The sequence below is a fragment of the Anolis sagrei genome, chromosome 12, assembly GCF_037176765.1.
Source record: "Anolis sagrei isolate rAnoSag1 chromosome 12, rAnoSag1.mat, whole genome shotgun sequence".
Taxonomy (NCBI): Eukaryota; Metazoa; Chordata; class Lepidosauria; order Squamata; family Dactyloidae; genus Anolis; species Anolis sagrei.
The window spans coordinates 7,257,314-7,329,402 of NC_090032.1; the positions used below are offsets into that span (position 1 = coordinate 7,257,314).

Genomic DNA, 72,089 nt, shown 5'->3' on the forward strand with positions numbered 1-72,089 from the left:
CAGCATCAGAGAAGTGTTCGCTCGGCTCTGAGCGCCGGCCCAGTCTCCCCCATGGATTTTATCCCTCCTTCCCCCCTTTCTCCACCTCTTACAAAACTTTGCCCAAGTTCAATTGAATGAAAGGATTATATTTTTTTAAAGGAGGGGGTGTTTTGGGGGAGGTGATGGACACTTGTGGCGGGCCTATCCGGGGACGGCGGTGGCTGGGACAATCGGGCAGAAGGAGGAGTTGGGGAGTGTGAAAGAGAGAAAAAAGAACAGCAAGAGGAGGGAGAGAAGGCTGGCAGTGAATGGCAGCAGGGGAGGGGGCACCCAGAGGGGTTAAAGTTTGAGAGAGAAATTAATGAGGCGGAAATCACATCGCTGGCCGGAGACCGGGCCGAGTTCCTGGGCCCAGAGCTCTCCACCTTTATAAGGGTCACAGAACAAGGAAAGGGGGAAAGGCAGAGATCTAGAACAAAAGGAGGGGGTGGATTTCCATTATAGCTGGGGGAATGTAAACGCTATTTAAAAGCCGCACGATCTGACATTTAGGGTTAAGGCGGCAGTGCCGTGGCACATCGAACATAACAAAGATGTTGGTAGAAAGCCATCTGTAGAAGTCAAGTGCCATCCGGCCCGTTTTGAAGCAGACTCTTCCTGTTCCTTCCATATGAAGGAAAGCACAGGGTGCATCTACACTGTAGAATTGATTCAGTTTAGTACCACTTTAGTTGCATTGTTTTGCATATGTGGAAACCGCTCCGAGGTAAATAATAATAATAATAATAATAATAATAATAATAATAATGACGAGGATTTAAAGATCGAACTGCAAAGACTCTGGCACAAGCCAGTCAAGGGGGTCCAGAGCACAGTCTGTTCAGCGCCCTCCAAGTCACCCCGTCTTGTTTGTCCGGGGGGGGGGGTTATTCTCCAGCGGTGTAGGACGTAGACATCCTGTGATAATGATGTGGCATGTCTCATTAAGAGCCACATCCGTTGTTTCAACATGGTGAGATGTATTCCACACTGGGCATGTGTACACTGCAACGCACAAGAGTAGCAAAGCACAAGGGCAGATGTCTTCACTGTGTCTGGTTGTGACCCCCAGGTTGTGCATTTCGTACAATATTATTTCTAGCTCCCACTTTTTGATTAATATTCAAGCAGTGCTTCTTATAAGTCAGAGCACGGTTCAGAGTGACTCCAAGGTATTTTGTTGTGCTGCAATGCTCCAGTGGGATTCCTTCCCAGGTCATCCTCAGAGCTCGGGATGCTTGTCTATTCTTAACATGGAAAGCATGTGCTTTAGATCAGTGGTTCTCAACCTGGGGTCCCCAGATGTTTTTGGCCTTCAACTCCCAGAAACCCTAACAGCTGGTAAACTGGCTGGGATTTCTGGGAGTTGTAGGCCAAAAACATCTGGGGACCCCAGGTTGAGAACCACTGTTTTAGATGGATTAGGAATCAGTTGGTTTTCCCTGTAATAGGCAGTAAGATCACCTAAAGCTTCAGAGAGCTTCTGTTCAGCAATTTCAAAGCTCCCTGCTTGAGCGGTGATGGCGTGATCGTCAGCATAGATGAAACTCCCTGTCCCTTCTGACAGTGGCTGGTTATTTGTGTAAATGTTAACAATAGGAATCAGTTGGTTTTCCATGTAATAGGCAGTAAGACCACTTAAAGCTTCAGAGAGCTTCTGTTCAACCATTTCAAAGCTCCCTGCTTAAGCGGTGATGGCGTGATCATCGGCATAGATGAAACTCTCTGTCCATTCTGGCAGTAGCTGTTAAACATTAGGAATCAGTTGGTTTTCCCTATAATAGGTAGTAAGAGCACCTAAAGCTTGGAGATCTTCGTTCAACCATTTCAAAGCTCCCTGCTTGAGCAGTGATGGCGTGATCGTCAGCATAGATGAAACTCCCTGTCCCTTCTGACAGTGGCTGGTCATTTGTGTAAATGTTAAAACATTAGGAATCAGCTGGTTTTCCTTGTAATAGGCAGTAAGAGCACCTAAAGCTTTGGAGAGCTTCAGTTCAACCATTTCAAAGCTCCCTGCTTGAGCGGTGATGGCGTGATCATCGGCATAGATGAAACTCTCTGTCCCTTCTGGCAATGGCTGGTCATTTGTGTCAATGTTAAACATGGATGGAGCAAGCATGTTCTGTTTTCACCTTATTGTTGAGCCAAGGCAATTAAAGTGGAATCAAACTACATTCATTTTACAGTCTGAACACCCCCAACAAGTGGAATAAATTGTTATATTTCCCAACTGGAAATTGTCCTAGCCTCAATACCCAAAGTCTCAGTCCCCAAAGAATTACTGGTTCAGGAAAAAATGGATGTTCTGGATGCATTTGAATAGAAACTGTCGTGCCTTTTAAAGAAGGAATTGGCTAGTTTTGCCAAAGCTTGGCCACTAACGCTCTCTTGTGGCCTCGAATGTGAGGTATACCCAGTGGCGATCCTTTCTAGCTAGACATATTGCTGTGTTGGAAAAGTCTTCCATATTTCTACCGAGTGACACCAGACAAGCTAAACCCTTCCTCGATATGAGGAATATTAAATATTAATATTAAATATTTAATAAATTTAATAACTAATATTAAATATTCAAATACAGGGTGAGGCAGCATAACTTCCTTTTTTCAAAACTTAATAAAACCCATTGTATGAATCAGAATTTTTTTTATAATGTAGACGCATACCTAAAGTTTTGTTTTATGTAATTTTAAAGATCAAATTAGGTAGGTGACGTCCCCCATTCTCCATCCACTGAGTAAACCGATTTTTGGCGTTTGTCATTACTCTTGCCAGCACAGCAGGCGTTATGTTGGCAATCTCTTCCTGGATGTTGGTCTTCAAATCTTGTAGGGTCCTTGGACGGTTCACATAAAAAAGGGATTTCAAAAAACCCCATAGAAAAAAATCACAAGGAGCCAAATCTTGAGAGCTGGCCGGTCACTCCAAATCCCCCTGAATTGAGATGAAGCTGCAGCTGGAGGTGAGCTGTGACCAACAGTGCTGGGAGGTGTTCCCTCAAAACAGCCATCGATGCTCTTGAAGTGTGTGCAGTTGCACCATCTTGTTGGAACCAAATGTCCCCTAAGTCCAACCCATCTTGCCGTGGGGGAAAAAAATCCTGTAACATACTGGTCCAAATTCACTGTCACTGCGACTCCATTTTCCTCAAAGAACCAGGGACCAAGAATTCCAGCTGAGGACATTGCACGCCACACTGTGATTTGAGGTGAATGCAAAGGCCTTGGATGCAATTCTTGAGGATTGTTGTCAGCCCGGTAGCGCATGTTTTGTTTGTTGATGGATCCACACAAATGAAAATGGGTTTAATCCAGTGACGGGCAACCTTTTGAGCTTGGTGTGTCAAAATGTGGCAAAAATCTGAGCATAACTTGGGTGGGGTGACAACTTCGAGAAAAAAATAAACGTAATTTTGCAATATTTATAGTTTAAATAAGAAAAATGTATATTTCATGCTGAGTTATGGACTGAACAATGTTCAAACTTGCAGATGTTAAATTTGTAGAGCCTTTTACAAATTTAAGGATGGAATTAGATTGGCTCTTATAAGGTGTACTTCTCTGTGGCCACATGTCATCAAAAATAGCCATGTGTGTCAGTGCTGACACGCGTGTCATAGGTTCACCATCACGGGATTAATCACTAAAAAAAACAATAGAGTCCTCAGGAACGACTTCGAGAAGAACTTCACACGCGTTCCTCCCTCCGAGAATTGAAGTCACGTTCAGAAAGTTCCTGCACAATCGCCATCTTGTAAGGATGGAAATGAAGATCATCAAGAAGAATTATCCTCACAGAATGATCAGAAAGTCCAAGGGCAGACGCATGGTTGTGCGCAGAACGCCATGGTGATCACAACATTGAAGCTCTCGTTGCCTCAATGTTCTCAGGTGATCTAATGAGCCAAGGGACTCCAGTTCTTTGTCTTGTTGCACTTGCAATTTGTCTGAATGCAGTGATCCACGTCACAATTGATTTCCGGTCCGGGACAGGGGCCAATGGGACTAAATTAAAGCGATTACGAAAGGCGCACTGGGTTGCGATCACAGAACATCCGCTCGAAAAGTAGACCTCAACGGCAAAAGCACGCTCCTCACTGTTCCAACGCATGATGTGTCAGGACAAAACCTTATACTCCCGCCTCTCGAACGAGACCACTAGCGCTCCGCTACGTCTTCAACCGACTGAATGGTGCGCATTTTCAAAAGGAAGTTATGCTGCCGTACCCTGTATTAAAGCATGTCTCCTGTGTCCCCTCTCAGCCTTTTCTTCTTCGCAGAACAATGGCTAGAGGAAAGGAGATTCCACCTGAACATTAGGAAGAACTTCCTGACTGTGAGAGCTGTTCAGCAGTGGAACTCTCTGCCCCGGAGTGTGGTGGAGACTCCTTCTTTGGTGGCTTTTAAACGGAGGCTGGATGGCCATCTGTCAGGGGTGTTTTGAATGTGATTTTCCTGCTTCTTGGCAGAATGGGGTTGGACTGGACGGCCCACCAGGTCTCTTCCAACTCTATGATTCAAACTAAACATCTCCAGCTCCCTAAGCTGCTCCTTATAGTGATTCAAGGTTGCCAGACTTTTTACCCTTTTAGTCACCCTTCTCTGGAGACCTTCTAGCTTGTCTCTGTTGGGAATGGAGCAGAGCTTAGAAAAAAATATTTTGGGGGACTTGAATACATGAGCATTGATGTTGGCCTACATGGAAGAATAGTTCAACTAACCCAGTGTTTCCCAACCTTCCTAATGCCGTGACCCTTTAATACACTTCCTCCTGTATTCCTCAAAAATTAGGGAAAATATCCGACCTAGAAAGAGGAGTCTTAAACAATCCAATAACAGAGGAGGAAGTTAAAAAAACAATAAATTAGCAAACAATAAAGCCCCCGGGCCAGATGGTTTAACATCCCAATACTATAAAATATTTAAAGAAGAACTATCCGGCCATTTGAAGGAGGTGATGAATAATATACTGGCAGGGACCAGTATGCCAAAAACAAGGCAAGAAGCTCGTATAACTTTAATTCTTAAAGATAATACAGACCCCACCAACTTAAAAAACTACCAACCTATCTCGTTGCTGAACACTGACTACAAGATATTTGCAACTATACTAGCAAATAGACTAACAAGATTTCTGCAAAAGAGAATAAAAGAAGAACAAAGTGGGTTCCTTCTGAATAGACAGCTGAAAGACAATATGAGAATAATTCTAGACGTTATAGAATATTATGGGGGGGGGGGGGGAAACGGCAAAAAGAAGTGGGGCTATTTTTCCTTGATGCCGAGAAGGCTTTTGACAACTCCAACTGGGAGTTTATGGTACAAACACTGAAAGAAATTGATGTTGGCCACTACTTTCTGAATGCCATAACAGCTATTTATTCCAAACAGATAGCTAAAATTATAGTTCCTCCTGTTGTGGTGACCCCCAACCCTAAAATTATTTTCATTGCTACTTCATAACAGTAATTTTGCAACTGTTATGAATCCTAACGTAAATATCTGATATGCAGGATATATTTTCATTCACTGGACCAAATTTGGCACAAATACTCAATATGCCCATATTTCAAAAAGACACCAAGGGACATCCAGTCCAACCCCCTGCCATGCAGGAGCACAATCAAAGCAACCCTAGCAGAGGTCCATCCAGCCTTTGCCTTTCCTTCTGCAATAGAGGGGAAATGGAGAATGGAGAAGGAATCCAGATTCTATTCCTATTTCTGTAGGATTCTCCATCCTAAATGACAATATCTCAAGGTTTCTTTAACACACCCAAACATTAATATTTCCGTGTCGTTGTGCTCTTGATGTGATGTTTCCAGAACCATTGTGTGTACGGATGTGCAGATCACCAGAATGGGTGGGAAGCAAAAATCGGACTGAAACGCATTCCTAAATTTCCTCTTCTCCCATCTGAGCCATGTCGGTGAATCACCCAAAACCCTGGCCAGCTAATCCCTCTCGATTTGGGGAGTGTTGTCTTTTGAAGGTGACAACAGGGAAGGCTTTGTTGAGCATCCTCGGTTCTCCCCCGAGACAACAAACACTCCTTCATGAAGTTGGTTGTGTAATGTACCAAAACGTTGTTGCAAAGGGTGGAGTGGTTGGAACAAAGGTTAAACAGTAAAGTAAAGGTAAAGCTTTCCCTGACGTTAAGTCTAGTCGTGCCCGACTCTCTGAGGTGGTGCTCATCTCCATTTCTAATCCAAAGAGCTGGCATTGTCCGTAGACACCTTCTAGGTCATGTGGCCAGCATGACTGCATGGAGTGTGGTTACCTTCCCACAGAAGTGGTACCTATTGTTTTATGCACATTTGCATGTTTTCAAACTGCTAGGTTGGCAGAAGCTGAGCCTAACGCTGGAGCTCACCCCGCTACCCGGATTCAAACTGCCGACCTTTCGGTCAGCAAGTTCAGCAGCTCACTGGTTTAATCCGCTGCACCACTGGGGAGCCTTTCAAAACAAAAAGATGCTGTTGAACTGTGGAACCCACAGAAAGGGAACATACATATATACATACACACATGCACACATGTTTAGAGACGCAAGTGCTTTCAAAAAGTATTTTTCCTCTCCTTTTTTTGGGCATAAAGTTGAGGAAGGAGCCGTGAAACCTGCTGCTTTGTCAAGGTTCATTATGTTCTTGGGTTGTCGTGAACAATAACGTTAAAGTTCAGGGACCAGGGCTTTTGTAACAAGGAAAACCACAAAATGCGTAATTTTGCTTGAAAGAAGATCGGTGACAACCTTGGCATTGTCTGGCATAAAATCCGTCCATTTTCTCCGGATTCCCAGACAGGTGGGGCAACGGCGTGCCAGGAAAAGAGATCAATGGGAGCCTCAAAAAATGGTGTCCCCGCAACTAAAGAAGAAACACTTTAGGGTTACATCAGTGTTTCTCAACCTGGGGGGTCACGAGGGGTGTCAGAAGGGCCGGCAAAGACCATCAGAAAACACAGTATTTTCTGTTGGTCATGGGGGTTCTGTGTGGGAATTTTGGTCCAATTCTTTCATTGGTGGGGTTTAGAATGCTCTTTGATTACATGAACTATAAATCCCAGCAACTACAACTACCAAATTTCAAGATCTATTTCCCCCAAACTTCATCTGTGTTCATATTTGGGCATATAGAGTATTCATGCCAAGTTTGGGCCAGATCCATCATTGTTTGAGTTCAAAGTGCTGTCTGGATGTAGGTGAACTACAACTCCCAAACTCAAGGTCAATGCCCACCAAACCCTTCTAGTGTTTTCTGTTGGTCATGGGAGTCCTGTATGCCACATTTGGTTCAATTCCATCATTGGTGGAGTTCAGAATGCTCTTTGATTGTAAGTGAACTATAAATCCCAGCAACTACAACTCCCAAATGACAAAATCATCTTTTTTGAGTGATGGTCACTCATTGGCCTGATAGGTGTTTTGTGTCCAAATATGATGTCAATTCGTCCAGTGGTTTTTGAGTTCTATTAATCCCACAAACGAACATTACATTTTTATTTATATAGACTAGCCGTCCCCTGCCACGCATTGCTGTGGCCCAGTCTGTGTATATGTGTTTTGTGTGTGTATATATTTGTGTATTTGTGTGTTTATATGTGTACATGCATATTGTGTATATGTGTATGCTTGGGTATATGCATATTTGTGTGCATATATGTATGTATGTGGATATGTATATGTGCGTGTGTGTGTATGTATATATGTATGTGTGCCTCTACATGTGTATGTGTATATGTAAATATGTGTACATGCATATTGTGTATATGTGTATGCTTGTGTATATTCATATTTGTGTGTATATATGTATGTATGTGGATTTGTATATTGTGTACATGTGTGTATGTATATATGTATGTGTGCATGTATATGTGTATGCTTGTGTATATGCATATTTGTGTGTATATATGTATGTGGATATGTATATGTGTGTGCATGTGTGTATGCATATATGTATGTGTGCATGTATATGTGTATGTGTATATGTATATATGTGTACATGCATATTGTGCATATGTGTATGCTTGTGTATATTCATATTTGTGTTTATATATGTATGTATGTGGATATGTATATGTGTGTGCATGTATATGTGTATGTATATATGTATGTGTGCATATGTGTGTGTATATGTATGTGTGTATATGTGTATATTTGTGTGTGTTTGTGCACATTTATACATGTGTGTGTGTGTTAATGTGTGCATGTGCATATGTATATGAGTGTATGTGTATATGTATATATAGTGTATTTTTTGGGTTTTTAAGTCTGTTAAGATGGGGTTTTTGTGCATGTGTGTGTGTGTGTGTGTGCACATGTGTGTGTTTATGGGTGATGGACACTCATTGGACTGTTAGGTGTCTTGTGTCCAAATTTCGTGTCAATTGGTCCAGTGGTTTTTGAGTTATGTTAATCCCACAAACGAACATTACATTTTTATTTATATAGATGATGATTGTTGTTGTTGTTGTTGTTGTTGTTAACCCTCAGCCTATTCTAAGCTCACTAACTTGTCCCTCATTGAGGACTGGAGACTTGGGCAGTGTGGGGTTTAATTCCAACACTTTTATCTCAGTTTGTGGCAAGGGAAGTAAGCTGGAGAGAAAGTAGGAAAGAGACACTGGGATGTTTTCAAGCAACTGAAACAGTGGGATGGCAGAGACGGAATCTGTGCCAAATTGGGACCGTTGAAAGGTGTGCCGCACAAGTTATCCTTTCCTTTCATAAGCCCAGATTGGAGTGTTTGTCATCTGAATCCAAATTGGCTTTCCTCGGCAGGTCACACCTTCCGCATTGCCCAGATCAATCCTCGGCTTTTGTGCCTGCAAAAGCAATCTCGGTTTCCAAAAATGCTCGGATGACTTCATTCCTTTTTCGAGGTATTCTGGATCTCCGCCTCGCCACAAGGTTTTTGAAAGTGGGGAAAGAAGGACCCACAAACACACACACACACACACATGATATCCTGGGAACCTTGCCCACAATCCCCCCATGTCTTGGAGACCATGACCTTTGCAAAGAGGGCATCCCGGTGTTGGAAACGGGTATTGGGTATCCACAGGAGGGAAAGGTTTTCTCACTTTCTCAGCCGCTCTACTTGTCCCTCTGGGATTTCGCTTTCTCCCAGGGTGCTTTGCAGCGATAATTCCTTGAAACATGAGGTCCTTTCAGTGACAAAGCCAGAACTTGAAAGTGTTGATATCCAGATCAAGCGAGGTGTCGGTTGGTGTGAATTGAAGAGGCACAAAAGCGAGAGTCCAAGGGTTACCTGCATTGCTCGCCATTCCATTGTGCAGGAGTTACTTTCTCAATCTGGCTGCTTAACCCTTTCTTGGATCTTAGCTGGGCTCATCTGTACTGTTGTTGTTGTTGTTGTGTCATTGAACATCGAGAAGAAAACCCAAGTGCTCTTCCAGCAGTCACGAGACAATCCTCAGCAGACTGAAAACCAAAACCAAGGTTACAACAACATCTGTTATAGAACTCCAGTATGCTGATGACAACGTTGTCTGTGCGCATTCAGAAGAAGATCTACAAGCCACTCTAAACACCTTCGCAGAAGCATACGAGAAGCTCCGCCTGTCATTGAACATCGAGAAAACCAAAGTGCTCTTCAGCAGTCACCAGCCAATCCCTCTCCAATGCCAGAAATACAGCTTCGTGGTGTAACATTAGAAAATGTGGACCATTTCCGCTCCCTTGGCACCCACCTCTCTACAAAAGTCAACATTGACACTGAAATACAACACCGGCTGAGCTCTGCGAGTGCAGCATTTTTCCAAATGAAGCAGAGAATGTTTGTGTCCAATTCTGGGCACCACAATTCAAGAAAGATATTGACAAGCTGGAATGTGTCCAGAGGAGGGCGACTAAAATGATCAAGGGTCTGGAGAACAAGCCCCATGAGGAGCGGCTTAAGGAGCTGGGCATGTTTAGCCTGAAGAAGAGAAGGCTGAGAGGAGATATGATAACCATGTATAAATATGTGAGAGGAAGCTACAGGGAGGAGGGAGCAAGCTTGTTTTCTGCTTCCCTGGAGACTAGGATGCGAAACAATGGCTTCAAACTACAAGAAAGGAGATTCCATCTGAACATGAGGAAGAACTTCCTGACTGTGAGAACCGTTCAGCAGTGGAACTCTCTGACCCGGAGTGTGGTGGAGGCTCCTTCTTTGGAAGCTTTTAAACAGAGGCTGGATGGCCATTTGTCAGGGGTGATTTGAATGCAATATTCCTGCTTCTTGGCAGAATGGGGTTGGACTGGATGGCCCATGAGGTCTCTTCCAACTCTTAGATTCTATGATTTTATGAGGATCGGGACATCCGTAGAGATGCCAAGGTGCTTGTTTATAAAGCTATCGTACTTCCAACACTGCGAGACATGGACAGTCTACAGACGTCAACATTGAGGCTGAAATACAACACTGCCTGAGCTCTGCAAGCGGAGCATTCTTCCGAATGAAGCATAGAGTGTTTGAGGACTGGGACATCTGTAGGGATGCCAAGGTGCTTGTTTATAAAGCTATTGTCCTCCCAACCCTGCTATATGCCTGCGAGACATGAACAGTCTACAGACGTCAACATTGACACTGAAATACAACACTGCCTGAGCTCTGCAAGAACAGGATTTTTTCGAATGAAGCAGAGTGTGTTTGAGGACCAGGACATCTATAGAGATGCCAAGGTGCTTGTTTATAAAGCCATTGGGAAGAACTTCCAGACTGTGAGAGAGCTGTTCTGTACTGGAACTCTCAGAGTGTGGTGGAGGCTTCTTCTTAGGAGACTTTGAAACAGGGGCTGGATGGCCATCTGTTGGGGGTGCTTTGAATACCATTTTGAAGGAGATTCCACCTGAACATGAGGAAGAACTTCCTGACTGAGAGAGAGATGTTCAGCAGTGGAACTCTCTGCCTTGGAGTGTGGTGGAGGCTCCTTCTTTGGAGGCTTTGACATAGAGGCTTTATCTGTTGGGGGTGCTTTGAATGCCATTTTGAAAGGAGAGTCCACCTGAAAATGAGGAAGAACTTCCTGACTGAGAGAGAGCTGTTCAGCAGTGGAACTCTCTGCCTTGGAGTGTGCTGGAGGCTCCTTCTTTGGAGGCTTTGACATAGAGGCTTCATCTGTTGGGGGTGCTTTGAATGCCATTTTGAAAGGAGAGTCCATCTGAACATGAGGAAGAACGTCCTGAGAGAGATAGCTGTTCAGCAGTGGAACTCTCTGCTTCAGAGTGTGGTGGAGGCTCCTTCTTTGGAGGCTTTGACATAGAGGCTCCAGCTGTTGGGGGTGCTTTGAATGCCATTTTGAAAGGAGAGTCCATCTGAACATGAGGAAGAACGTCCTGACTGAGAGAGATAGCTGTTCAGCAGTGGAACTCTCTGCTTCAGAGTGTGGTGGAGGCTCCTTCTTTGGAGGCTTTGAAATGGGCTGGATGGCCAACTGTTGGAAGTGCTTTGGAAAGCACTGTTGGAAAGGAGATTCCACCTGAATATGAGGAAGAACTTCCTGAGAGAGAGAGAGCTGTTCAGCAGTAGAAATGAAGTCGAGGAGGAATTTAAAAGGATCTCACCCTGAAGGAGAGACCCTGTGGACCCACCAAAGAGGACTCGCTACCTTGGTGAGCAAAAGTAAGGAAAAGCCACAATTAAAAGATTTCCCTAAGTTTCGGTGGAGGAAGGTTTGAATGAGCAACAGATCAGGATGAAGTGTGGCTTTCCGAAGGCCTTTTTGTCCTGTTATGATCATCAGTGCCAAGTGGGCAGTGGAACTCTCTGCTTCAGTGTGGTGGAGGCTCCTTCTTTGAAGGCTTTGAAACAAAGGCTGGATGGCCATCTGTCGGGGGGTGCTTTGAATGTGATTTTCCTATGATTCTATGAACTCAGACAAGAAGCAACTATTTGATTTCCTTGCACTTCCTCGGTGCTAGGTCTCACAACTTAACTCATTTGGCTTTGGAATTAGTGGAAGTTTCCACCTGCCTGCTTTTCGGCCTTTTTATAAGGCTTCTGCCTCTTCTTTTTCTTCTTCTTTTCTTCTGCCTGCCTTTCTGCTCCTTTGTCCTGAACTCACAGGAGGAAGAGAAGAAAAGGGCGCCTTTTGCTTCTGCTGACTCCAGCCAGCAATGTCAAGGCAGATACCTGTCAGGAGACCCAAAGAGCTCAACTGTTCAGAAAGGGACAATTTGTTTGCCACCGGTTCGTGCCGACGACTCCGGGCAAGAAAAAGCGAGGCGGCTTTCGCTGAGACAAGCAAGTCTCTTTCCCTCTTGGTTGCTCAGGCAGGGAAACAAAACAGCCCTTGTTCCCTCCAGCATTTGGATTCCTCCCAGGGACTGTGCATGAGAGAGAGAGAGAGAGAAAGAAGGGAATGAGAGAAAGAGAGAGAGAAAAGAGTCACACACAAGCCAAAATAGTGCCCATTTTTATCATCTTGGTACTGTCTTTCTTGTATTCGAAAACATTTTTTGGAAAGAGGCATAACAGCATTCCTCCCCATCTTGCTCCACTCTCCGTGTCTCTCGTTTGCTGCATGTGGAGTCTTCCTGCAATGCAAACTTGGCCAGCTTTGCATTATTAATTGAGCACCGGGGGTGTTATGCAAGGCCTGGAGATTTTGAGTGCAACAAACCACAAACTAGGTTCAGGCCCGAGACCCCGGTTTCCAGTTAATTAAACTTCAATTAGAGGTGATCTGGGTTAACCAAATTTCCCTCGGTGGTGTGCAATTTATTAAGAAAGAGGATTGATTTGACAGATAGACAGATAGATTGATAGAGAAGGCAGGGAAGACAGGTGATAGATAGAAAGATGAGAGAGAAAGATAAGATGGATGGATTAATGGATATGATGGATGAAAAGATAGATAGATAGATAGATAGATAGATAGATAGATAGATAGATAGATAGATAGATAGATAGACTGATTGACTGACTGACTGGTTGATTGATGGAATACATAGGGGAGAGAGAGAAGATACATAGATAGATGATTGATAGATAGATAGACAGACAGATAGATAGACTGATAGAATACATAGGAGAGAGAGAGAGAAAGATGATAGATAGATAGATAGATAGATAGATAGATAGATAGATAGATAGATAGACTGATTGACTGACTGACTGGTTGATTGATGGAATACATAGGAGAGAGAGAGAAGATACATAGATAGATGATTGATAGATAGATAGACAGACAGACAGATAGACTGATAGAATACATAGGAGAGAGAGAGAGAAAGATGATAGATAGATAGATAGATAGATAGATAGATAGATAGATAGATAGACTGATTGACTGACTGACTGGTTGATTGATGGAATACATAGGAGAGAGAGAGAAGATACATAGATAGATGATTGATAGATAGATAGACAGACAGATAGATAGACTGATAGAATACATAGGAGAGAGAGAGAGAAAGATGATAGATAGATAGATAGATAGATAGATAGATAGATAGACAGACAGACTGATGGAATAGAGAGAGAGAGAGAAAGAAAATGATAGATAGAGAAAGAGAGAGAGAGAAGATACATAGATAGATGATTGATAGATAGATCGACTGATGAAATAGAGAGAGGGGAAATTATAGATAGATAGATAGATAGATAGATAGATAGATACTGACTGACGGAATACATAGAAGAGCAAGAGATAGAGATAGTACATAGATGATAGACAGACAGATAGATAGATAGACAGAGAGAGAGAGAGAGAAGATACATAGATAGATAATTGATAGCTAGATAGACTGATGAAACAGCGAGAGAGAGAGAAAATTAGAGAGAGAGAGAGAGACTGACTGACTGACTGACGGAATACATAGAAGAGCGAGAGATAGAGATGATACATAGATGAGAGAGAGAGAGAGAAGATACATAGATAGATGATTGATAGATCGACTGATGAAATAGAGAGTGAGAGAGGAAATGATAGATAGATAGATAGATAGATAGATAGATAGATAGATACTGACTGACAGAATACATAGAAGAGCGAGAGATAGAGATAATACATTGAGAGAGAGAGAGAGAGAGAGAGAGAGAGAAGATACATAGATAGATAATTGATAGCTAGATAGACTGATGAAACAGAGAGAGAAAATGATAGAGAGAGAGACTGACTGACGGAATACATAGAAGAGCGAGAGATAGAGATGATACATAGATGATAGATAGACAGAGAGAGAGAGAAGATAGATAGATAGATAGATAGATACTGACTGACAGAATACATAGAAGAGTGAGAGATAGAGATAGTACATAGATGATAGATAGATAGATAGATAGATAGAGAGAGAGAGAGAAAATGATAGAAAGAGAGAGAGAGAGACTGACTGACAGAATACATAGAAGAGATAGAGATGATAGATGATAGATAGACAGATAGATAGGTAGGTAGATAGATAGATACATTGACAAATGATAGGTAGATAGACTGATGAAATAGATAGGAGATAGAGAGATAGAGAAGGTGATAGATAGACAGATAAACTGACTGACTGATGGAATACATAGGAGAGCAAGAGATAGAGATGATACTAGATAGATAGATAGAGAGAGAGAGAGAGAGGTTGAGAAGATACATAGACAGATGATAGATAGATAGATAGATAGACAGATAGACAGACTGATGAAGTATATAGGAGAGAGAGAGAGAGAGAGAAGATTAGATAGATAGATAGATAGATAGATAGATAGATAGATAGATAGAGACTGACTGACTGACTGATTGGACAGAGAGAGAGAAAGCTGAGATGGAAATGAAATTATTTATTTATTTATTTATTTATTTGATGCATTTATTAACCGCCATTCTCAGCCCTTTTATAATGATAGCAAGAGCAATAAATAATACTGATGATGATGATGATGATGATGATGATGATGATGATAATGATAATAATAATAATAATGTTGTTTTATTTTACCTCCACACAGCCTGCATTGGTTGTGGAAGAAAGGTGAGGTGGAAAATGAAATAATAATAGCAAGAGCAAATAATAATAATAATAATAAGAAGAAGAAGAAGAAGAAGAAATAGTAATAATAATAGTAATAGGATTTAAAGATCGAACTGCAAAGACTCTGGCACAAGCCAGTCAAGGTGGTCCCAGTGGACCACCTTGACTGGTGCAGTGCCTAAAGACCTTGGCCTGCACTTAAAAACAATCAATGCTGACAAGATGACCATCTGCCAGCTGCAGAAGGCCACCTTACTGGGATCTGCACACATTATTCACTGATACATCAGACAGTCCTAGACACTTGGGAAGTGTCTGACGTGTGATCCAATTCAACAGCCAGCAGAATGATCTTGTCTACTATGGACTCATCTTGTTGTGTTACAAATAATAATAATAATAATAATAATAATAATAATAATGCTTTCCTTTTTAATCTCCGTTAACCAGCCAGAGCAATTAATAATTAGTAATTAGTAAGAGCAATTAATAATAATGATAAGGTGGTTCTGTTCCAATAATAATAGTAATAATAATGTCTTTTTCACCTCCAACCCTTGAGTGCCATCAATGAGAGAAAAGCGTGATGGAAATGAAATAATAATAATAATAATAATAGCAAGAGTAATTAATAATAATAATAATAATATAAGGAGGTACTGTTCCAATAATAATAATAATAATAATAATAATAATATCTTTCTATTTCACCTCCAACCCTTGAGTGCCATCAATGGGAGAAAGGTGAGATGGAAATGAAATAATAATAATAGCAAGAGCAATTAATAATAATGATAAGGAGGTACTGTTCCAATAATAATAATAATAATAATAATAACAACAACAACAACTTCTTTCTATTTCACCTCCAAACCTTGAGTGCCATCAATGGGAGAAAAGCGTGATGGAAATGAAATAATAATAATAATAATAATAATAATAATAATAATAATAGCAAGAGTAATTAATGATAATAATGATGATAAAGAGATACTGTTCCAATAATAATAATAATAATAATAATAATAATATCTTTCTATTTCACCTCCAACCCTTTAGTGCCATTAATTGGAGAAAGGTGAGATGGAAAATGAAATAATAATAATAGCAAGAGCAATTAATAATAATAATAATAATAATAATAATAATAATATCTTTCCATTTCACCTCCAATAATAATAATAATAATAATAATAATAATAATAATATCTTTCTATTGCATCTCCAATAATAATAATAATAATAATAATAATAATAATAATATCTTTCTATTTCACCTCCAATAATAATAATAATATATTTTATTTCACCTCCAACCTTGGAATGCCATCAATGAGAGAAAGGTGCGATGGAAATATAATAATAATAATAGCAAGAGCAATTAATAACAATGGTGATGATAATCAAAATAATAATGTCTTTCTATTTCACCTCCTCCAATCAGCTTGCATTCCTTGGACATATGATGCCAACACCCCCAGATTCCCACATGTATTGTTTATTGTTGATGTATTGTTTAATATTGCTTTAATTGTTGTATTGTTATGTTGTGTTATGAGGCCTCGGCCTTTGTAAGCCGCATCGAATCCTCTGGGAGATGCTAGCGGGGTACAAATAAAGTTAATAATAATAATAATAATAATAATAATAATAATAATATGGGAGTAAGGTGGGATACTAATGATGATGGTGTCTCCCTATATTGCCCCCTAAAAGCAGCTTGGAAGAGATGTGGAGGGGAGTGGGGCCTAGTGCGCATGTGCATTTGCTTTGGGGGGGGGGGGTAGTCCTTGCTCCTTCCTTACCGGAGCATCCCATCCCAGAGGTGGTCCAGAGCGGTTGCCATGGCGACGGGAGGCAGGCAAAGAGAGAGAAGTGACACATCCAGGAGGGAGGGAGGCCAGGAGAGGCTCTGGCGAGGCTAAATTTAGGCAGCCAGTCTGGGAGGGGAGAGGGAGGCTCTGGCTTGCTTTGGAAGGGGGAAAGGGGGACAGTGGGGAGACCCAGGCCAATGGGGGGCCTGGAGGAAATGGGGCCCCAGAGGAAGCATCAACAGCCTAAGCGGCATCAACAACAGCCCTGCGGAGGAGGCAGGAGAAGAAGGGAAGAGCGAGCAGGCCAGAGGGTTTCAGCACCAGCAGGTGAGGACAGCGCCTGCCCAAAGGCAAGAAGATGCTGGGGGGGGGGGGGGGAGAGGGAAATGGGTTCCCACCAGGGTCCGCCTTGGAGGAGGGGGCTTTGGGGTGTGCATTTGGGGAGAAGAAAGGCCCCTTGCTTCACCCCCCCAAGTTTAATTGACAAGAGGGATAGATATCCTGTCTTAACAGCCCCCTCTTTTCTCTCATTTTCTCCTTCCCTCTTTCATTCTGGCCCAGCTCTGTGGTTTCATGATTCTATGAATCCAATCCTCTCTCTCATTCATTTACTCCCTTTCTCTCTTTCTCCCTTCTTCATTCTTTCTCACTCTTTCTCTCTCTGTCATTCTCTCTTTCCTTGATTTTCCCTGTTTCTCCTTTTCCTCTCCTGCTCTTGCCCTTTGGCATCATCTTCTCTTCCTCTCCATTTTTTTCTCATTCATTCTCTCTCTCCTTCAGTCTCTCTTTCTCTCACACATTCTCCTTCTTTCGTTCTTTCTCTCTCGCTCTCATTTTCTCTCTCCTTCATTCCTTCTCCTTCTCTCACTTCTTCATTCCCTCTTTCTCTGTTTCATTCTCCTTCTCTTTCCTTCTTTCTCATTCTTCCTCTCCTTTAGTCTCTCTTTCTCATTCTCTCTCTCATTTTCTCTTCATTCTTTTCTCATTATCTCTCATTTTCTCTCTCCTTCATTCCTTCTCCTTCTCTCACTTCTTCATTCCCTCTTTCTCTGTTTCATTCTCCTTCTCTTTCCTTCTCTCTCTCATTCTTCCTCTCCTTTAGTCTTTCTCATTCTCTCTCTCATTTTCTCTTCATGATTTTCTCATTATCTCTCATTTTCTCTCTCCTTCATTCCTTCTCCTTCTCTCACTTCTTCATTCTCTCTTTCTCTGTTTCATTCTTCTCTTTCTTTCTATCATTGTCTCTCTCATCCTCCCTCCTTTAGTCTCTTTCACTCCTTCATTCTCTCTTTCTCATTATCTCTCAGTCATTCTCTCTCTCCTTCAGTCTCTCTTTCTCTCACACATTCTCTTTTCGTTCTTTCTCTCCCCCTCATTCTCTCTCACTCTCAGTTTCTCTTGCCTTCATTCTTTCTCCTTCTCTCTCTCCTTCATTCTCTTTCTCTGTTTCATCCTTCTCTTTCTTTTCTTCTAATCCTCCCTCATTCATTCCCTCCTTTAGACCCTTTCACTCCCTCATTCTTTCTCTTTATTTCTCAGTCGTTCTCTCTCTCCTTCAGTCTCTCTTTTTCATTCTTTCCCCTTCTTTCATTCTTTCTCTCCCTCATTCTCTCTCGCTCTCATTTTCTCTTTCCGTCATTCCTTCTCCTTCTCTCTCCCCTTCATTCTCTCTGTATTTCATTCACCTTCTCTTTCCTTCTTTGCTTCTCTCTCTCATTTTCGCTCATTCTCTTTCTCCTTCAATCTCTCTTTCTCATTCTTTCATTTTCTCTTCATTCTTTCTTATTATCTCTCCTTCAGTCTCTTTCTCTCAAACATTCTCTCCATTTTCTCTCCCTCATTTCCCTCTTTCTCTCTCCTAGTTTCTCATTCTGTCTCTCTCATTTTCTTTCCTCCATTCTTTCTCATTCTCTCTCTCCTTCATTCTTTCTCACACATTCTCTCTTTTCCTTTCTCCTTCTTAGTTCTTTCTCTCCCCCTCACTCTCTCTCATTTTCTCTTTACTTCATTCTTTCTCCTCTCTCTCCTTCATTCTCTCTTTCTCTGTTTCATTCCCCTTATCTTTCCTTCTTTCACTCTCTCTCTCATTCTCCCTCATTCTCTCTCTCCGTCAGTCTCTCTTTCTCATTTTCTTTCATTCTTTCTCATTATCTCTCAGTTGTTCTCTCTCTCTTTCAGTCTCCCCTTCTCTCCCACATTCTCTCTTTTTCATTCTTTCTCCCTCTCGTTCTCTCTCGCTCTCATTTTCTCTTTCCTGCATTCTTTCTCCTCTCTCTCCTTCATTCTCTCTTTCTCTGTTTCATTCTTCTCTTTCCTTCTTTCCTTCTCTCTCATTTGCTCTCATTCACTCCATCCTTTAGTCTTTCTTTCTCTCCCTCATTTTCTCTTTCTCATTCTCTCTCTTTCATTCCCATTGTCTATCTCATTTCCCTTCTTTCCCTTCTTTCTTTCTCATTATCTCTCAGTCATTTTCTCTCTCCTTCAGTCTCTTTTTCTCTCACACATTCTGTTTCGTTCATCTTTCACCTTCTTTCATCCTTTATCTCCCTCATTCTCTCTCTTTCATTCTCTATCTCATTTCTCTTCATTCTTTCTCTCCTTCATTCTCTCTCTCACACATTCTCTCTTTTTCATTCTCCTTTCACCTTTTTCATACTTTCTCTCCCTCATTCTCTCTTTCTCATTCTTTCTCATTATCTTTCACTCATTCTCAATTCTTCAGTCTCTCTTTCTCTCACATTCTCTCTTTTTCATTCCCTTTCCATTTCTCTCCCTCATTTTCTCTTTCTCGTTCTCTCTCCCATGTTTCTCTCTCTCTCTCTCTTTCTTTCCTTCATTCTTTCTCTCCTTCATTCTCTCTTTCTCTCACACATTCTCTCTTTTTCATTCTTTCACCTTCTTTCATTCTTTCTCTCCCTCATTCTCTCTCTTTCATTCTTTTCCATTTTCTCTTAATTCTCTTCATTATTTCTCATTATCTTTCACTCATTCTGTCTCTTTCTCATTCACTCATTTTTCTTCATTCTTTCTACTTCTCACACATTCTCTCCTTCCTTCAGCCTCTCTTTCTCTCAAACATTCTCTATTTTTCATTCAATTTCTATCTCCTCCTTTCATTCTTTCTCTCACTCATTCTCTCTCATCCTCCCTCTCTCAATTTCTCTTCATTCTTTCTCATTCTCCCCCATTCTCTCTCTCCTTCAGTCTCTCATCATTGGGGATCTGGGATTTGCACTGAAAAGTATCAAAACCATGGCTTACATATCTAAGGATGCATCTGCACTATTGAATTAATCCAGTTTGACACCACATGGACTGCTAAGGCTCGGTGCAATGGGATCTTGAGAGTTATAATTCAGTGAGACACCAGCACTCTTGGGGAGGGACGGCTGACAAAACCATGACCACATTAAGTCATGGCAGTTAAAGAGGTGTTAAACTGGATTCATTCTACAGTGTAGATGCCTCCTTAGGGAGGTCAAAAGATCCATAGTGGGGAGAATTATTTTCTGGGGAAATATATCTCAGAATTTTGTTATGTGTCCACAAAAACAACCCTGCAAAGTAGTCACAGAGAAAAAAGAAAGGAGGGAAGGAAGGAAGGGAAAGGGAAGGGAAGGGAAGGGGAAGGGAAGGAATGGAAAGGAGGAAGGAAGGAAGGGAAGGAAGGAAGGAAAAAGAAAGAAGTCGTGGGCAAAAATCAAAGCCTTTGGAAACTATAAAACAGTGTTTCTCAACCTGAGGGTTGGGACCTTGGAGGGGTCACGAGGGGGTGTCAGAGGGGTTGCCAAAGACCATCAGAAAACACAACATTTACTGTATTGTCAAAGGCTTTCATGGCTGGAATCACTGTGTTGTTGTAGGTTTTTCGGGCTATATGGCTATGTTCTAGAAGCATTCTCTCCTGACATTTTGCCTGCATCTATGGCAAGCATCCTCAGAGGTTGTGAGGGCCTCACAACCTCTGGGGATGCTTGCCATAGATGCAGGCAAAACATCAGGAGAGAATGCTTCTAGAACATAGCCATTTAGCCCAAAAAACCTACAACAACCCACAGCATTTTCTGTTGGTCATGGAAATTCTGTGTGGGAAGTTTGGCCCAATACTATCATTGGTGGGGTACGGAATGCTCTTTGATTGTAGCTGAACTATAAATCCCAGCGACTACAACTCCCAAATGGCAAGGTATATTTTCCCCAAACTCTACCAGAATTCACATTTGAGCATATTGAGTATTTGTGCCAACTTTGGTCCTAATCCATCATTGTTTTTAGTCCAAAACAATGTAGGTGAACTACAACTCCCAAACTCATGGTCAATGCTCACTAAACCCTTCTAGTATTTTATGTTGGTCATGGGAGTCCTGTGTGACAAGTTTGGTTCAATGCTATCATTGGCGGAGTTCAGAATGCTCTTTGATTGTAGGTGAACTATAAATTCCAGCAACTACAACTCCCAAACAGCAAGGTCTATTTTCCCCAAACTTTGTTTGAGTCCACAATGATCTCTGGATGTAGGTGAACTACAACTCCAAAACCAAAGGACACTGCCCAGTAAACCCTTCCAGTATTTTCTGTTGGTCATGGTGGTTCTGTATGCCAAGTTTGGTTCAAGTCCATCGTTGGTGGAGTTCAAATGCGCTTTGATTGTAGATGAACTATAAATCCCAGCAACTACAACTCCCAAACAACAAAATCAATCCCTCCCCCTAATCCCACCAGTATTCAAATTTGGGTGTATTGAATATTTGTGCCAAATTTGGTCCAGTGAATAAAAATATACCCTGCATATCAGATATTTACATGACGATTCATAACAATAGCAAAATTAGAGTTATGAAGTAGTAACGAAAATAATGTTATGGTTGGGGGCCAACACAACATGAGGACCTGTATTAAGGGACTGCGGCATTAGGAAGGTTGGGAATCACTGCTATGGAATATTAACACTGGCCTAAATGGATTCCCCCCAAAGATCTGGCCCATGATAAAGACAGGTTGCTAATGCTCTGGGGTAATAATAATAATAATAATAATAATAATAATAATAATCCTTTATTTATACCCCGGTGGCACAGTGGGTTAAAGCACTGAGCTGCTGAGCTTGTTGATCGAAAGGTCGCAGGTTCAATCCCGGGGAGCGGCATGAGCTTCCGCTGTCAGCCCTAGCTTCTGCCAACCTAGCAGTTCGAAAACATGCAAATGTGAGTAGATCAATAGGTACCGCTCCGGCGGGAAGGTAACGGTGCTCCATGCAGTCATGCCGGCCACATGACCTTGGAGGTGTCTACGGACAACGCTGGCTCTTCAGCTTAGAAATGGAGATGAGCACCACACCCCAGAGTCAGACATGACTGGACTTAATGTCAGGGGACTACCTTTACCTTTACCTACCATCTCCTGCAGGACTCGGTGCGGCTTACAAGAGGCTGAGCCCAAATACAGCAATAAAACAACAACGACAACAATAAATAGTCCATAATAATAATAATAATAATAATAATAATAATAATAATATGATATTGCAATTATATATTTATATTACATGTAATATTACTAATAATATTACAATATAATTGGTGTAGTATAATATAGAAATATTTAAAACTGATATTGTACTATGCTAATAATATAATATATTGTATGTATATATATCTTGTAAGCCACTCTGAGTCCCCTTCGGGGTGAGAAAGGCGGCATATAAATGTCGTAAATAAATAAATAAAAAATATTCCTATTTATCTTTTCAATGCTACCATTTAACTTGGACGCTGATGAGCTTGTTTCGGTTTTGGAGGCTACACAGCATAAGATCTAGTTCATTCCCAAATGGGAGATTTAAGAGGGTCAACGTGCCAACTGGGGCAAAAGGGAAGAGCCCAGGAAATCTTCCTCTCTGTTATTTCTGGGCTTCGAAGCTTTTCCAAGAATCTGCTGCAAAACCTTTCTGTTTTGCTCGGAGATCACCCCAAGGGGCCTGTGTAGAGAGGCCCGGCTGTTTCGTCCCCCAGAGATACGAAAAATACGAAAGCATTTGAATGTGCTCCATGCCAGGCCTGGTTTGGGCCTCGGTGCCAAGCTTTCCTGCTCAGCCGGCAGGAAACAGGATTCAGCTGGCAAGGAGAAGCCGCTCCAAAACCTGCAATGGCAGGTGAGGCTTCAGCACCTTGGAGAGCAACCCGAAAGGATGCAGTGGAAAGGAGATGGATTTGGAGATGCAAAAAGGCCTTTGCAACTCCTGCGCCCGGTGGCTTTGTTGGTTGTGGGTCAGCCAAGGGGGCAAACCAAAAGGTTGGCATTGCTAGTGGGCATCTGTTCCCACTTTTGCAGGTTTGATGCCAGACCCCATCTGCCAAAAACTCCAATGTAGTTTGGCTCCAAGAAAAGAGTCAGAGTGAAGAGAGAGAGAACCAGGGGACAGTTCCACCTTGTCTCCTGTGCTATGCTAATAATATAATACAATATATTATATTATTATATAATATTAAATGTATTATATAGTTTTATATTTAGTGTTTTTAAAGTTGTTTTGTAATTTGTGATATATGATATTTTAATGAATGTATATGTTTTTATGGCTGTAAACCGGGCTGAGTCCCTCAACGAGGTTGAGAAGCTCGGTATACAAAACTGTGAAATAAATAAATAATAAATAATATTAAATGTATTAAATATTATATATAATTATATTATATTAAATGTATTATATAGTTATATATTATATATTATTATATAATATTAAATATACATTATATTAAATGTATAATGTAATATATTGTATATACATATATTTATAATATTATAATGTAATACAATATAATGCTAATAATAATAATGTGATATCATAATTATATATTTTCAGAGGCGGCCCTAGATAATTTTCAACGGTAAGCAAACAGTATTTTGGCACCCCCCCCCCCCCCCAACCCATCATTGATATATATTTTCTGTCTGTCGTGGGAGTTCTGTGTGCCATATTAGGTTCAATTCCATCATTGGTGGAGTTCAGAATGCTCTTTGATTATAGGTGAACTATACATCCTAGTAACTACACTTGCAGCATTTGCTCCCTTGCCTGGCCCGCTTTGGGTCCGGAGGCGTGCCTGAAGACCCCGGCGTGTGCACCAAAAGTCACCTCTTCTCCTGACTTTCTCCTCAGCCATTGGGACCAAGAGAGAGAGAGAGAGACAGAGGTGGAGATGCCCACCTTTCCTGAAGGTAGGCGCAAAAACAAAGGAGGGAGCGGAGGTGGGAGATACCTCCAGCCGGAGGGGCTCTCTCTCTCTCTCTCTCTCTCTCTCTCCCCCTCCCTCTTGGTCCCAATGGCTGAAGAGAAAATCAGGAGAAGAGGCGACTTTTGGTGCGCATGCTGGGGTCTTCAGACACGCCTCCAGACCCGAAGCAGGCCAGGCGCGCCAGCTCCGCCCCTTGGCCCACCCGTGGATTTGGGAGAGGAGAGAAGGCGGGTGGAGCACCAGGGGATCGGGAAAGGCAGCCGGTCATGGGGAAGGGATCTAACGCAGAGAACAGTTGAGCGCTGGCTCTGCTCGCACACCTGGTGGCCGGATGGAGCAGGAACGAGAGGGGCTAGGCGAGGCTCAAGAGCCCGGCCCCTTTGGGAAGAGGATCACCCAGTAGCGAGGCAAGAAAGCCGAGGCACCCCTGGACTGCTAGGGCTGTTGTGAGCTGAGGGGGCGCTCCTCAAGTGGCGGTCGAGGGGCATTTACAGAGGCGCCTCTGCACCCCTGGCAAAAAAAGAGGGTTCTGCGACCGCTTACTTTGCGTAATGGACGAGCCGCCGCTGTATATTTTATATTACATGTAATATTACAATATAATGTTGTAGTACAATATCTATATAAATAAAAAGGTAATGTTCATTTGTGGGATTAACAGAACTCAAAAACCACTGGACGAATTGACACCAAAGAGATCACTGTGGACTCAAACAATGATGGATCTGGACCAAACTCTACACGAATACTCAATATGCCCAAATGTGAACACTGGTGGAGTTTGGGGAAAATAGAATCTTGACATTTGGGAGTTGTAGTTGCTGGGATTTATAGTTCACCTACAATCACAGAGCATTCTGAACCTCACCAACGATAGAATTGGGCCAAACCTACCACACAGAACCCCCATGTGGGCCACAGCAACGTGGCAGGGGACGGCTAGTTAATATATATATATTTAAGTTAAGCTGAATTGGTCCTGTTTAATTGCTCTGTTTCCATACTACAGGCCAAGGAAGAAGCACAAATTGAGGCCAGTTCTCTTGCAAATCACAAAATTTCACTTTAGTTGTCATAGTTCTGTCCTTCCATGAAAAATTGTAATAGGCTATTCAAAATAGTATTTCCTGTTCTATTATACGTTTCTATCCACCTTATTGACCCACTTTACCCTCTAATTAGTTCACATAGTGGCCTCCTTCCCCCATCGCCCTCCAAAATTAGTCTGCTGTTGCCAGATGCTTGTTTATTATGCTGTTTTATGTTGTTTTAATTTGTTATTGTTCTGTTTTAAATTGTATTTTTGCCTCGGCTTGGCTGCCCCGAGTCCCTTCGGTAGATGGAGGTGGGGTCGAAAAATAAAGTTCTTCTTCTTCTGCAGTTGAGTCTTTGACGCTGGTTAGTTTCCAAGATCCAACAAGATCTGTAGGGTCCTTATCCTCCTCCAAACAGATGAGGCCTTCTCCCCAAAGTCTCCATGCCGTGAAAAAGGATTAAAGCAAAGAGCCCTGGATTCGTAGCATTGCGTGTAATTTCCGAAAGGCCGAGAAAGGCTGCTCGGAGAATGATAAAATCCTGTGTCAGCCAACCTCTTATTCCTCTCTTCAGCTTCTCTCACGATCACACTCCAACGCTAGCCTGGGATTTTCCAGACTCCAACCCAAGGAATTATCTCCTCCTGCAAAGGAAAGCTGCAAGGAGAAGTGGGCAGCGCTGGAAAGAGAGACCCAGATGGCGGCTCTAATTAAGCAACGTTCTATTTTTAAAATTGCACTCACAACGCTAATTGGTTGGTGATCTATCATTGAAATGAGCAAAGCTTTTCTGCTGAGAAGTCTAGCAGATGTTGCTGGATTGCCCGGAGGAGAGAAGGTGATTCTTCTCATCTGAGAAGTCACCCCCAGGATATTTTTTTTATGTATCGTGCCAGGCAACCAAACAGTTGTATTACATTTTTGACAGAACAAACAAACAAACATACAAAAGACACAGAGTTTGCAAGCTTGGTAGTTGATTCAATGTCCTTTGACCAGTATCTGGCCACTTGGAGTGCCTCTGGTGTTGCCACAAGAAGGTCCTCCATTGTGCATGTGGTTGCATTGCAGCAGGTGGTCAGTGGTTTGCTCTTCTCCACACTCGCATGTCGTGGATTCCACTTTGTGGCCCCATTTCTTAAGGTTGGCTTTGCATCTCGTGGTGCCAGAGCGCAGTCTGTTCAGCGCCTTCCAAGTCACCCAGTTTTCTGTGTGTCTCTCATTTGGTATCAGCCATTGGTTGAGGTTTTGGGTTTGAGCCTGCCACTTTTGGACTCTTGCTTGCTGAGGTGTTCCAGTGAGTGTCTCTGTAGATCTTAGAAAACTATTTCTTGATTTAAGTCATTGACTTGCTGGCTGATGCCCAAACAAAAGATGAGCTGGCTGCTACTTCCCGACAGATGTCAGGCGGCAGAATACCAGCTAGACAGTGTAATTTCTCCAGTGGTGTAGGGCGCAGACACCCCTTGATAATGCGGCATGTCTCATTCAGAGCCACATCCACTGTTTTAGCATGGTGAGATGTGTTCCACACTGGGCATGCATACTCAGCAGCAGAGTAGCATAGCGCAAGGGCAGATGTCTTCACTGTGTCTGGTTGTGATCCCCAGGTTGTGCCAGTCAGTTTTCGTAGGATATTGTTTCTAGCACCCACTTTTTGCTTGATGTTCAGGCAGTGCTTCTTGTAGGTCATAGCACGGTCCAGAGTGACTCCCAGGTATTTGGGTGTGCTGCAATGCTCCAGTGGGATTCCTTCCCAGGTGATCCTCAGAGCTCGGGATGCTTGTCTGTTCTTAAGGTGAAATGCACATGTCTGTGTTTTAGATGGATTAGGGATCAGGTGGTCTTCCCTGTAATAGGCAGGAAGAGCATTTAGAGCTTCAGAGAGCTTCTGTTCAACCATCTCAAAGCTCCCTGCTTGAGTGGTGATGACATGATCATCAGCATAGATGAAACTCTATGTCTCTTCTGGTTTTCCTTGTAATAGGCAGTAAGAGCACCTAGAGCTTCGGAGAGCTTCTGTTCAACCATCTCAAAGCTCCCTGCTTGAGCGGTGATGGCATAATCATTCACCCCCAAGGTGAATTGATGGGTTTTTATTGTTTGGATGGTTCAATTCTGCAGTATTCTAGGACTGCGAGACGAAGAAGAGAAATAGGTAGATTTTTGTGCCATGATGCTAAGACAAATGGAGGAGAACCTGAACTCAGCGTCACATGATGGAAATATAAACGACAAGATTAGTACACAGCAAACAAAATCACTGTGTTGTATTGGATCACTTCCCAAGGGTCTCGGACTGTGTGTGGGCAAATAATGTGTGCAGATCCCAGTAGGACGGCCTTTTGCAGCTGGCAGTTGGTAATTTTGTCAACGATGATTGTTTTTAAGTGCAGGCCAAGGTTTGTAGGCACTGCACCCAGTGTGCCCATCACTTCTGGGACCACCTTTAGTAGTATTATTTGATGCACAACAAGATGAGTCCACAGCAAACAAGATCACTCTGCTGGCTTTTGTATTGGATCACATGTCGGACACTTCCCAAGTGTCTGGGACTGTGTGATGTATCGGCAAATAATGTGTGCTGATCCGACTAGGGTGGCCTTTTGCAGCTGGCAGATGGTTATTTTGTCAGTGCCAGTTGTTTTTAAGTGCAGGCCAAGGTCTTTAGGCACTGCACCCAGTGTGCCCATCACCACTGGGACCACCTTGCCTGGCTTGTGCCAGAGTCTATTATTATATTTATATTTCTAGTTATTATTGTTATTATAATAATAATAACAATAATAACTAGAAATATAAATATAAGACTCTGGCACAAGCCAGTAAAGGTGGTCCCAGTGGACCACCTTGACTGGTACAGTGCCTAAAGACCTTGGCCTGCACTTATTATATTTATATTTCTAGTTATTATTGTTATTATAATAATAACAATAATAACTAGAAATATAAATATAATAATAGACTGTGGCACAAGCCAGGCAAGGTGGTCCCAGTGGTGATGGGCACACTGGGTGCAGTGCCTAAAGACCTTGGCCTGCACTTAAAAACAACTGGCACTGACAAAATAACCATCTGCCAGCTGCAAAAGGCCACCCTAGTATTTGATACACAACAAGATTGGTACGCTGCAGACAAGACCACTATACTGGCTTTTGAATTGGGTGACAAGTCAGACAAGTGTCTAGGACTGTGTGATGTATTGGCCAATAATGCGTGCAGATCCGAGTAGGGTGGCCTTTTGCAGCTGACAGATGGTCATTTTGCCAGCATCAATTGTTTTTAAGTGCAGGCCAAGGTCTTTAGGCACTGCACCAGTCAAGGTGGTCCACTGGGACCACCTTGACTGGTGCAGTGCCAGAGTCTTTCCAGTTCGATCTTTAAATCCTTGTATTATTATTATTATTATTATTATTATTATTATTATTATGTAAGCTTATTATTATTATATATTTTCCTGCAAAACTTCAGGATATACAAATATCTTCTTGTTTTTTCTGGCAGTGGCAGAGCATTGCTGTAGTCGTTCTTCCCTGCATGCGAGGATGAAATGGTTAATGTATTTAATCCATCCTCTCTTTAAATATCCCAACCTCTCCAAGACACAGAGCTTGGAAAAGTTCCATTTTTTTGGAGGACAAGTTCCGACGTCCCTCTGCCAGCATCCCTAAAATGCAAAGGGACTTTCCGCAACCTCTCCTTGTATTTCCTGGCTATATAACGGTGAGTTACTTAAATACCTTGTTTTTGTTTCTCGGTGTCTTTTTACCTGGAAGGTCGGTTGGTTTGCACACGCCTGTCTTCGACCTCTAATGTCTGCTCTGGGAAGGTGTTCATCACAGCATCCCAACACAGATCATTCTCATCCTTCTCCCTCCCTTTCTCTGTGAGATAAGGTGCCAACTGCAGCATTGGCAAGGCCTGGTTCCTCACCCACCCGCAGTGTGTTTACCTCCCAAGGAGAGATGAATAATCCCAATATTTTTGCAACACGGAGATGCCCTCCCCACCTCTCCCTTTGCAGCCTCGTGCGTGGGCTCAGGTGGGGCTGAGAGCAAGGGAAATTGCAAGACTGGCACAGGTCTGCTTGCAAAAGCATCCCTCGGCAGAGACATAACGCTCATAGGTCTCTTTATTTCTCAATGTTTGCGCTTTACAGCAGCGTTTCTCAACCTGGGGGTCACGAGAGGAATAATAATAATAATAATAATAATAATAATAATAATAATACTTTATTTACATACCGCTCCATCTCCCCGAGGGGACTCAGAGCGGTTCCCAAGTAACATCACAAAACATACAGAGTAAAAACAACATAACCATAAGATTAACAAACAAAATACAAGCAAAAAGACAACCAGAAAACACAGTATTATCTATTGGTCATGGGGGTTTTGTGTGGGAAGTTTGACCCAATTCTATCGTCGGTGGGGTTCAGAATGCTCTTTGATTGTAAGTGAACTATAAATCCCAGCAACTACAACTTCCAAACTCTACAACGCAAGGCCTATTTTACGCAAACTCCACCAGTATTCACATTTGGGCATATTGAGTACTCGTGCCAAGTTTGCTCCAGATCCATCATTGTTTGAGTCCACAGTGCTCTCTGGATGTAAGTGAACTGCAACTCCCAAACTCTACAACTCAAGGCCTATTTTCCCCAAACTCCACCAGTCTTCAGATTTGGGCATATTGAGTACTCATGGCCAAGTTTGGTCCAGATCCATCATTGTTTGAGTCCACAGTGCTCTCTGGATGTAGGTGAACTACAACTCCCAAACTCAAGGTCAGTGCCCACAAACCCTTCTAGTATTTTCTCTTGGTCGTGAGAGTTCTGTGTGCCAAGTTTCATTCAATTCCATCGTTGGTGTTCAGAATGCTTTTTGATTGTAGTTGAACTATTAATCCCAGCAACTACAGCTCCCAAATGTCAAGATTCTATTTTCCCCAAACTCCACCAGTGTTCACATTTGGGCATATTGAGTACTCGTGCCAAGTTTGGTCCAGATCCATCATTGTTTGAGTCCACAGTGCTCTCTGGATGTAGGTGAACTACAACTCCCAAACTCAAGGTCAATGCCCACCAAACCCTTCCAGTATTTTCTGTTGGTCATGGGAGTTCTGTGTGCCAAGACAGGTTCAATTCAATCATTGGTGGAATTCAGAATGGTCTCTGATTGTAGGTGAACTATAAGTCCCAGAAACTACAACTCCCAAATGTCAAGGTCTATTCTCCGCAAACTCCACCAGTATTCACATTTGAGCATATTGAGTACTTTTTAATCTGTGTGTTTGTTTTGCTCTGTTAGAATTGTAATACAATGGTTGCTGATGACACGATAAATAAATATTGAGTACTCAAGCCAAGTTTGTTCCAAATCCATCATAGTTTGAGTCCATAGTGCTCTCTGGATGTAGGTGAACTACAACTCCCAAACTCAAGGCCAATGCCCACCAAACCCATTCAGTATTTTCTTCTGGTCATGGGAGTCCTGTGAGCCAAGTTTTGTTCAATTCCATAGTTGGCGGAGTTCAAAATGTTCTTTGATTGTAGGTGAACTATAAATCCCAGAAATTACAACTCCCAAATGACACTGAAATACACCACCTGAGCTCTGCGAGTGCAGCATTCTTCCGAATGAAGCAGAGTGTGTTTAAGGACTGGGACATCTGTAGGAATACCAAGGTGCTTGTCTGTAAAGCCATTGTCCTGCCAACCCTGTTATATGCCTACAAAACGTAGACTGTCTACAGATGTCATATGCAACTCCTGGAACGATTCCATCAGCGTTGCCTCCAAAAAATCCTGCAAATCTCTTGGGAAGACAGACGGACAAATGTCAGGGTGCTGGAAAAGCAAAGACCACCAGCATTGAAGCAATTGTCCTCCGCCATCAACTCTGCTGGACCAGCCACGTTGTCCGGATGCCCGACCATCATCTCCCAAAGCAGTTGCTCTACTCCGAACTCAAAAACGGAAAATGGAAAGTTGGTGGACAAGAAAAGAGATTGAAAGATGGGCTTAAAGTCAACCTCAAAAACTGTGGCATAGACACCAAGAACTGGGAAGCCCTGGCCCTTGAGTGTTCCAGCTGGAGTTCAGCTGTGACCAGCAGTGCTGCAGAATGGAGGGCGAGAAGGAGAAACGTGCCAAGAGGAAGGCACATCAAGCCAACCCTGACCAGGACCACCTTCTGTCTGGAAACAGATGTCCTCACTGTGGGAGAAGATGCAGATCAAGAGTAGGGCTCCAAAGCCACCTACGTATCCACCACCAAGACAATACACTTGGAGGACCTTCATCCTCGGGCTACAAGGGATCACGTAAGTAAGTAAGTAAGTAAGTAAGTAAGTTAGGACTAGATGGCTCATGTGGTCTCTTCCAACTCTATTATTCTATTATTCTATGACTAGTTCTATGAGCAGATATGAGAGTGTGATGAGATGAGAAGACAAGGGCTTCTTCCATTGCTGTTAACTCTCTCTCTGTTTCCCTCCTTCCTTTGCAGCCTTGAAGGAGCTGTTTTTATTATTATTGCAGCTCACAGATGGTAATTTTGTCAGCGGTGATTGTTTTTAAGTGTAGGACAAGGTCTTCAGGCACTGCACCCAGTGTGCCGATCACCACTGGGACCACCTTGACTGGCTTGTGCAGCTCGATCTTTAAATCCTCAAATCATTATTATTTTTGCAGCTGACAGATGGTAATTTTTGTCAGCGGCGATTGTTTTTAAGTGCAGGCCAAGGACTTGAGGCACCTCACCCAGTGTGCCGATCACCACTGGGACCACCTTGACTGGCTTGTGGCAGTCTTTACAGCTCGATTTTTAAATCCTCCAAATTTTTGTCAGTGGCGATTGTTTTTAAGTGCAGGCCAAGGACTTGAGGGACTTCACCCAGTGTGCCGATCACCACTGGGACCACCTTGACTGGCTTGTGCCAGAGTCTTTGCAGCTCGATCTTTAAATCCTCAAATCATTATTTTGGCAGCTGACAGACGGTAATTTTGTCAGTGGCAATTATTTTTAAGTGCAGGCCAAGGACTTGAGGCACTGCACCCAGTGTGCCGGTCACCACTGGGACCACCTGGATGGCTTGTGCAGCCCGATCTTTAAATCCTCCAATCATTATTATTTTGGTAGCTGACAAACGGTAATTTTGTCAGTGGCAATTATTTTTAAATGCAGGCCAAGGACTTGAGGCACTGCACCCAGTGTGCCGGTCACCACTGGGACCACCTTGACTGGCTTGTGCAGCTCGATCTTTAAATCCTCCAATCATTATTATTTTGCCAGCTGACAGTTGGTAATTTTGTCAGCGGCGACTGTTTTTAAGTGCAGGCCAAGGACTTGAGGCACTTCACCCAGTGTGCCGATCACCACTGGGACCACCTGGACTGGCTTGTGCAGCTCGATCTTTAAATCCTCGAGTCATTATTATTTTCTTCCATTGCTGTTAACCCTCTCTCTGTTTCTCTCCTTCCTTTGCAGCCTTGAAGGAGCTGTTTTGGCCTCCCCGGTGGTAATATGGCGAAGGAGAACTCGGCTTTCTCCGCCATCCCCGAGACCCCGGTGTCCGAATCCAAAGTGGCCCTCCCCCCTTCCCGTCAGCTGAAGCCGGCCCTGGCACGGCGCCTGGGCGAGGAGCCGGAGAAGGCCGAGAAGAAGCGGGGCCGGCAGCGGTACGTGGAGAAGGACGGCAAGTGCAACGTCCAGCACGGGAACGTCCGAGAGACTTACCGCTACCTCACCGACATCTTCACCACCTTGGTGGACCTGAAGTGGCGTTTCAGCCTCCTCGTTTTCGTCCTGGCGTACGCCATCACCTGGCTCTTCTTCGGACTCATCTGGTGGTTCATTGCTTACTGTCGTGGAGATCTTGACCACCTCGGAGACGATGCCTGGACGCCCTGTGTCAACAACCTCAACGGCTTCGTCTCGGCCTTCCTCTTCTCCATCGAGACGGAAACCACCATCGGCTACGGCCACCGGGTCATCACGGACAAGTGCCCCGAGGGCATCATTCTGCTCCTTCTCCAGGCCATCTTGGGCTCCATGGTCAACGCCTTCATGGTGGGTTGCATGTTTGTCAAGATCTCCCAGCCCAACAAGCGGGCCGAGACGCTGGTCTTCTCCACCCATGCCGTCATCTCGCTACGGGATGACCGGCTTTGCCTCATGTTCCGGGTGGGGGACCTGCGCAACTCCCACATCGTTGAGGCCTCAATCCGGGCCAAACTGATCAAGTCCAAGCAGACCCAGGAAGGGGAGTTCATCCCCCTCAACCAGACGGACATCAACGTGGGCTTCGAGACCGGCGATGACCGGCTTTTCCTGGTCTCGCCCCTCATCATCAGCCACGAAATCAATGAGCACAGCCCCTTCTGGGAGGTCTCCAAGGACCAGCTCCAGAAGGACGAATTTGAGATCGTGGTCATCCTTGAAGGGATGGTGGAGGCCACAGGTAGGTTGACGTTTGGTGGGAAGCATCAAGAACTTCACCACCAACACAAAAACTCACATATGAACCTACAACCCTCTGGTGTTTCCTCTATTATATCGAATGCTTTTATGTCTCCTTTGGGAATGATAAAGTGGGTATTATTATTATTATTATTATTATTATTATTATTATTATTTGAAACACAACAAGACGAGTCCACAGCAGACAAGATCACTCTGCTGGCTGTTGTATTGGATCACACGTCGGAAACTTCCCAAGTGTCTAGGACTGTGTGATTCATTATTATTATTATTATTATTATTATTATTATTGATATTATTCTTATTATTTGAAACACAACAAGACGAGTCCACAGCAGACAAGATCACTCTGCTGGTTGTTGAATTGGACCACACGTTGGACACTTCCCAAGTGTCTAGGACTGTGTGATGTATCGGCGAATAATGCGTGCAGATCCCAGTAAGGTGGCTTTCTGCAGCTGGCAGATGGAACCACCTTTACTGGTTTGTGCCAGAGTCTTTGCAGTTTATTATTATTATTATTATTATTATTATTACTAAGCAACTGGAAAAACACAATACGAGAATTTAAAGATCGAACTGCAAAGACTCTGGCACAAGATAGTCAAGATGGTCCCAGTGGTGATCGGCACACTGGGTGCAGTGCCTGAAGACCTTGGCCTGCACTTAAAAACAATCATCACTGACATAATTACCATCTGGCAACTGCAAAAGGCCACCCTACTTGGATCTGCGTGCATTATCCACCGATACATCACATAGTCCTAGACTTGGGAAGTGTCCAACGTGTGATCCAATACAAAAGCCAGCATAGCTGTGAACTAATCTGATTTGATGTGTACTAATCTTGTTGTGTATCTAATAATAATAATAATAAGAAGAAGAAGAAGTCCCAGTGGTCATCGGTACACTGGGTACAGTGCCTAAAGACCTTGGCCTGCACTTAAACACAATCGGCGCTGACAAAATTACCACCTGTCAGCTGCAAAAGGCCACCCTACTCAGATCTGCATGCATTAACCGCCAATATATCACATAGTCCTAGACATTTGGGAAGTGTCCAACACGTGATCCAATACAAAAGCCAGCATAGCTGTGAACTAATCTGATTTGATGCGTACTAATCTTGTTGTGTATCTAATAATAATAATAATAATAATAGGTGGTCCCAGTGGTGATGGGCACACTGGGTGCAGTGCCTAAAGACCTTGGCCTGCACTTAAACATAAGCGGCGCTGACAAAATTACCACCTGTCAGCTGCAAAAGGCCACCCTACTCAGATCTGCATGCATTAACCGCCAATATATCACATAGTCCTAGACATTTGGGAAGTGTCCAACGTGTGATCCAATACAAAAGCCAGCATAGCTGTGAACTAATCTGATATGATGTGTACTAATCTTGTTGTGTATCTAATAATAATAATAATAATAATAATAATAATAATAGGTTCCAGTGGTGATCAGTACCCTGAGTGCAGTGCCCAAAGACCTTGGCCTGCACTTAAACACAATCGGCATTGACAAAATTACCATCTGTCAGCTGCAAAAGGCCACCCTACTCAGATCTGCACGCATTATCCGCCAATATATCACACTAGCTGTACCCTGCCACGCGTTGCTGTGGCCTATAGTAATTCTTTTCAAAGTAGAGGTAGATATCTGGAGTATTATGAAAGAGGGGTATCTACCTATTCCTTCCCCCTTTTTCTCCCCCTTTCTCTCCTTTGTTCCTTCTCTACCTCTTTCTTTCTTTCTTTCTTTCTTTCTTTCTTTCTTTACTTCTTTCGCTCCTTGGTTTCATCCTTCTCTTTTTCCTTCATTCCCTCCCCCTTTCTTCCTTTGCCTTCTTTCTTCCCTCCATGTTTCCTTCCTTCTTTCATTTTTTATTTCCTCTTTTCCTTCCTTCTTTACCTCTTTCCTGCCTTTCCTTCCTTTTATTTTTCTTTCCTTTCTACTTTCTCTTCTTGCTTCCTTCGGTACCTCTTTCTTTCCTGCCTTCCCTCCTTCCTTCCTTCCTTCCCAATGCTTACCAAACCCTTCTGGTGCTTTCTGTTGGTCATGGGAGTCCTGTGTGCCACGTTTGGTTTAATTCCGTTGTTGGTGGAGTTCAGAATGCTTTGATTATAGGTAAACTATAAATCCCAGCAGCTACAATGGAGGGGGGTGGGAGGAGGAGTGCATGGGTGGGGCGTCGGTGGGTGTGGGCGGGGCTTCAGCGGAGGGGGGTGGGAGGAGGTGGAGGAGGAGTGAGGGGGCGGGGCGTCGGTGGGTGTGGGCGGGGCTTTGGCGGAGGGGGATGGGAGGAGGAGGAGGAGTGCAGAGGCGGGGCCTCGGTGAGGGTGGGTGGGGCTTCAGCGGAGGGGGGAGGGAGGTGCGGAGGGTGCGTTGGCCGTTTGTCCATGTGCGCGCTCCGGGGACTTTGCGCCATTGCGCATGCTCAGTTGTTTTGTCGTTTTGTGAGTGTGTTGTTGTGTTGTTTTTTATTTTGATTCAATTTGTTTGTACCTTGTGGGTTGTGGTAGGTGCATGGGAATTTTGGTTAATTTTCGTTGGGATTTTTTTTGAGTTTTGCTGTCCCGTTGGACACCCCTTACAGATTTATATATATAGATAGTCCTAGACATTTGGGAAGTGTCCAACACGTGATCCAATACAAAAGCCAACATAGCTGTGAACTAATCTGATTTGATGTGTACTAATCCAGTGGTGATCAGTACCCTGGGTGCAATGTCTAAAGACCTTTGCCTTTATATTTTAATTCCTGTTTCTCATATGGTTACATCCAATATATTTTCCAATATGCGTAGTACGTATTTTCATCACAATCAGTAAACCACATGATTTTTTTTATCAGTCCAGGATTCTCCTTGTCAGGGTTTTCGAATACTCAAGAAACATGTCTTCAGCCCATTTTCTGCAATTTCGGGTGTGTTTTCAACATCTCTTTTCTCTCTCTTCAGGGATGACTTGCCAGGCCCGGAGCTCCTACTTGGTGGACGAAGTCCTCTGGGGCCACCGCTTCATGTCCGTCCTCTCCTTGGAGGACGGCTTCTACGAGGTGGACTACAACAGCTTCCACCTGACCTTCGAGGTCCCGACGCCCACCTGCAGCGCCCGGGAACTGTCTGAGGCCGCGGCCAGGATGGACGCCCATCTCTACTGGTCCATTCCCAGCCAGCTGGATGAGAAAGTGGAGGAAGGGACCGAGAAGGGGGGAGACGGGAACAAGGAGAGGAACGGAAACCTCACCAGTCCAGAGAGCGAGTCCAAGGTGTAATGGGGGCAAATAGGGGGCAAGAGAGATCCAAGACAGGGCACAAAGGGTCATGCCAATGGAGGGGAAGGTAGGCCAGAGCAAAGAGTAAATAGAAGCAAAGAGTAGCAAAGAGTGCTTTCGGATACATGGCAGGGACGGCCATTGAGTGCTATTTCTGGAAGCCTATGCAACCAGAAATAGTATGGGAAAACAAAACATAGGCACACAGAGAGAGAGAAGGGTTGAGAGAGAAATGCCATGGACTTTGGCAATAAATTGGTACATTGGAATGTGAAAAAAGAGCCAAACCATCGCTAAGGAATATATTGTTGTCGTGTGCCTTTGTTTCCAATTTATGGTGACCCTATTGCAGGGTTTTCTTGGAGGAGGAGGATTTTGGCCTTCCTCCAAGACGGAGAAGGTACAACTTGCACAAGCCGAGTGGGGATTTGGACCCTGGTTTCCAGAAAGCAGAGTCCAACATTCAAAATACTACATCACGTTGGGTCTTGCGACGGAAGAATAGGATGTTTGAGATTCGCTGTATTGGGGTACAAGGAACTTTTCCGAGTTCTGTTTCAAAGGCTGGGGGAGAAAAGAAGAGAGAGTGAGAGGCATATGAGGGGTGTTCATTAAAGATGTCCCCTGACCCACTTCCTGAGGATGGAGAGCAATGAAACTTGGCCCGGTTATGAGTCCTTCTCTCCATCGGTGCCACCTCGGGACACACACTTCTCCCATCCTGTAAACACCTCGCTTGGAGAAGTCAACAGGTTGCTCCAAAAGCCACGTTGTGACTTTGGAAAGTAGAGTCTCATCACCTGAAAAATGCTTGCCCTTCAAAAATAACTTCATTATTGGAAAGAGGTGGAAGTGAAATGGTGTGAGTTTGGGTGAATAATGGCGATGCAGTAGAATGTCAATGCTTCTTCCATTTGGGCAACAGTTGAGTTGTGGATGTTGCACTCCAGGACAGGAATAACCCTATGACTTTAAAACACCACACGTCGAGTAGGGAAAAATAATCATTTTACTGAAGATAAGTAAAAGTAGCAAATACTTTAAAGGACTAGGCAAATCCAATTAGGTAAGAAGATAAGCAGGAACAAATTCGTCCAAGGTAGAGTTCAGCAAAGTCCAAAAACAAAGTCCACACTTCTCTAACAAAATCCAAAGAACCAGGAAACGCTGATCCAAGGCATGAGCATGTAATCAAAGAGACAAAAAGCCAAACCAAGTAACAAGAAATCCTTAAGCATGAATCTTCCAAGCAAGGCTCCCATAAAAAGAGGACGAGAACTGAGCAGGATTCTAAACGATGCTTCATGGGGCTATATTTCCCATGCTTGGAACTTTTATCCTCTCATTAAGCCATTCCAAGCACCCAGGAACTGGTTTTGCTTTCCTTGAGTGGCCCTTATCTTTTTCTATCGGAGCCTGGCAGAACGCCGAAGGCATTGCTCGACCTGTCTGTTTTGACTAATTTCTGCCTGCCTATCTATATGCTCATTAGTTTCTGCAAGTGCCGAGTTGTTTTGAAGCCCCAAATCCTGGGAACTCTCTGGGAGCAATTCAGGGAGCAAATCATCTTCCCTATACCCTGTAGGAACATTCTCATGGAAAACTACACTTTGAACAGGTGTCATAGAATCATAGAGTTGGAAGAGATCTCATGGGCCATCCAGTCCAACCCCCTGACAAGAAGCAGGAATATTGCATTCAAATCACCCCTGACAGATGGCCATCCAGCCTCTGCTTAAAAGCTTCCAAAGAAGGAGCCTCCACCACACTCCGGGGCAGAGAGTTCCACTGCTGAACGGCTCTCACAGGAAGTTCTTCCTAATGTTCAGATGGAATCTCCTTTCTTGTAGTTTGAAGTCATTGTTCCGCATCCTAGTCTCCAGGGTAGCAGAAAACAAGCTTGCTCCCTCCTCCCTGTGACTTCCTCTCACATATTTATACATTGTTATCATATCTCCTCTCAGCCTGCTCTTCTTCAGGCTAAACATGCCCAGCTCTTCAAGCCGCTCTTCATAGAGCTTGTTCTCCACTCCCTTGATCATTTTAGTGGCCCTCCTGAACCTCATTTACATAATTCCCCACATGCAAAGCACCCTGATCCTGAAACACAATCACAGGCTGAACTCCAACAGTGAACTAGTGCATTGTCTTGCAGAAGGCGGACACCTTTGGTGAGCATGCCACATTGTCTCTTTGTTTTGATGACCTCCCGCAATTTCTGCAGCAGTGAACCTAATCTGCCCCAGTGATCATTGCACCCTTTGCTAGGAAATCCATCTGTCCTACTCTGTACTGGTCCCAAAATACAGTGAGCATGACCTTGCCTGCTGAGAGTTGGGCACGTGCCTTCTTTGGAGGCGGTGAGTCAGGATGCTTCCATTGCATCCACTGGACTTGTCTCAGGATCATCATGATGGACCCAGCTTTCCTCCTGTGTGATCAGTCTGTGGAAAAAGTCCTCCTGGTTTCTGTTTGCAACTCAGGGTAGTTTCACCTTGCTCAGAACTACACCAAGGCTGAAGGTTTTGTAATTTATTGAAGAAAAAGCAAAGTCTTTAACATAAAAGCAAAGCTTCAAAAGTTCAATGGCAAAAGCAGAGTCTTAAATGCAAAGGCAAACTTTCCAAACTTCAATGGCAAACAACATGAAGCATAATCCAAATGCATTGATCAAACAAGAGTCCATGGCAGCATGACAGAGTCCCAAGGAGCCAAGAACAAGACAAAGTCCCAAGAAGCCAAGAGCATTGCCCAAAAGCCAAGGCAATCCAGAGAAGTTACCAGGGTGTTTGCAGAAGTTGCACTGACAAAGTGTTGACTTCAAACAGCTCGTTTAATATACTTTCCCAGCATGAACACATTCCTTTGACCTCTAACTTCTCTCTTGTTAGCAAGCCTCGCACTGCGGCAAACCCTGAATTGCAAGCGATCCTCCCTATCTAAATCTGCAGAGCCTTCAAGGTCGGATAACTCATTACCCTGAGAATCAGCAGGCTGAGAGCTCGCCTCCTCCACCTGCACCTAAGAAGTTTCCCTAAGATCAGAAACATTCTTCCAAAACATCCCTTGCCATGGGAAACTGAAACTCCTCATCTTCAGTATTAACAACAGGAACATGTTCAGGAATCTGAAACCCCTCATCTTCTTCCTGGGGCTCCAGCTGAGCCACAACACTTTCCATGCCACATCGTTGTCAATAGAGCCGGAGAGCTTTAGACTTACTCGTTCTTACTTCTGGAAAGGTGTGAGCACCCAATGAGCGGATACCTTCTGCAGGTGAAGATGGTCTTGGGTGATTTTTTTCCACAGACCCCACACTCATCTTGACATTTTGGGCTTGGTGGCAAATGGTTATGCGGCGATTTTCCAAAATGGCGACCTCCACTTGTAGGATGGTGTGTTCATCAATAGCAGAGTGGGGTCACCCTGGAATTGGAGCTGTTTCCAGCAAAGTTCAACCACAATGGAATGGACGATGCCAGTTCTTGACTCCATGATATGATGGGGAACCATCACCATAAATCTTTCATCTCATCGAACATCTCCTTTGGTGTGCAGACTTTCAAGGATAGGAACTTGAAGACTGCTCCGTATTCCACTAGGTCCATTCTCAAAACTCACACCACTTCAGCACCTGTAGAATCAAGACCGTTCTTCGATCTGAATTGTCAATTGGCATGTAACCTATGGAGACTTATATCATTACACATGTGCAGTTTTGGCATTCTATGATAAATAGAAGTGGGTCAGAGGAAGCCTTTAATGAACATCCCTCGTATTACAAAATGAGAAATGTTGGCCAAGGGGGTACCAAAGGCTCAAAGGAACATGTTCTTGTCATATTTGTGATGCCTCTTAGCCTTTTTTCTGCCAAGTTGCCCCTTAGGATGTCCACAAATGCACGCATACGCATTCCTAATTTTTCTTTCTCTCGCTCTCTCATGCACACACGCATGCACACACTTTCTTGCTGCTTCCCTGAAATGATTGGGAATTATGTCAAAGGAATAGAATCACAGAGTTGGAAGAGATCTTGTGGTCCAACCAGTCCAGCCCCATTCGGCCAAGAAGCAGGAAAATCACATTCAAAGCAGCCCTGACAGATAGTCATCCAGCCTCTGCTTAAAAGCCTCCAAAGAAGGAGCCTATACCACACTACAGGGCAGAGAGTTCCACTGCTGAACGGCTCTCACAGTTAGGAAGTTCTTCCTAATGTTCAGGTGGAATCTCCTTTCCACGTCCTAGTCTCCAAGGTTACTCCCTCCTCCCTATGACACCCCCTTACATATTTATACATGGCTAACATGTCTCCTCTCAGCCTCTAAACATGTCCAGCTCTTTAAGCCACTCCTCATAGGGCTTGTTCTCCAGACCTTTGATCATTTGAGTCACCCTCCTCTGGACACATTCCAGGTTGTCAACATCTCCCTTCAATTGGGGTGCCCAGAATTGGACACAGTATTCCAGATGAATAGTTTGCCTTGGTCCTTTACAAACTAGCAGGGGGAGAGAGAGAGAGGAATCCTGGGATGGCCATCAGTGTAGTGAGAAAGGACCCTTTGCCGCAGGATTCTGTGTCCATGAACTTTCAAGTTTTCTACTCAAAGTGAGCTAAATCTAATTGGGAGACAGGACCCAGCAGCTCCAAGAGCGTCTTCCAAGTTTGGACAGAAACCCAAACCGCGGACTCGCTCCTCCTCTGACTTGGGAGACCCATCCCTGCCTGCCCGTTGCCACTGCAGCTTTGGGACTACAAATCCCAGAATCCCCCCCAGCCAAAGGGTACTTTTCGGAAGGGTGGTCTGGCTCCAGCGGCTGGCTGGCATCTTCTCAAGTGGCATCACCAGACTTGCATGTGCCCGATCCTGTTCTCCCCCTCTCAATCCGTCCCCAACAATTCTGTATTTAAGTTGACGAATAAAGCATTTTGGTCCACTTTCCTTGCTCTTGGTTCTGTGTCTCTGAAACCTACTTTGGCTCATTTCCAGAGTCCATCCGTCTTAGTCACTTAGACAGGACAATGGTCCCGGTGCCAAGTCCAGATTGACCGGCTAACTGGATTGAATGAGGGATTGCATTCATCAACCATTTGGTGAATGCCCAGGAGGGCCATTGACTCCAAGGTAATCAAATCAACAGGAACCCAAGCATTAATATTGAGTGAAAAGTAATGCCTCCACCTTCGTTACTTGGGTTTGGGTGGGAATATTTTAATAAACCAAACGCAGAAATAATCCTTAGTATGTGCTCTTTAACTACCACTAGTCACTTTTCCACATAATCACCAGACAATTGGATATTTTTCTGCCAACGATGAACAAGTTTTCTGATACAGATCAAAAGCAAAGGAGAAGAAAGCCACCCCAGGTCTGTCCCTGCCAAATCGGGGCATATTATTATTATTATTATTATTATTATTATACAATTGGGACATATTATTATATTATTATTATTCCCACTGGCCTTGGCAATGGTCATTCACATCAACAAGAGCAAATGCATACACTATCCCATAATACACACAGAGGTTTTCTATGTTTGCAGTACCCGCTCCTCAATGTAACAATAGTGCAATAACAGTGATGACAAGGTAGAAAAGGAATAAAATACCTGCCCAAGCATGAGTTGGAAAAGGTGGGTGCCTACCTTTGATGTCTTCTTCACCTGGCTGAGAGAGGGTGGTCCTGGCGGCGGGTCACGCAGGAAAGTGGCATGACTCTTCCGGTCAGAGAGGATCCAGAAACACTGCACCCCTCCAGGCAAGAGAGGGTTCCCTGCACTGACTCTCTGGCTTTTCTCTCAACAGCCAGGAATTGCAAGTAGGGCCCCCATAAAGAGGCCTGGAAATGCCAGCAGGGACCCCCTAAAGGGCCTGGAAATGCCAGAAGCGACCCCATAAAGAGGCCTGGAAATCTCAACAGGGACCACATACATTCTCAGCAGGGACCGCATAAAGAGGCCTGGAAATGCCAGCAGGGATCCCATAAAGACACCTGGAAATGCCAGCAGGTGCCCCATAAAGAGGCCTGGAAATGCCAGAAGGGACCCCATAAAGAGGCCTGGAAATCTCAACAGGGACCACATACATTCTCAGCAGGTGCCCCATAAAGAGGCCTGGAAATGCCAGAAGGGACCCCATAAAGAGGCCTGGAAATCTCAACAGGGACCACATACATTCTCAGCAGGTGCCCCATAAAGAGGCCTGGAAATGCCAGCAGGGATCCCATAAAGATGTCTGGAAATGCCAGCAGGGACCCCATAAAGAGGCCTGGAAATCTGACCGGGGACCCCATAAAGAGGTCTGGGATTGGGTAGTAGTAGTAATAGTTGATATAATGTACTATATTATATTGTATGAACATATAATATTTCTAATATTATAATGCAATACAATATAATACAAATAATAATAATATGATATTATAATTATATATTTTATATTACTTGTAATATAACTAATAATATTACAATATAATGGAATAGTACAATAAAGTAATATATAATGCTGATATTGTACTATGCTTATCATATTTATATATATATATATATATATATATAATATGATGAGCATAGTAAAATATCAGTATTATATATTACTATATTGTACTATACCATTATATTGTAACATTATTAGTGATATTACATATATATATATATATATATATATATAATATGATGAGCATAGTATATATATAATATATATATATATAAAATATGATGAGCATAGTACAATATCGGTATTATATATTACTATATTGTACTATACCATTATATTGTAACATGACTAGTAATATTACATATATATATATATATATATATATATATATATATATATATATATATACATATATATATAGTAAGCCGCTCTGAGTCCCCTTCGGAGTGAGAAGGGAGGCATATAAATAGGTATAATATTATAATGTAATACAATATAATACTAATATGACATTATAATTATATATTTTATATTACTCATAATATTACTAATAATCTATATAAATAAAAATGTAATGTTTGTTTGTTTGTGGGATTAACATAACTCAAAAACCACTGGACGGATTGACACCAAATTTGGACACAATACATCAATCAGGCCGATGAGTGACCACCACTCATTAAAACACTGAAAAACACAACCAAAGGGACTTTACAAGCAAAAAAACCCCAAAATTACATTATAATGCATGCACAAACCCCACATATATATGCAACCAAACATATACACAAATATATACACACACAAAATACATATACACAGGCTGGGCCACAGCAACGTGTGGCAGGGGATGGCTAGTAAATAAATAAATAGTACTAGTATTAATAGTTAAAATTGCCATATCTCAATGATATCAAGAATATGGCAGGTTAAACCCTAATGGCTTTTCTCTTTATCTCCCTCTTGTGGACACAGGAATATTTGCACTTTGCCTTGAGATTCTGATTTGCAATCCTTTGCTGCCATCAAGTGGCAAAGTAGGGAAATGCACCCTTGAGACGCGGAGGGCGCTTCTGTGCTGCCATCATGTGGACATTATGGTGAACAGCAACACTAAATTATATTTCCAGGAAAGGAGAAAAAGGAGAAATAAATATTATAAAAATATAATAAAAATAAAATAAAATAATAATAATAAATAAAAATATGTATAATATTATAATGTAACACAATATAATACTAATATGACATTATAATTATATATTCTATATTACATATAATATTACTAATAATCTATATAAATAAAAAATGTAATGTTTGTTTGTGGGATTAACATAACTCAAAAACCACTGGACCAATTGACACCACATTTGGACACAATAGACCCAACAACCCAATGAGTGACCATCACTCATAAAAACACAGTGGAAGGGACTTAAAAAGCCAAAAAAATAAATAATGCATTACAACGCATTTGCAAAACCACATATATACACATATATTTATTATTTATTTAAAACTTTTCTATCCCGATCGTCTCAACCTCCGTAGAGGGACTCAGACCGACTTACAGCAAGGATTCAAGGCTAATAGTACAATCTAAAAACATTATAGAATAACAAGTTAAAATACATATCGATTAAAATTACAAATAAGCCAAATTGCCAAGATAAAATCATGTCCAACTCAGTCCGTACATGTGGTCGATAACTTTGTTCTGTGGCCAGTTTCAACCATTACTCTGGGAATGCTTCCTTCCATAGCCAGGATTTCACCAGCCTCCTGAAGGACAGGAGGGAGGGGGCAGATTTCATCCCAAGAGCCGAGGGGCCACCACAAAAAGGCCCTGTCTCTCGTTCCCGCCAGACGCGATTGCGAGCAGCGGGACTGAGAGCAGGGTCCTACCAGAAAATCTTAATTGTCTTGATGGTTCATAGGGGAGAATACGTTCGGACATATATACACAAATATATACACATATATACACACACAAAACACGTGTACACACTGGGCCACAGCAACACATGGCAAGGGGCGGCTAGTCATTAATATTATTGAGGCTGGATGGCCATCTGTTGGGGGTGCTTTTCCTGCCTGGCAGAAGGGGTTGGACTAGATCGCCCATGTAGCCTCTACCAACTATTATTATTATTATTATTATCAGCATGGTACTGTTTTTATTCATTAATAGTATTGGGGCTGGGTGGCCATCTGTTGGGAGTGCTTTGATAGTGCTTTTCCTGCATTGCAAAAGGCGGTTGGACTAGATGGCCTTTAGAGGTCCCTCCCAACATTATTATTATTATTAGTATTACCATCATTAATATTTTGAGGCTAGATGGCCACCTGTCGGGAGGGCTTTGACTGTGTTTTTCCTGTGTGAATGCAGAAGGGGGTTGGACTAGATGCCGCATGTAGCCTCTACCAACTATTATTATTATCATCATGGTACTGTTCTTACTCATTAATAGTGTTGGGGTTGGGTGGCCATCTGTCGGGGGTGCTTTGATGGTGCTTTTCCTGCATTGCAAAAGGCGGTTGGACTAGATGGCCTTTAGAGGTCCCTCCCAACTTTATGCTGGGGAAAATGGAAGGGAAAAGGAAGAGGGGTCAACCAAGGGCAGGATGGATAGACGGTATCCTTGAACTGACTGGATTGACCTTGAAGGAGCTGGGGGTGGTGACGGCTGACAGGGAGCTCTGGCGTGGACTGGTCGGTGGACTGGTCTGGCGTGGACTGGTCTAACAAAATGAAGTCATGAAGAGTCGGAAACGACTGAATGAATGAACAACAACCCAACATTATTATCATCATCATCATCATCATCATCACCATCATCAATATTTTGAGGATAGATGGCCACCTGTCGGGGGTGCTTTGACTGTGCTTTTCCTGTGTGAATGCAGAAAGGGGTTGGACTAGATGGCCTTTAGAGGTCCCTCTCAATTCCAGTATTATCATCATCATTATCATTAATAGTATTGCGGCTGGGTGGCCATCTGTTGGGGGTGCTTTGATTGCACTAGTATTACAATAGAATGGTATAGTGCAATATAGTAATATATAATACTGATATTGTGCTATGCTCATAATTGTATGCATATATATCTTGTAAGCCGCTCTGAGTCCCCTTTGGGGTGAGAAGGGTATCACAGAAATGTTGTTAATGAATAAACCAATATATATAATGAAAGTGAATGTTTGTATGTTTGTATATATGTATGTATGCGGAGGGCGGAAGTGTGTGTGTGGCAGCTTTCTGATTGGCTGCCACTTTCACAAGCCACTGTGACCAACATGGGTGACGCACCTGGACCAAACTTGGCACACATAACCCCCATGAACCCCGTTACGTCTTGGTGCGGTTTGGGTGAGGTGGACCACGGATTATGGGATTTGTAGTACTTCCAAATGGTTTGGTTCCCAGGGACCACTGTGGTCCCCAACAAAGACCAATAAAGACCAAACTTGGCACATAGAGCCCCCGTGACCCAATCTACTTCCTACTGCGGTTTGGAGGAGGGCGGATCATGGATAATGGGACTTCAAGTACCTCTACTCATTTCCCGAGACTGCTGCGACCCTCATCCGATGAAGACCAAACTTGGCACACATAACCCCCATGACCCCCTTTAGTTCCTGGTAAGGTTTGGGGGAGGACAGACAATGGATGATGGGATGTGTAGTACTTTCCAACCCTTCGGTTTCCACAGAACACTGCGGCCCCCAACAAAGACTGATAAAAACCAAACTTGGCACATAGAGCCCCCATGACCCACTCTACATCCTGGTGCAGTTTAGGGAGGACGGCCTACGGATAATGGGACTTGCAGTACCTTAACTCACTTTCTGAGACCACTGCGACCCTCATCCAGTGACTGATCTAGACTAAACTTGGCACACAGAGCCCCCATGATCCACTCTACATCCTGGTGCAGTTTAGGGAGGACAGCCTACGGATGATGGGACTTGCAGTACCTTAACTCACTTTCTGAGACCACTGCGACCCTCATCCAGTGACTGATCTAGACTAAACTTGGCACACAGAGCCCCCATGATCCACTCTACATCCTGGTGCAATTTAGGGAGGACAGCCTACGGATGATGGGACTTGCAGTACCTTAACTCACTTTCTGACACCACTGCGACCCTCATCCAATGACTGATCTAGACTAAACTTGGCACACAGAGCCCCCATGATCCACTCTACATCCTGGTGCAATTTAGGGAGGACAGCCTACGGATGATGGGACTTGCAGTACCTTAACTCACTTTCTGACACCACTGCGACCCTCATCCAGTGACTGATCTAGACTAAACTTGGCACACAGAGCCCCCATGATCCACTCTACATCCTGGTGCAGTTTAGGGAGGACAGCCTACGGATGATGGGACTTGCAGTACCTTAACTCACTTTCTGAGACCACTGTGACCCTCATCCAGTGACTGATCTAGACTAAACTTGGTACACAGAGCCCCCATGATCCACTCTACATCCTGGTGCAATTTAGGGAGGACAGCCTACGGATGATGGGACTTGCAGTACCTTAACTCACTTTCTGACACCACTGCGACCCTCATCCAATGACTGATCTAGACTAAACTTGGCACACAGAGCCCCCATGATCCACTCTACATCCTGTTGTGGTATGAAGGAGGATTCACCATGGATGATGGGACCTGCAGTACCTTCACACACTTCATGAGATCACTGCGACCCTCACCAATGACAGAGTAAGATCGAACTTGGCACACAGAGCCACAATAACCCACTCTACACCCAGGGGCTGTTTGGAGGAGGATGGGCCATGCACGATGGGATTCACAGTACCTTCACTAACTGATAACTGAACACAATGCCTTTCTCAAATAACCCAGGAAGCGCTGGGTCCCCAAGCTAGTCAATAAATAAAAGCAAGAGAGAAGAATAAAGAAGGGAAAGGGATGAAATGAGAGGAGTTTTACCCATGCAAGTAAATGTGCATGGATTTTCACTAGCTGAAAAGCACAATAAGTTTGGGACCAGATGGAGAGGGTTTTGGTGTCTGCATTTCTGTGCCAAGTTTCTTGGTTTTGCTTGCAGAGAAGCCACCGAACATAATATATTATTATTATTGTTATTATTATTATTATTATTATTATTATTATTATTATTATTATTATATTACTTACTTACTTAGGCGATCCCTTGTTTTCCGAGGATGATTGTCTTCCAGTATTCTTGTGGGTTTGTAGGTGGCTGTGGAGCCCTATTCTTGACCTGCATCTTCTTCCGCAGTGAGGGCATTGGTTTCCAGGTGGGAGGCGCTCTCAGTCGGGGTTGGCTTGACGCGCCTTCCTCTTGGCACGCTTCTCCCTTTCGCCCTCCATTCGTGCCTGTTCACATTACACGTCACTGCTGGTCACAGCTGACCTCCAACTGGACCACTCAAGGGCCAGGGCTTCCCAGTTCTCAGTGTCTATGCCAAAGTTTTTAAGGTTGGCTTTGAGCCCATCTTTAAATCTCTTTTCCTTCCCACCAACGTTCCATTTTCCGTTCTTGAGTTCGGAGTAGAGCAACTGCTTTGGGAGACGGTGGTCGGGCATCCGGACAACTTGGCCGGCCCAGCGGAGTTGGTGGCAGAGGACCATCGCTTCAATGCTGGTGGTCTTTGCTTCTTCCAGCACGCTGACGTTTGTCCGCTTGTCTTCCCAAGAGATTTGCAGGATTTTCCGGAGGCAGCGCTGATGGAATCGTTCCAGGAGTTGCATGTGACGTCTGTAGACAGTCCACGTCTCACAGGCATAGAGCAGGGTTGGGAGGACAATATCTTTATAGACAAGCACCTTGGTATCCCTACGGATGTCCCAGTCCTCAAACACTCTCTGCTTCATTTGGAAAAATGCTGCACTCGCAGAGCTCAGGTGGTATTGTATTTCAGTGTCAATGTTCACGCCTGTAGACAGTCCATGTCTCGCAGGCGTAGAGCAGGGTTGGGAGGGCAATAGCTTTATAGACAAGCACCTTGGTCTCCCTACGGATGTCCCGGTCCTCAAACACTCTCTGCTTCATTCGGGAAAATGCTGCACTCACAGAGCTCAGGCGGTGTTGTATTTCAGTGTCGATGTTGACTTTGGTGGAGAGGTGGCAGCCAAGGTAGCGGAAATGATCAACATTTTCCAAAGTTACACCATTAAGCTGTATCACTAGCATTGGAGAGGGGTTGGCTGGTGTCTGCTGGAACAGCACTTTGGTTTTTTTTGATGCTCAATGACAGGCCGAGCTTTTCATATGCTTCTGCAAAGGTGTTTAGAGTGGCTTGTAGGTCTTCTTCTGAATGCGCACAGACGACGTCGTCATCAGCATACTGGAGTTCTATAACAGATGTTGTTGTAACTTTGGTTTTGGCTTTCAGTCTGCTGAGGTTAAACAGCTTGCCATCTATCTGATAGATGACATCCACTCCGGTGGGAAGCTTCCCGTCAACAAGGTGAAGTATCATAATGATGAAGATGGAAAATAAGGTTGGGGCAATAACACATCCCTGTTTGACACCCGATTCCACCTTAAATGGGTCACTTTGGGAGCCATTGCTGTCCAAAACTTATTATTATTATATTAGTATTAGTATCAGTATTAGTGCCATTCTTTTAAAAGGTTGTTGCAGCGCCAGCCAGCAGGGGGCGCCCGGTGACGTCATTTGGAGACAAACACCCGATCCAATCAGCAGCTGATTCCAATAAAGCGTGGGAACAGGCGCATCTGCCAAAGATGTCGCACTGCGCATGCGCGCGTTTTCCCGCTCGCCGGCTTCTGATGCTAAATTCAGCCCACCTGCGCTCTAAAGCCTTGGCCGCGCGCCTTTCTATGATTGGCAGGGAGGGTAGCCAATGGGAGGCTCGGAGGAGACAGTTTGGGCGGGACGAAGCTAAGAAGCGCTTTCTCAGGCAAACAGCTGTCATCATTAGCATCTGCGCATGCGCGCGTTTTCCCGCCTGACACCTCGTTCTAAACTCCCCACACCTGCACTCTAACCAATGACCGTGCACTTTTCTATAATTGGCAGGGCGAGCGACCAATAGGAGGCTCGGAGGAGAGAGTTTGAGCGGGACCAAGCTAAGAAGAGCTTACTCAGGCAAACAGCTGTCATCTGTAGCATCTGCGCATGCGCGCGTTTTCCCGCCTGACACTAAACTCCCCACACTTGCACTCTGACCAATGGCCGAGCGCCTTTCTATAATTGGCAGGGCGAGCGACCAATAGGAGGCTCGGAGGCGGGACGAAGCAAATAGGCGGGAGGTATATAAGTGCTTCCTGAGGTAAAACCAAGGGAGCACGTTCTGAGAAGAAACCTTTACTTTTATCTCCATTGTATGTGCAATTTAGGACAAAGATATACTTGAATTTTAAAAAAATAATGAAATAGGAGGTAGAAATGGAGAAGAGTTTTTAAAAAGGCCAATTTCAGAGAGGAAATGTGGAATTATTTCCACCATTAACCACCTTGAATGGATTCTGAGGGAAAATTGAGGAGATTAAGCCAGAAAAATAAGCTTATTCTCCACAGGGTGAAAAATTGGAAATAGAGAAATGTGAAAAATTGAAGGAAAAGCTGAAGGGAAGATTTTTAAAAAGGGGGAAATTGAGACAAAATAGGATTTGGGAATTTCGTCCTCTGAAGGAGAAACGGAGATACTGTGAAAAGAAGGAAGAAAAAGGTGAAGAACAAGCACCTGGAAATAGGATATTTATGTGTTTGTGCGTGCGCATGTGTAGGGATAGATAAATAGATACGATTTGGGAATCTGTGAGATATATATATATATATATATATATATATATATATAACCACTACATGGTTGGAGGTCACCACTACATGGGGAACTGTATTAAGGGGTCACGGCATTAGGAAGGTTGAGAACCACTGATCTATATCATATATATATATATATATATATATATATATATATGAATGATATAGATCAGTGGTTTTCAACCTTCCTAATGTCGTGACCCTTTAATACAGTTCCTCATGTTGTGGTGACCCCCAACCAAAAATTTATTTTCGTTGCTAATTCATAACTGTAATTTTGCTTCTGTTATGAATCACAGAATCAAAGAGTTGGAAGAGACCTCATGGGCCATCCAGTCCAACCCCCTGCCAAGAAGCAGGAATATTGCATTCGAATCACCCCTGACAGATGGCCATCCAGCCTCTGTTTAAAAGCTTCCAAAGAAGGAGCCTCCACCACACTCCGGGGCAGAGAGTTCCACTGCTGAATCGTAATGTAAATATCTTATATGCAGGATGTATTTTCATTCACTGGACCAAATTTGGCACAAATACCAAGTACGCCCAAATTTGAATAGTGGTGGGGTTGGAAGGATTGATTTTGTCATTTGGGAGATGTAGTTGCCGGGACTTATAGTTCACCTACAATCAAAGAGCATTCTGAACTCCACCAATGATAGAATTGAACCAGACTTGGCAAAAAGAACTCTCACAACCAAGAGAAAATACTAGAAAGGTTTGGTGGGCCTTTGGTTGACCTTGAGCATTGGAGTTGTAGTTCAGCTACATCCAGAGAGCACTGTGGACTCAAAACAATGATAGATTTGGACCAAACTTGGCATGAGTACTCAATATGCCCAAATGTGAACAACTGGAGGAGTTTGCAGAGAATAGACCTTGACATTTGGGAGTTGTAGTTGCTGGGGTTTATAGTTCACTTACAACCAAAGAGCATTCTGTACTCCACCAATGATGGAATTGAACCAAATTTGGCACACAGAACTATCCTGACCAACAGGAAATACTGCTTCCTGATGGTCTTTGGTGACCCCTCAGACAACCCCTTGCAACCCCCCCCCCCAGGGGTCCCGACGCCCAGGTTGAGAAACACTGTTATAGATAAACATTTTGGTGCCTCAAAGAAAATGTTGTTCAGGAAGGAAAATAAAGGAAATGCATTTGCCATAATGATGATGTTGGCATAATGTCTATAATGATGATGATGATGATGATGATGGCAGCACATTGGCTGGAGCCCCCGGTCGTGCAGTGGGTTAAACCACTAAGCTGCTGAACTTGCTGGTTCAGAGAGCAGGGTGAGCTCCTGCTATTACCCCCAGCTTCTGCCAACCTAGCAGCTCGAAAACATTTTATGGCCAATGTGGCATTAATAATAATAATAATAATTCAGACAGAGTTTTGGAGCACAATACTCCTGACCTCACGATTGTGTTAAAAAACAGTGTGGTTTGTCGATGTTGCAATCCCAAGTGAAAGCAGGATTGAAGAGAAACAACTGGAAAAGCTGATATGATATGAGAATTTAAAGATCGAACTGCAAAGACTCTGGCACAAGCCAGTAAAGGTAGTCCCAGTGGTGATCGGCACACTGGGTGCAGTGCCTAAAGACCTTGGCCTGCACTTAAACACAATTGGCACTGACAAAATTGCCACCTTTTAGCTGCAAAAGGCCACCCTACAAATCATAAAGTGCAATCAGCCTGTGGTGATCGGCACACTGGGTGCAGTGCCTAAAGACCTTGGCCTGGACTTAAACACAATTACCAGCTGCCAGCTGCAGAAGGCCACCTTACTGGGATCTCCACGCATCATATGCCGATACATCACACTTGGGAAGTATCCGACGTGTGATCCAATACAACAGTCAGCAGAGTGATCTTGTCTGCTGTGAATTCATCTTGTTGTATTAATAATAATAATAATAATAATAATAATAATAATAATAATAATGGCACATTGGCTTTAATAATATAATGTTAGCACATTGACCATAATGATTATGATTATGGTATTATAACACATTGTTGAAGGCTTTCATGGCCAGAATCACTGGGTTGTTGTGAGTTTTCCTGGAAAACTCACAGCAACCTATTAATAATATAATGTTCAGAGGTTTTGTTGGAAAAGAGGCAAGTGGAGTGTATATTATATGCCTGTGGAATGATGTCCAGGGTGGGAGAAAGAACCCTTGCCTGTTTGAAGCACATGTGAATGTTGCAGTAGCAAGCTTGAATAGCATTGAGTAGACATGATGCTGCAAAGTCAATTGGTGAGGGTGTCTGCATAGATGTAGCCTGGCCTTTGTTGCCTGGAGGCATATTCTATTTGGGAGGTGCCCAAACAACATACAGTAAAGGGCCAGTTAGCACCTCCCAAACAGAGGATGCCTTCAGGCAACCAAGTGATGTATGTGATGTTTCAAAGGCAGGATGTGGCAGAACCAACATCTTACTAATTGTTAAATTGGAAGCTATGTCTCTATTTATGTAGTCCATGATTGCATATCTCTCCCTTTTTTTTTTGTCACCACAGTACCTGGTTGTCTGTATTCTGTATGTATTTGAGTACAGTCCCAAGATGCTTTTTATATAGGCTGCCAAGTCATATATTCCTCATTCTGGACCTTTGTATGTCAAAGTTTTGTTTTGTTAGCCGCCCCAATTCCCCATTGGGGAGATGGTGGTAGGGTATAAATAAAGGTTATTAGAGTCATAGAATCATAGAATCAAAGAGTTGGAAGAGACCTCCTGGGCCATCCAGTGCAACCCCCTGCCAAGAAGCAGGAATGTTGCATTCAAATCACCCCTGACAGATGGCCATCCAGCTTCTGTTTAAAAGCTTCCAAAGAAGGAGCCTCCACCACACTCCGGGGCAGTGAGTTCCACTGCTGAACGGCTCTCACAGTCAGGAAGTTCTTCCTCATGTTCAGATGGAATCTCCTCTCTTGTAGTTTGAAGCCATTGTTCCGCGTCCTAGTCTCCAAGGAAGCAGAAAACAAGCTTGCTCCCTCCTCCCTGTGGCTTCCTCTCACATATTTATACATGGCTATCATATCTCCTCTCAGCCTTCTCTTCTTCAGGCTAAACATGCCCAGCTCCTTAAGCCGCTCCTCATAGGGCTTGTTCTCCAGACCCTTGATCATTTTAGTCGCCGCCCTCTGGACACATTCCAGCTTGTCAATATCTCTCTTGAATTGTGGTGCCCAGAATTGGACACAATATTCCAGGTGTGGTCTAACCAAAGCAGAATAGAACATGGGGAGCATGACTTCCCTAGATCTAGACACTAGGCTCCTATTGATGCAGGCCAAAATCCCATTGGCTTTTTTTGCCGCCACATCACATTGTTGGCTCATGTTTAACTTGTTGTCCACGAGGACTCCAAGATCTTTTTCACACGTACTGCTCTCGAGCCAGGCATTGTCCCCCATTCTGTATCTTTGCATTTCGTTTTTCCTGCCAAAGTGGAGTATCTTGCATTTGTCACTGTTGAACTTCATTTTGTTAGTTTCGGCCCATCTCTGTCATCTGTCAAGATCGTTTTGAATCCTGCTCCTGTCCTCTGGAGTATTGGCTCTCCCTCCCAATTTGGTGTCGTCTGCAAACTTGATGATCCTGCCTTCTAGCCCTTCATCTAAGTCATTAATAAAGATTGTTGTTGTTTCAATTCTTGAAACACTTTTTTCATCTTCTCTCACCAGAAAAGCCATGTGACCTTCCTTCATGACCCAGGACCATTCCAGGTGAATCAAAGAAGCCATCAAAGGTAGGCGCTCACCTGTTCCAACTCATGCTTGGAGAGGTCTTTTGTTCCTCTTGTACATTGTGGGGCTGGACTTTTGCTTTCCCTGCCTATTTCTTGTGAGGAAGGTGATTTCCAATGTTTTGCATGTCTGTAGTTCTGAAGTCTTAGAAGTTGTCTATACAGAAGATGTTCCTGGACCTAGCTAGCCATGAGATACTATACATGTTCATGGTTGTTGTGATAGACAGATTGGAAAGAAGTGTCATGATTTGGATTTTGAACTGAGCTTTGTGTTGTTGTGTTTGAGATCAATATTCCAATGTTGGTGTGCTGGGCTTTTCCTTCCTCGGAACCTTCAGTGAGACAAATTCGAACTGTGTCCCCGTCCAACTTAATACTGTTTGGCATTATAGGAGAGATTAAACACAAAATAGTTTGCAATACTTTGTTCTACAGGAGCATTTCTGCTCTCCCCATTGGTAAAGGTAACATTCTGCCCAATTGGTGATGTATCCAAATTTTTGATGTCTCATGTTGTAACAAATTGAGAAAGACGCAAAAGTAAAGTATACGTTTTGAAACGTTGTGCTCTATTATGAAACAAAATTACATAAAATACACATTACATGGGGTCCCTGCTTGTAATCACAGGCCTCTTTATGGGTACCTTGCTAGTATTTCCAGTCCTCTTTATTGGGTCCCTGCTGGCATTTCTAGTCCTCTTTATGGGGTCCCTGCTGGCATTTCCAGTCCTCTTTATGGGGTGCATGCTGGCATTTCTAGTCCTCTTTATGGGTTCCCTGCCGGCATTTCCTGTCCTCTTTATGGGGTCCCTGCTGGCATTTCCTGTCGTCTTTATGGGTTCCCTGCTAGCATTTCTAGTCCTCTTTATGGGGTGCATGCTGGCATTTCTAGTCCTCTTTATGGGTTCCCTGCTAGCATTTCCAGTTCTCTTTATGGGGTGCATGCTGGCATTTCCAGTCCTCTTTTTGGGGTGCATGCTGGCATTTCCAGTCCTCTTTATGGGGTGCATGCTGGCATTTCCAGTCCTCTTTATGGGGTGCATGCTGGCATTTCCAGTCTCTTTATGGGGTGCATGCTGGCATTTCTAGTCCTCTTTATGGGGTCCCTGCTGGCATTTCTAGTCCTCTTTATAGGGTCTCTGCTGGCATTTCCAGGCCTCTGTATGGAGTCCCAGCTTGCAATCCTATGCCTCTTCATGGGGTACTTGCTTGCAACACTACTCTCTTTATGGGGCCCTTGCTTGCAACTCTAGGCCCCTTTAAGGGGTCCTAAGTACTTCCACAGCACCTGCTTGCAATTAAGCATCCATCTTCTTGGCTGTTGGGAGGAAAGCCAGAGAGTCAGTGCAGGGAACCCTCTCTTGCTTGGAGGGGTGCAGCATTTCTGCATCCTCTCTGACCGGAAGAGTCATGCAACCTTCCTGTGTGACCCAGCTCCAGGACCACCTTCTCTCAGTCGGGTGAAGAAGACGTCAAAGGTAGGCACCCACCTGTTCCAACTCATGTTTGGGCAGGTTTTATATTCCTTTTCTGCTTTGTGGTCATTGTTGTTCCTTTCCAAGCCTTCCTGGTGTTGAAAAGGTTCTTTCTAATGTGTAGCATTGCTGTCGAAACGAGGTCTCAGTAGTCGTCTAAGCTGAAAATGTTCCTTTTTTATCGAAAGAGTTTTGTAGGCATGTTCTTAGGCATTGTGCATGAAGAAAGTTCTCTGAATGCTTCTGTTTTCTTAGGAACCAGTGAAACTTAGCGATGCTTGAATTGGATGGGTGGGTGACCAGAGTGTCAGCAAAGGTACATAATTGCATTGCGATGTTATGCTTTATATCTGCCCAAAAACCAAGTAGTAGATCTCATTTGTGAACAGAAGCATTGTGTTACTGTTGTTGCTTTTCAAGTCTGGGATGGTTCTTTCCAGTGTGCAGGCTGTTTTAGCTGAAAATGTTGCTTGGTTTTTGAATGAGGCTTGTGGGCATCATCTCATGTATCACCCATTAAGAAGGGTCTTTGTCACTGTTGCTTTTCAAGGGCGGAACAGTTCTTTCCAATGTGCAGTGTGGCTGTTGAAAGTAGGTCTCAGAGGTTGTTTTAGTTGAACATGTTCCTTAGTTTTTGAATGAGTCTTGTGGGCATGTGGGGATTGCCGATTGTAAACCGCCTCAAGTCGCCTTCGGGCTGAGAGAGGTGGTATATAAATGTGGTAATAAATAAATGAATAAATAAATAAGAGTTGTACTTTATTTCATTCTCTTGTCACACAAAGAGTGTTCAGGGTGAAACCGCAGAATTGAAGGGGCAAGATATTGTAAAAACTGTAAACTGACATGTGTATTATGCGATAGTGTATGCATTTGCTCTTGTTGATGTAAATGACCATTGTCAATGACAGTGAGAATGATATTTGTGTTGGTTCTTTCTGCATTTATATACCCTACAAATGTCCCAATTTGGCAGACCCGATTAATCCTTTGTTGTTCCACTCTGTTGTATGATTAACACCTAAATATGGAAAAAAAATTCACTTTATTTCTCTCTGTGTGCCACCCAGAAATAAAGGCTTTGTTCTCCTTTGCTCTTGATATATGGCAATGGGAGTAGAAGGGTTCTTCCTCCAACCAAGTGCCAGAGTGGTAGAAGGTTGTTAACGGCCTCTTTTGCCCATTTGACACATTTTACATGTTGCTCAGGACTTGATTAGGGCCCATTTTGGCCATTGGTGTCTTTTAAAAGCTGTCCCTGGCCTGTTTTAGCGTAGTTTGGATCCTGTTTGGCCCGTTTCATTCTTTTTTGAGGTTTAATTCTGTTGTTCTACCATCTTTATTATCTTTATTATGGTCATATTACTATAACATTAATATTATTATGGCAATGCAAAAATGGCATTATTATATTTACAAATGCAAATGTGCCGACTATTATTATTCTTATTACTACTACTATTATGGGAAATGTGCCAAAATCATTTTTGTTATCATTTTTATTGTGACATAATCCTTGGCTTCTTCATGGGGTCTCTGCACTTTCAGGCCTCTTTATGGGGTCACTGCTGGCATTTTCAGGCCTCTTTATGGAGTCCTTGCTTGCAACTCTAGGCCTCTTTAAGGGGGTCCTAAGTACTTCCACAGCACCTGCTTGCAATTAAGCATCCATCTTCTTGGCTCTTGGGAGGAAAGCCAGAGAATCAGTGCAGGGGAACCCTCTCTTGCTTGGAGGGGTGCAGCATTTCTGCATCCTCTCTGACCGGAAGAGTCATGCAACCTTCCTGCGTGACCCAGCTCCAGGACCATTCTCTCTCAGCCTGGTGAAGAAGACATCAAAGGTAGGCACCCACCTGTTCCAACTCATGTTTGGTCAGGTTTTTTATTCCTTTCCTGCTTTGTGGTCATTGTTGTTCCTTTCCAAGGCTTCTTGATGTGGGGAAGGTTCTTTCTAATGTGTGGCATTGCTGTTGAAATTAGGTCTCAGAGGTTGTCTAAGCTGAAAATGTTCCTTGTTGATTGAATGGGTCTTGTAGGCATGTTCTCAGGCATCATGCGTGAAGAAGTTTCTTTGAATGCTTCTGTGAACTTCCAAGGTTTTTTAGAAACAGTGCATCTTGGTGATGCTTGGATTGGATGGGTGGGTGAGCAGAGTGTCCGCGAAGGTACATAATTGCATTGCGATGTTATGCTTTATATCTGCCCAAAAACCAAGTAGTAGATCTCATTTGTGAGCAGAGGCATTGTGTCACTGTTGCTTTTCAAGTCTGGAACAGTTCTTTCCAATGTGCAGTGTGGCTGTTGAAAGTAGGTCTCAGAGGTTGTTTTAGTTGAAAATGTTCCTTGGTTTTTGAATGAGACTTGTGGGCATCATCTCATGTATCACCCATTAAGAAGGGTCTTTGGCAGACTTCTTTGGTTATAATTTTGACAGTTTTTCTCTGTTATTATACCTCGCCAAAGTATCATCAACACTGTTTTGACCTCACTGAAGTAAACACACAGGGTTGGGTGCCATTAATACATAAAAATGAAGAAGAGTTAAAACCTGGCTCTTTGAGCTACCATTTGCAGATGCAGGGTAACAGACTAATTTATATCTACGGAACGATTGGACGATGCGACGGGAAAATTATTTTAGTAATGAGATGCTGAGGACTTGTGTTTTATGGTTTTATTTTTTTTACTGCTTTTATGTGCTCTATATTATATGTCAATGTTTTTAAACTATAATTTATGAGTTAGAGGCATTGATTGCTGATTGTAAACTGCCTCGAGTCACCTTCGGGCTGAGAGAGGCAGTATATAAAGATGGTAATAAATAAATAAATAAATAAATAAATAAGAGTTGTGCTTTATTTCCTTCTCTCGTCACACAAAGAGTGTTCAATGTGAAACCGCAGAATTGAAAGGGTGGGATTGCTGATTGTAAACAGTCTCAATTTGCCTTTGGGCTGAGAGAGGCAATATATAAATATGGTAATAAATAAATAAACAATAAATAAATAAGAGTTGTGTTTTATTTCATTCTCTCGCCACACAGAATATTCAATGTGAAACCACAGAATTGAAGGGGCAAGATATTGTAAACATTGAAAACTGACACGTGCATTATGGGATAGTGTATGCATTTGCTCTTGTTGATGTAAATGACCATTGTCAATGACAGTGAGAATGATATTTGTGTTGGATCTTTCTGCATTTATGTACCCTACAAATGTCCCATTTTGGCAGACCCGATTAATTCTTTGTTGTTCCACTCTGTTGTATGATTAATATCTAAATATGGAAAAAATGCACTTTATTTCTCTCTGTGTGCCACCCAAAAATAAAGGCTTGGTTCTCCTTTGCTCTTGATCTATGGCAATGGGAGTAGGAGGGTCCTTCCTCCAACCAAGTGCCAGAGTGGTAGAAAGTTGTTCAGTGCCTGATTTGCCCATTTGACACATTTTAAATGTTGCTCAGGACCTGTTTAGGGCCCATTGGTGTCTTTAAAAAGTTGTTCCGGGCATGTTTAGCGTTGTTTGGGTTCTGTTTGGCCCGTTTCATGCTTTTTTGAGGTTTAATTCTGTGTCTGTCATCTTTATTATCGTTATTATGGTCATCTTAACAGTAATATTATTATGGCAATGCAAAAATGTCATTATTATTGTTATTTTTACAAATGCAAATGTGCTTACTATTATTATCCTTATTACTACTACTATTATGGAAAATGTGCCAAAATCATTTTTGTTATCATTTTTATTGTGACATAATCCTTGGCCTCTTCATGGGGTCTCTGCACTTTCAGGCCTCTTTATGGGGTCCTTGCTTGCTACTCTAGGCCCCTTTAAGGGGGTACTAAGTACTTCCACAGCATCTGATTGCAATTAAGCATCCATCTTCTTGGCTCTTGGGGGGAAAGCCAAAGAGTCAGTGCAGGGAACCCTCTCTTGCCTGGAGGGGTGCAGCATTTCTGCATCCTCTCTGATCGGAAGAGTCATGCAACCTTCCTGCGTGACCCAGCTCCAGGACCACCCTCTCTCAGCCTGGTGAAGAAGACGTCAAAGGTAGGCACCCACCTGTTCCAACTCATGTTTGGGCAGGTTTTTTATTTGTTTTCTACTTTGTGGTCATTGTTGTTCCTTTCCAAGCCTTCCTGATGTGAAAAAAATGTGTGGCATTGCTGTTGAAATGAGGTCTCAGAGGCTGTCTAAGCTGAAAATGTTCCTTGTTCATTGAATGAGTCTTGTAGGCATGTTCTCAGGCATCATGCATGAAGAAGGTGTTTTGCTTCTGTGAACTTCCAAGGTTTTCTTAGAAACAGTGCATCATGGGGATGCTTGAATTGGATGGGTGGGTGACCAGGGTGTCTGCGAAGATACATAATTGCATTGCAATGTTATGCTTTATATCTGCCCAAAACCAAGAGGGAGATCTCATTTGTGAGCAGAGGGATTGTGTCACTGTTGTTGCTTTTAAAGACTGGAACGTTTCTTTCCAATGTGCGGTGTGGATGTGGAAATTAGGTCTCAGAGGTTGATTTAGCTGAAAATGTTCCTTGGTTTTTGAATGAGTCTTGTAGGCATGTTCTGATGCATCATGCATGAACAAGGGTCTTTGGCAGGCTTCTTTGGTTAGAATTTTGATAGTTCTTTCTCTGTTATTACACTCCACCAACATATCGTCAACACTGTTCTGAGCTCACTGAAGGAAACACACAGTGTGGGTGCCATTAATATATAAAAACGAAGAAGAGTTAAAACCTGGCTCTTTGAGCAAGCATTTGCAGATGCAGGGTAATTTATATCTATGGAACGATTGGACGATGTGACGGGAAAATTATATTAGTAATGAAACGGTAAGGACTTGGGTTTTATGGTTTTACTGTTTTTACTGCTTTTATGTGCTCTATATTATATGTCAATGTTTTTAAACTATAATTTATGTGTTGGAGGCATTGATTGCCGATTGTAAACTGCCTCGAGTCGCTTTGACGCTCAGAGAGGCGGTATATAAATATGGTAATAAATAAATAAACAAACAATAAGAGTTGTGCTTTATTTCCTTCTCTCGTCACACAAAGAGTGTTCAATGTGAAAGCGCAGAAATGAAGGGGCAGGAATGCTGATTGTAAACTGCCTCAAGTCGCCTAAGGGCTGAGAGAGGCGATATATAAATATGGAAATAAAAATAAATAAATAAATAAGAGTCGTTCTTTATTTCCTTCTCTCGTCACACAAAGAGTGTTCAACACGAAACCGCAGAATTGAAGGGGCAGGATTGCCGATTGTAAACCGTCTCGATTTGCCTTTGGGCTGAGAGAGGCAATATATAAATATGGTAATAAATAAATAAACAATAAATACATCAGAGTTGTGCTTTATTTCATTCTCTCGTCACAAAGAGTGTTCAACATGAAACCGCAGAACTGAAGGGGCAGGGTATTGTAAACATTGAAAACTGACATGTGTATTATGGGATAGTGTATGCATTTGCTCTTGTTGATGTAAATGAACAGTGTCAGTGACAGTGAGAATGATATTTGTGTTGGTTCTTTCTGCATTTATATATCCTACAAACGTCCCGATTTGGCAGACGAATCCTTTGTTGTTCCACTCTGTTGTATGATTAATATCTAAATATGGAAAAAATGCACTTTATTTCTCTCTGTGTGCCACCCAAAAAAAGGGTTTGTTCTCCTTTGCTCTTGATCTATGGCAATGGGAGTAGGAGGGTTCTTCCTTCAACCAAGTGCCAGAATGGAAGAAGGTTGTTCACGGCCTCTTTTGCCCATTTGACACATTTTAAACATTGCTCAGGACCTGTTTAGGGCCCATATTTCCCATTGGTGTCTTTTAAAAGTTGTTCCTGGGCTGTTTAGCATTGTTTGGGTCCTGTTTGGCCCGTTTCATGCTTTTTTGAGTTTTCATTCTGTGTTCTGTCATCTTTATTGTCATTATTATGGTCATATTACTATAACATTAATATTATTATGGCAATGCAAAAATGTCATTATTATTGTTATATTTACAATTGCAAATGTGCAGACTATTATTATTATTACTACTACTATTATGGGAAATGTGCCAAAATCATTTTTTGTTATTATTATTTTTATTGTGACATAATCCTTGGCCTCTTCATGGGGTCTCTGGCAATCTGAGGCCTCTTAATGGGGTCGCTGCTGACATTTCCATGCCTTTTTATGGGGTTGCTACTGGCTTTTCCAGACCTCTTTATGGGGTCCCTGTTGAGATTTCCAGGCCTCTTTATGGGGTCCTTGCTATCTTTTCCAGGCTTCTTTATGGAGTCTATGCTGGCAATCTGAGGCCTCTTTATGGGGTGGCTGTTTGGCTTTTCCAGACCTCTTTATGGGGTCACTGCTGGCATTTTCAGCCCTCTTTATGGGGCCCTTGCTTGCAACTCTAGGCCCCTTTAAGGTGGTCCTAAGTACTTTCACAGCACCTGCTTGCAATTAAGCATCCATCTTCTTGGCTCTTGGGAGGAAAGCCAGAGAGTCAGTGCAGGGAACCCTTTCTTGCTTGGAGGGGTGCAGCATTTCTGCATCTTCTCTGACCGGAAGAGTCATGCAACCTTCCTGCGTGACCCAGCGCCAGGACCACTCTCTCTCAGCCGGGTGAAGAAGACATCAAAGGTAGGCACCCACCTGTTCCAACTCATGTTTGGCCAGGTTTTTTATTTCTTTTCTGCTTAGTGGTCATTGTTGTTCCTTTCCAAGACTTTCAGATGTGGGGAAGGTTCTTTCTAATGTGTAGCATTGCTGTTGAAATGAGGTCTCAGAAGTCGTCTAAGCTGAAAATGTTACTTTTTTATTGAATGAGTTTTGTAGGCATGTTCGCAGGCATTGTGTGTGAAGAAGGTTCTTCTAATGCTTCTGTGAACTTCCAAGGTTTTCTTAGGAACAGTGCATCTTGGCGATGCTTCAGTTGGATGGATGGCTGAGCAGAGTGTCAGCAAAGGTACATAAATGCATTGCAATGTTATGTTTTATATCTGCCCAAAAACCAAGAGGGAGATCTCATTTGTGAGCAGAGACATTGTGTCACTGTTTTTAAGTCTGGGACTGTTCTTTCCAATGTGCAGTGTGGCTGTTTTAGCAGAAAATGTTCCTTGGTTTTTGAATGAGTCTTGTGAGCATCATCTCATGTATCACCCATTAAGAAGAGTTTTTGGCAGGCTTCTTTGGTTAGAATTTTGATGGTTCTTTCTCTGTTATTGTATCCCACCAACGTATCTTCAACAATATTCTGACCTCACTGAAGTAAACACAGAGGATGGGTGCCATTAAATACATAAAACCAAATAAGAGTTGTGCTTTATTTCACTTTCTCTTCACACAAAGAGTGTTTAACGTGGAATTGTGGAACTGTAGGGGCAGGTTATAGTAAACATTGAAAACTGACATTGGTGTTATGGGATAGTGTATGCATTTGCTCTTTTTGATGTGAATGACCATTGTCAAGGGCAGTGGGAGTAATAATTGTATTGGTTCTTTCTGCTTTTCTAGATACCCCACAAATGTCCTGATTTGGCAGGGACAGGACCTGATTAATCCTTTGTTATTCCACCCTGTTATGTCATTAATATCTAAATAAGAAAAAAAGTGCTTTATTTCACACTCTGTGCCACCTGCCATCAAGGGTTGGATTTCTTCTCCTTTGCTCTTGATCTGTGTCAATGGGAGTAGGGGCGTCCTTCCTCCAACTTAGTACCTTCCAAATTTCTCAGCCCATCAACATCCTATGTACATGGCTCTGTTGGATCTTGCCTCAGCCTTTTGGTTGTTTCCCAAACCTTTCGGTTCAGGTACAGGTTGTTTCCAATGTGTAGTCCGGCTGTAGGAATGAGGCTTCAGAGCGTGTCTAAGCAGAAGATAGTCTTTATTGTTTTGAATGAGTGTTTTGGGTCTGTTCTCATGCACCATCCATTAAAAAGATTATTTTCAGCCTTTTAAACATAACTGGTGTTCTTGCTAGAAGCAGTGCATAGTGGTGCTTGGAATGGATGGTTGGCCAGAGAGCCAGACAGGGTAAATGATTGTGTGGTAGTGTTGCGGACTGAAATCTGGCTACAAAGTGAGAGGTGGCCTCCTTGAGAGGAAAGGTGGCCCCTTTGCCTTAGAGGTTGCAGCGTTTAGGTATCTGCTCTCAGCAGAAAAGTCTGCGACCTCCCTGCATGAACCCAGCGACAGGACCACTTTCTGTCAGCCAGGTGAAGAAGACGTCAAAGGTAGGCACTCACCTGTTCCAACTCATGTTTGGGCAGGTATTTCATTCCTTTTCTGCATTGTGATCACTGTTGTTGCATGGGGGGGGGGGGGATACTGCAGATATGCTTATTATGGAATTGCATGTGCATGTGCTCTTGTTGATGTGAATGAACATTGTGGTCATTGTAGTTTCTTCTGCGTGGTACTGTGAAATCCACACCTGTGGTATTTCCCTGTGTCCACGCAGCTGACTCGGATCTTTCTTGAAAGCTTTTCCTAATTAGGGACTCCAGCCCCGCCCATCTACTCCTAATAAAGCCAGGCAGCGGGACTTGCAGCCTTAGTTCCTTTTCTCCGTGAAAGCAGCAACAACTCGGTGTTCTCTCCTAAAACAGTTATTGGTTTGACTCAAGGACTCCAGTTTGACTACTCTAACAGACAGCAATCCCATTATAAGTTGGACTTAGCTGCCAAGAAGGAGACGGGTTTTGGGAGAGCAGTACTTTTTTCTGCACTAGCATGACACCCACCATCCATGGGACTGCTCGCTAGTCTACCACAGGTGTGGATTTCACAGTACCACGCAGAAGAAAGTAAGGTTGCTTACCTGTAACCATGTTTCTTCTAGTGGTTAACTGTGAAATTCACACAACCCGCCCATCCTCCCCACATTCTGTCATGCCTTTTATCTCCGACTGTCTTTCGCGGTACGGAACTAAGGCTCCAAGCCCCGCTGCCTGGCTTTATTAGGAGTAGATGGGCGGGGCTGGAGTCCCTAATTAGGAAAAGCTTTCAAGAAATATCAGAGTCAGCTGCGTGGACGCAGGGAAATACCACAGGTGTGAATTTCACAGTTAACCACTAGAAGAAACATGGTTACAGGTAAGCAACCTTACTTTCTTTCGAAGCCTTTTAAATGTGAGGCAGGTTCTATCCACTGTATAAGGTGGCTGTAAGCATGATGTCTCAGAATTTCTGTAAGCAGAAAGCGACCTTTTTTATCGTGCAGGAACGTTGTGATTCATGAAAAATGTTCTTTAGAGGCCTGTGTGAACTTCTGAGGTTTTCTTAGAATCAGCACACCTTGATGATGCTTAGATTGGATGCATGAGTAATTATAGTGGTAGCTAGTTAGGGTGAAAGTTGTTGCAGGACTGTTAAGCATTCTTCGGGGCCTGCTTTGGCCCATTTGATGCATTTTAGAGGTTTCATTTTGTGTTCATCCAATCATCTTTAATATCATCGTTATTATGGCCAATATGCCATCATCATCATCATTTTTAATATTATGGCCAATTTGCCAGCATTATTATTATTGTTATTGTGGCCAATGTGACAATGACATCATCATTATTATTGCTGGCCATGAGCAGACATCAATATTATCCTTGTTATTATTACTATGGCAATTGTGCCAAAATTATTATTATTGCCAAAGTCCAATCAATATTTTTATCAATATGCCAAAATCATTATAACTCTCATTATTTTAATTGTAACATAATCCCATGCCTCCTTATTGGGTCCCTGCTGGCATTTCTAGACCTCTTTATGGGCTCCCTGTTGGGATTTCCTGATCTCGTTACGGGGTCCCTGTTTGCCATCCCAGACCTCTTTATGGGGACCCAGCTGGCATTTCCAGGCCTCTTCATGGGTTCCCTACAGGTATTTCCAGACCTCTTTATGGGGTCCCTCCTAGCATTTTCAGAACTCTTTGTGTGGTCCCTGCTGGCAGTCCTAGCCCTCTTTATGATGTTCATGCTGGCAATCTGAGGTCTTTTTAATGGGTCGCTGCTGTCTTTTCCAGGCCTCTTTATGGGGTCTCTGCTGACAATCCCAGGCCACTTTATGGGGTCCCTGTTATCTTTTCCAGGGCTCTTTATTGTGGTTCCTGCTGGCATTTCGGGGCCTCTTTATGGGGTCGCTACTGGCTTTTCCAGGCCTCTTTATGGGGTTCCTGCTTGCAATACTATACCTCTTTATGAGCTCCCAGACATCTTTACGGGGTCACTTCTAAGATTTCCAGGCCTCTTAATGGGGTCCTTGTTGGGATTTCCATGTCTCTTTATGGAGTCACTACTGTCTTTTCCAGGCCTCTTTGTGGTCCCTCCTGGTCTCTTTATGGGGCTCCTGCTGGTAGTTTCAAACCTGTTTATGCAGTCCTTGCTGATAATTCCAGATCTCTTTATGGGGTCCCTGCTGACCTCCAGACCTCTTCATGGGGTCCCTGCTGGCATTTCCAGGCCTCTTTATGGGCTCCTTGGTGACAATCCCAGGCCTTTTTGGTGTCCCTTTTTGCAATACCAGGCCTCTATGTGGGGCCTCTGCTTGCAATCCCGGGCCTCTATATGGGGTTCCTGGGTCCCTGCTGGCTTTGCCAGGCCTCTTTATTGTGTCCCTGCTGAGAATTCCAGATCTTTTTATGGGGTCACTGCTAGCATTCTTAAGGCCTCTTTATGCGGTCCCTGCTTGAAATTCCTGGCCTTTGGGAGGAAAGCCAGAGAGCCAATACAGGGGACCCTCTCTTGCTGGGAGCAGTGAGTGTTTCTGCATCCTCACTGATCCAGAAGAGTCATGCAACCTTCCTGCGTGACCCAGCACCAGGACCAGCCAGGTGAAGAAGACGTCAAAGGTAGGAACCCACCTGTTCCAACTCATGTTTGGTCAGGTTTTTTTTATTCCTTTTCTGCTTTGTGGTAATTGTTGTTCTTTTCCATGCCTGTCAGATGTGGGGAAGGTTCTTTCTAATGTGTAGTATAGCCCCTCTATGGGGTCCTTCCTTGCAATCCCAGGCCTCTTTATGGTGTCCCTGTTGGCATTTCCAGGACTTTATGGGGTCCCAGCTGGCATTTCCAGGCTTCTTTATGGGGTCCCTGCTAGCATTCTTAGACTACTTGATGGGGTCCGCCCTTGCAATTTCAGGCCTCTTTATGAGATCCCTGGGATTTGGGAGTTGTAGTTGTTGGGATTTATAGTTCACCCACAATGAAATGACATTCTGAACCCCACCAACGATAGAATTGTACCAAACTTTCCACACAGAACCCCCATGACCAACAGAAAATACTATGTTTTCTGATGGCCTTTGGCGACCCCCAGGTTGAGAAACACTGATGTAGTCCATGATTGCATATCTCTCCTTTTTTTGTCACCAGAGTACCTGGTTGACTGTATTCTGTATGTATTTGAGTACAGTCCCAAGAAGCTTTTCATATAGGTTTCCAAGCTATATATTCCTAATTCTGGACCTTTGTGTGTTGATGTTTTGTGTTGTTAGTCGACTAGTCCCCATTGGGGAGATGGTGGCGGGGTATAAATAAAGCTTATTATTGTTGTTGTTGTTTCAATTATTGAAACACTTTTTGCATCTTCTCTCACTAGAAAAGCCATGTGACCTTCCGTAATGACCCAGGACCATTCCAGGTGAATCAAAGAAGCCATCAAAGGTAGGCGCTCACCTGTTCCAACTCATGCTTGGAGAGGTCTTTTGTTTCTCTTGTACATTGTGGGGCTGCACGTTTGCTTTCCTTGCCTATTTCTTGTGAGGAAGGTGATTTCCAATGTATTGCATGTCTGTAGTTCTGAAGTCTTAGAAGTTGTCTATACAGAAGATGTTCCTGGACCTAGCTAGCCATGAGATACTATACATGTTCACAGTTGTTGTGACAGACAGATTGGAAAGAAGTGTCATGATTTGAATTTTGAACTGAGCTTTGTGTTGTTGTGTTTGAGATCAATATTCCAAAGTTGGTGTGCTGGGCTTTTCCTTCCTCGGAACCTTCAGTGAGACAAATTCGAACTGTGTCCCCGTCCAACTTAATACTGTTTGGCATTATAGGAGAGATTAAACACAAAATAGTTTGCAATACTTTGTTCTACAGGAGCATTTCTGCTCTCCTCATTGGTAAAGGTAACATGCTGCCCAATTGGTGATGTATCCAAATTTTTGATGTCTCATGTTGTAACAAATTGAGAAAGAGCCAAAAGTAAAGTATACGTTTTGAAACTTTGTGCTCTATTATGAAACAAAATTACATAAAATACACATTACATGGGGTCCCTGCTTGTAATCACAGGCCTCTTTATGGGTACCTTGCTAGTATTTTCAGTCCTCTTTATGGGGTGCATGCTGGCATTTCTAGTCCTCTTTATGGGTTCCCTGCTAGCATTTACAGTTCTCTTTATGGGGTGCATGCTGGCATTTCTAGTCCTCTTTATGGGTTCCCTGCCAGCATTTCCCGTCCTCTTTATGGGGTCCCTGCTGGCATTTCCTGTCCTCTTTATGGGTTCTCTGCTAGCATTTCCAGTCCTCTTTATGGGGTGCATGCTGGCATTTCCAGTCCTCTTTATGGGGTGCATGCTGGCATTTCCAGTCCTCTTTATGGGGTGCATGCTGGCATTTCCTGTCCTCTTTATGGGTTCTCTGCTAGCATTTCCAGTCCTCTTTATGGCGTGCATGCTGGCATTTCCAGTCCTCTTTATGGGGTGCATGCTGGCATTTCCAGTCCTCTTTATGGGGTGCATGCTGGCATTTCCAGTCCTCTTTATGGGGTGCATGCTGGTATTTCCAGGCCTCTGTATGGAGTCCCTGCTGGCATTTCCAGGCCTCTGTATGGAGTCCCAGCTTGTAATCCTATGCCTCTTCATAGGGTACTTGCTTGCAACACTACTCTCTTTATGGGGCCCTTGCTTGCAACTCTAGGCCCCTTTAAGGGGGTACTAAGTACTTCCACAGCACCTGCTTGCAATTAAGCATCCATCTTCTTGGCTGTTGGGAGGAAAGCCAGAGAGTCAGTGCAAGGAACCCTCTCTTGCTTGGAGGGGTGCAGCATTTCTGCATCCTCTCTGACCGGAAGAGTCATGCAACCTTCCTGCGTGACCCAGCGCCAGGACCACCCTCTCTCAACCGGGTGAAGAAGACGTCAAAGGTAGGCACCCACCTGTTCCAACTCATGTTTGGTCAGGTTTTTTATTCCTTTTCTGCTTTGTGGTCATTGTTGTTCCTTTCCAAGCCTTCCTGATGTGGGGAAGGTTCTTTCTAATGTGTAGCATTGCTGTTGAAATTAGGTCTCAGAGGTTGTCTAAGGTGATTGAATGGGTCTTGTAGGCATGTTCTCAGGCATCATGCGTGAAGAAGTTTCTTTGAATGCTTCTGTGAACTTCCAAGGTTTTTTAGAAACAGTGCATCTTGGTGATGCTTGGATTGGATGGGTGGGTGAGCAGAGTGTCCGCGAAGGTACATAATTGCATTGCGATGTTATGCTTTATATCTGCCCAAAAACCAAGTAGTAGATCTCATTTGTGAGCAGAGGGATTGTGTTACTGTTGCGTTTCAAGTCTGGAACAGTTCTTTCCAATGTGCAGTGTGGCTGTTGAAAGTAGGTCTCGGAGGTTGTTTTAGTTGAAAAGGTTCCTTGGTTTTTGAATGAGTCTTGTGGGCATCATCTCATGTATCACCCATTAAGAAGGGTCTTTGGCAGGCTTCTTTGGTTAGAATCTTGATAGTTCTTTCTCTGTTACTATACCTCACCAAAGTATCATCAACACTGTTCTGAGCTCACTGAAGTAAACACACAGGGTGGGTGCCATTAATACATAAAAATGAAGAAGAGTTAAAACCTGGCTCTTTGAGCAACCATTTGCAGATGCAGGGTAACAGGTTAATTTAGATCTACAGAATGATTGGACGATGCGACGGGAAAATTATTTTAGTAATGAGATGCTGACGACTTGTGTTTTATGGTTTTATTTTTTTTACTGCTTTTATGTGCTCTATATTATATGTCAATGTTTTTAAACTATAATTTATGAGTTGGGGGCATTGATTGCTGATTGTAAACCGCCTCGAGTCGCCTTCGGGCTGGGAGAGGCAGTATATAAAGATGGTAATAAATAAATAAAGAAATAAAGAAATAAGAGTTGTGCTTTATTTCATTCTCTCATCACACAAAGAGTGTTCAATGTGAAACCGCAAAACTGAAGGAGACGGATTGCCAATTGTAAACCGCCTCGAGTGGCCTTTGAGCTGAGAGAGGCAGTATATAAATATGGTAATAAATAAATAAATAAGAGTTGTGTTTTATTTCCTTCTCTCGTCGCACAAAGAGTGTTCAGAGTGAAACCGCAGAATTGAAGGGGCAGGATTGCCGATTGTAAACCGCCTCGTCACCTTCGGGCTGAGAGAGGTGATATATAAATATGGTAATAAATAAATAAACAATAAAAAAATAAGAGTTGTGCTTTATTTCATTCTCTCGTCACACAAAGAGTGTTCAATGCGAAACCGCAGAATTGAAGGGGCAAGATGTTGTAAACATTTTAAACTGACGTGTGTATTATGGGATAGTGTATGCATTTGCTCTTGTTGATATAAATGACCATTGTCAATGACAGAATGTTTGTGTTGATTCTTTCTGCATTTATATACCCTACAAATGTCCCTGTTTGGCAGACCTGATTAATCCTTTGTTGTTCCACTCTCTTGTATTATTAATACCTAAATATGGAAAAAATGCACTTTATTTCTCTCTGTGTACCACCCAAAAATAAAGGCTTTGTTCTCTTTTGCTCTTGATATATGGCAATGGGAGTAGGAGGGTTCTTCCTTCAACCAAGTGCCAGAGTGGTAGAAGGTTGTTCACGGCCTCTTTTGCCCATTTGACACATTTTAAATGTTGCTCAGGACTTGATTAGGGCCCATTTTGCGCATTGGTGTCTTTTAAAAGTTGTACCTGGCCTGTTTAGCGTTGTTTGGGTCCTGCTTGGCCCGTTTCATGCTTTTTTGAGGTTTAATTCTGTGTTCTGTAATCTTTATTATCATTATTATGGTCATATGACTATAACATTAATATTATTATGGCAATGCCAAAATGTCATTATTATTGTTATTTTTACAATGGCAAATGTGCCGACTATTATTATTCTTATTACTACTACTACTATTATGGGAAATGTGCCAAAATCATTTTTGTTATCATTTTTATTGTGACATAATCCTTGGCCTCTTCATGGGGTCTCTGGCAATCTGAGACCTCTTAATGGGGTCGCTGCTGACATTTCCATGCCTTTTTATGGGGTTGCTACGGGCTTTTCCAGACCTCTTTATGGGATGCCTGTTAAGATTTCCAGGCCTCTTTATGGTGTCCTTGCTATCTTTTCCAGGCTTCTTTATGGAGTCCATTCTGGCAACCTGAGGCTTCTTTATGTAGTCCATGCTGGCAATCTGAGGCCTCTTTATGGGGTGGTTGTTGGCTTTTCCAGACCTCTTTATGGGGTCACTCCTGGCATTTCCAAGTCTCTTTATGGGGCCCTTGCTTGCAACTCTAGGCCCCTTTAAGGGGGTCCTAAGTACTCCCACAGCACCTGCTTGCAATTAAGCATCCATCTTCTTGGCTGTTGGGAGGAAAGCCAGAGAGTCAGTACAGGGAACCCTCTCTTGCTTGGAGGGGTGCAGCATTTCTGCATCCTCTCTGACCGGAAGAGTCATGCAACCTTCCTGCGTGACCCAGCTCCAGGACCACCCTCTCTCAGCCGAGTGAAGAAGACATCAAAGGTAGGCACCCACCTGTTCCAAC

General features: G+C 43.2%; 2 protein-coding genes across 3 annotated transcripts in view; one reads left to right on the forward strand and one right to left on the reverse strand.

The window, feature by feature from the left end:
* The window catches only part of KCNJ10 (potassium inwardly rectifying channel subfamily J member 10), a 44,704-nt gene extending 44,525 nt beyond the window's left edge, over positions 1 to 179 (reverse strand). The window contains exon 1 of the mRNA XM_060758128.2: positions 1 to 179. This exon is cut by the window's left edge and continues 232 nt beyond it. The gene's annotated coding sequence lies outside the window, so the exon portion shown is untranslated.
* A 16,570-nt stretch (positions 180 to 16,749) lies between these two features.
* KCNJ9 (potassium inwardly rectifying channel subfamily J member 9) lies at positions 16,750 to 41,768 on the forward strand. Of its 2 annotated transcripts, none has more exons than XM_060758129.2 (3): positions 16,750 to 17,123; positions 32,556 to 33,528; positions 36,512 to 41,768. In XM_060758129.2, exons 2-3 carry the CDS (start codon positions 32,592 to 32,594, stop codon positions 36,826 to 36,828), a joined length of 1,254 nt encoding a protein of 417 aa, XP_060614112.2. In that variant the 5' UTR covers positions 16,750 to 17,123; positions 32,556 to 32,591; the 3' UTR covers positions 36,829 to 41,768. The 2 variants fall into 2 exon arrangements, with proteins under 2 accessions (XP_060614112.2, XP_067328485.1); XM_067472384.1 differs by lacking the exon at positions 16,750 to 17,123 and adding an exon at positions 28,702 to 28,788.
* The last annotated feature ends 30,321 nt before the right edge of the window (positions 41,769 to 72,089 follow it).

Excerpts from the sequence above, each read along its gene's own strand:
- KCNJ9 (XM_060758129.2), top strand. The coding sequence starts at position 32,592 with ATGGCGAAGGAGAACTCGGCTTTCTCCGCCATCCCCGAGACCCCGGTG. Across the intron at positions 33,529-36,511 it reads AGGGATGGTGGAGGCCACAG|GGATGACTTGCCAGGCCCGG; the intron begins GTAGGTTGACGT and ends CTCTCTCTTCAG.